Source organism: Gavia stellata, chromosome Z, assembly GCF_030936135.1.
Source record: "Gavia stellata isolate bGavSte3 chromosome Z, bGavSte3.hap2, whole genome shotgun sequence".
Lineage (NCBI taxonomy): Eukaryota > Metazoa > Chordata > Aves > Gaviiformes > Gaviidae > Gavia > Gavia stellata.
In genome coordinates, this window is record NC_082637.1 from 67044933 (window position 1) to 67117021 (window position 72089).

The 72089-nt window shown below is 40.2% G+C and overlaps 1 protein-coding gene across 1 annotated transcript; it reads right to left on the reverse strand.

The window, feature by feature from the left end:
* Positions 1-12069: 12069 nt before the first annotated feature.
* GRAMD2B (GRAM domain containing 2B) lies at positions 12070-55997 on the reverse strand. The gene is made up of 14 exons (XM_059833634.1): positions 55873-55997; positions 31386-31508; positions 29146-29233; positions 28766-28832; positions 27705-27808; positions 23559-23654; positions 22737-22808; positions 22536-22616; positions 21736-21847; positions 19870-19992; positions 18475-18562; positions 17931-18032; positions 16029-16122; positions 12070-12353 (listed from the first exon to the last, which is right to left on the reverse strand). Exons 1-14 carry the CDS (start codon positions 55995-55997, stop codon positions 12312-12314), a joined length of 1317 nt encoding a protein of 438 aa, XP_059689617.1. The 3' UTR covers positions 12070-12311.
* Positions 55998-72089: the final 16092 nt, after the last annotated feature.

The following is a 72089-nucleotide window of genomic DNA, read 5'->3' on the forward strand; positions in this document are numbered from 1 at the left end:
AGGTGGTGAAGCTGGGGTAAAAGACACAGGCAGTATTGCAGAGGAGAGAGAGGACCCAGTACCAGGCTTTTAGATGCTGGATGTTACATTGGGAACGCTGGGGAAGATGAGGTCAGACTATTGCAAATGGTAGGTAGGGCAGAGTGCACAAAATAGGATAGATTGAAAAAGCATGTTTTTGAATATTATATAAAGGAACAAAAGGGTAAGAGAATTTCTGGATGAGGGGAACAGGGAAAGGAGACAGATGTAGTTTAAGCTAACACATAAGGCTGCAATTAGGGCAGATAAAGCATAAGCAGACATACTCATTATGGAAAAATATAATCCTAAACCTCTGAATCTGTTAAGAATTCATGGATTGGAGCATGAACCCAGCAGTAGGGCAGGCTGTCAAAACTATCTATTGTGATTAAGGAAAAAAACAGCAACAACACAAAGGAAAGCATCTGAGAAGATCTGAGAATAAACATTCCTGTTTTGATGGTTGTGCCTCTGTTGATGTTTACTGTAGAAATTATCGCAATGTCATTCAACATGTTTTGTGTAAAAAAATAGTAAAAAACCCCACACCAATCTCTTTGTTCCATGTTTTTTAAAATAAGCTCTGATTTATTAATCCATGCATTTCAGATCTCTGTATTTGTTAGATTTATGTCAGCCAATATTTGTCTAAGTACTCTAGCTTGCGTGCTGACCGTATCATTTATTCTTCTCTCTGTTCACGGCTGCCTTCTTTTTGAACAATAAATACTCGAAGTTCACAGAAAGGCTAACCCTTAATGGTACTTAGCCTGTGTTACTCCACGTTGTGTTGTTCCTATAGGAAATAGTAAATATGAAGCATACTTTGCACAATTCTTTTTATGAGGTCTTCAAATCACAAAAATGAGAAGTTTGTCATTCCTCAGAGTGTTAGATTCTTTCTTTGGGGCTGTTCTGAAGCTGGGTTAAGACATTGGTGTTTCACAGTCTGCTGAGTTTGCAAAGAATAAGTGATTTGCTTGGTTTACAATGGCCCTCAGCTAATCAGAAAATGTATTTTGAATTCTGTATTTAAGCTGCTAAGAAAACTTGTTTTGCAATGTGGGTTAAAATACCAGGAAATCATGGTCTTTCATTATTTCCCTACCAGAGATCAAAGTGAGTTCTGGCATAGATTACAGCAGATACAATGAAAGTCAAAACCATTCATTTTTCCCGTAAATACCTATAGACCAACATGCTTTTTCTATAGCATCTCCCTGACTTTGCATTTGTTTTAACTGTTTATCTAGTTCATCATTCTGTAGCTTCTCATTCCTCAGCACTGAGGTGAGATTAGTCAACCTTTGTTATAAGTCAGTAAATCAACATAGCAGAGCAGAATATATTTGTGCTCTTCTTTTCTTGTTATTTTGGTTTAACACTTTTTCTGTTTGAACTCTGTATAATTCTGTATCATTGCTCCAGAACGGTATTTGCTGGGAGTGGAGAATCTGGATCTGCACTTGTCTTTACCAGGCCACTTAATTACGACTCACGATACTAATTTTTCCTTTCTTCCACCAAGACAGGATGAATACAGTGAGTGCAGCCAAAGCACAAATCAAGTTCTCCCCAATCTCTGTTGTGAACTACTGTTGTTCAGCTTTCGTTTCCTTCACAGCTCTTCCCCAGGAGAGAGGGTGCGAGAAGCTGTATTTTTCTGCAATACACTATTCTGCTGCTCTACTTGTCCAAGAGATGAGAAAAGCTGTCTGCCCTTTCTTGCAGCCTGAGCTGCCCCGCTGTGAATGCCTGCACTCACCAGGGCAGTGGGCAGAGCCGGGGAGCCAGCACGCCGGCATGGCCTCTGCCCGTGGCCTCCCTGCTTCCCAGCAGCAGAGCCGGTTGCCAGAGGTCAGAGGTACCAAGTAAAAGCGCCGTGCTGTATGAAACACAAACGCGGTGGCCTGACTGCCGTGTTTCCGAGGGTAAAAGCAATGCATGCCCACAGCTGTGCATGAGCATCTCAGACTGCGGGAGGTCTGCTCCTGTCTACAAGATTTCCAGAGAAATTATTATTGCTCTACATTTACCCGGTGCACAGACTGCAAGGTAAAAGCACAAAGATTTCAATACGAATACAGCTTCCTTCACACGGTTGTGGCCAGAGCAGGATTTTGGCTTGTGCACTGAATTGGAGGCTGAACAGAATCTTGGTTAAACTGCTGCCTCTTCATGGTGGTTCCCACATAGGACCTGTGTGGCCCTCTGGGACGCTGCTGTTTTCTCTGTGACCCACCAAACTGTCTGGCAGTGAATCAGCCACTGTCCCGCAGCCTTTGGCTGCCTGATTCGGTAGATTTTCCCAGAGCCAGGCTAGGGAATCCCACAAAATCTAGTTGTAACTGTTTTCTTTTATGACCAGGGGTATATATGTGTGTGTATAATGGTCATATCCAAGCTTGCTCTTAAATACAGATAAGAGCTGCCAAAAGGGAATTAGACATCCAAGGCAGCATCTTCCACATCTACCCATAGGAGATAAATGTGTTTTTACCCTGGAGACTCGAAATTTCCAGCTCCTCCTTCCTCTGCCAAACTGGTTACTCAGATGCTCTGATGTGTTTAGCAGAGCTGAGGCAGCAGAGGTGACGCAACATACCTTTGCACTCTGGGCTTTGCACAAAGTAACCCAGCTGATTTTCCTGGAAGAGAATTAGGGATACTTATGGCACTGCACCACAGGCATACTGGTGGGGATGGGAAGCAGCAGCACGTCACCAGGAAGGGGGGGTGACAGCAGTACTGGTCTTTAACAAAGGCAACAGCTGGCAGGATGGAGAACTGTCACAGTCTGCCTCACTTAAAAATGCTTAATGGTAGAGGAAATGGGAACATGCATATGTCTGAAGTGACTTGGGCAGCTATATGACTAAACCTTTAAGGATCAGGCAATGTTGATTTCTTTACACTCATTTTTAATCTCGGGAAAGACACCAGCCGCTCAACCTTCTGAGTGGCGCAATAAATAATAATAATGTAGCTGGCCACAAGTGTTTTGCGAGGGATTGCTCATTTTAAGTGCTAGAAAGGTGGTGGAAAGACAGGTAGTGTAGGTTATTCAAAAAGCCCTGCATGCCTGTGGTCTAGCTTGTGACGCATGGTATTGCCAATAAAACCCCAGGTGAGCAACTCCCTGTTCTCATCAACAAGCCCAAGGAGAGAAGTGGGCTGATTGCATGTGGCTTAGAAGAACAAGAAGAACCACTGAGTCCTCAAAAGAGGTGTCAATGGATTTTTTTTTTCTGTTTGGCTCATTTGTACTTTCTGAACTGTGCCCTCACTAAGCCAAGTAGATTTTGGAAGTAACATTACTGACTTTTTTTTTGCCTCAGGAAATCTATATTGAAAGTAGCAGCTTGGCAGCAACTTGTGCAGTGCTGCTTCTTGCGTGTTGTCATTTGCACTCCTGCCAAAAGGCTGTCAGTGCCCTGAGCCAGAAGCCACTGGTTGCTCAGACCTCTGAGCCAGTACACACTCACCCACTGCAGCAATTAACACTTAAATTGCATTATCATATGTGTTATACAATTGTATGTATGTGATGCAAAGCAGTGGGGAAATGCCCTGGCAGGCCACATAAAGACCATCACAATACATAGACTTCCATCTTTTGGACAATTTCTTGATTATAAATTGATTAGATAATCTAGGCTGCTAATGTTTACCTTTTGATGGGGCAGATTTTCTACCTACTTTCTTAATAAGGTTGCCAAAATTTGTTCTAGACTGATTACAGATATGAGGTCAAATATGTTGGAGGAAACATTGAGACTTCAGTTCAGCTCATAAAAGATCTGTGTTTCATTTGCTTGAATTGCACATCCTCATTACTCTGCGATGATGGCAAAACTGTTGCGGCACTTACTTAATGTTACACTCCTCATCCCAGCATGATTGATAAGGACGCTGCTGTCTCTGGTCACGAGGCTGTGGTTGTTAGCCTTTGTGCAAGCTTTTTTGCTTATGAAATTTTTGTGTCAAGTTCAACGTAGGAAGGAATAGTTCTCTCCTCCTAGGGCTTCCACCATCCCTGATGGGACCAGTATGGGATGAGCATCCACTAAAAGCGCATCCCTGCATTCAACAGCAGTGGCACATAGCTTTAAGTGGTGGAATCACCAGGAGAAGTGACAACTAGCAAAAGTGGTGAAATAATAGCTTGAGATTTAAAATTTTCCCAGTGAAGGTACATTATGGAAGGACTTGCATGGGGGTGATGGGAGCAGAACTGTTCTGCTGCATGGGGCAGGAAAAAGCAGTAGGAGAAATCCTGGACTGCTCTGAGCTTTCCAAGTCCAGGCTCCCAAGCAGCCTTCCAGGATGGCCCAGGACACTACGCAGTAATAATTTAGCGGCTAAAGCAGCATAGCTGTTACATGGTCACTCATCCATGCTTGAGGCATATTGTAACAAGTTTTTACTTGTTGGAAAAACTGTAAAAAAAACCAAAAAACCAAACCAGCAACCTGTTCTATGATTTAGACATTAACAGCTCTGTTTTTCCAATGGGATTTAAATACATCTGGTTTTGCAGTCCATTCTTGCACATTGTAAAAGAAAGAATGGATCAATTCAGACCAGAATAAATACCCACACTCTGGAAATCAAACTAGCTTAAAGATCTCTCAGTCTGAGAGCTGAAAAAAAAAAAAAAGGTAGGTTTCAGAAAGACAGGAAAAAAGCTTTTAAAAAGAACACTGTACAGTACACTGTACAGTTGTTACTGTATGTTTCCAACACAAAAAGAACCATATTTTTTTGCCAAATGCAGAAACATAAATGGAATTTCTAGTATTAGCTTAAAGAGCTTATTACAAACATTAAAACATGCAGGATTTGCTGGCTCTGCTTCTCACAGCCGAGTAGAGATGATTCATGAAAAAAAAGTGAATGGGAAAAGAAAACTGGTAAGCAGAGAAAGTAAGAGATGAGGGAGATGATTTCTGTCTGGTGTTGGTACCCAGAGACTAATTTCCGTATTCAAAACAAGGAGGAAAAAGCCAATGAAGTGTGTCAGCACATAACCTTGATTTTGCAGGAGAAGAATGAATATTACACTTCGTTTACAGTCCATCTTATCCTGAGGCATACTTGCTATGGTAGACATGCTTCCATCTTTAATATTAAAAGCTGTCACAACTTCAAAAAAAATCTGATTTCCATAGGTTTGAAATAGTAATACAGGTCTGATTGTGCTAGGTAACGCTATCTGCTTCCTGAGGGAACACAAACAAAAAAAAATAGAAGTCACAAGACAAATACATTATTCTTTGATAATCCTCCGTTGTCCTCCGTTGTCCTCCATTGTCCTCCATTTTTGTGTGGAAGCTTAAGTTATTGTTGCTGATGCATCTGGTCCATCTCAATCATCTGTGCCCATGGCTTCTTGGGAAAGCACAGAGGTATGGGGCAGGTGTACAGAGAAACTGCCTCAGAATATTCTTGCCGTTTCCAATGATGCTGTTTCACTTCACATGGAATAAAAATACATAAAACAATAGAGGGAAAAAGTAGTAATGTCAGCAAAACTCCTAAAATACGATTTCAGACATTGCTCAACAGGTCTGTCTTTGATACTGGGCTGTCTTACAGACTCTTCTTCATATATCTGGTGGAAAATTAACTATTTTTGGATGAGTTACTATTTAGCAGATCAACTTTTGGATCCGGGTTACATCTGGTAGCACAAGAAGGGAAATGGAGATAGAGGGTGGGCTATAAGCAGAAGGAAGGAGTAAGTAAGTGTGGGAGCTCTCAACAGCCAACTTGGAGCACCCTCATTTCTTTAGTCCTAACCCTAATCCAACTCTTGTGCTTTCATTAGTTCAGTTAGACCCCAAACCACAAATTGTTTTCATGGGAGGTGTTACTGTGATGGTCAAAGCGTGATTTCAGGACCAGAAATGTATGAAGGGACTTGGAAGAGAATTGTGGCAGATGTGTTCTCACAATCAAGAAGTTTAAGTCTTCCAGCTCAACAACCATCATCTTCCTTACAGCCATTACTGTTCATCAGAGTCTTCAGAAGGCTGTTTCCAAATCAGCTAATGTAGATTCCCCCCCCCCCCCCCCCCCCCCCCCCCCATGTGTGCTGTTAGTGGCATCACTTAGAACTGTTTTGGGGGAAAACACAGAAGGATACCTCTACATGGTAGTATCATAAGGCAGTGTCATAAAGGATTTTTTTTTCACATGATTCATCTGTGAGAGAAGGTTCATGGTTCATGACATAGGTTGTAGAAACAGCTGTTAGTATGAGCTTATTTTCTTCCCACCTTGCCCCTGTTCCAGAATGCCGCCACGTGTGCATATTACCACGATAGCAAGATGTAAGTGCAGGAAGGATTCAGAGCTGTATTTTGCCCTGCGTGCCACGTCCAGCATGTAAGGTTATAATTAAGTTATTCATTACCTTTTCTACTTGGAAGTAGCCCTTTATCTATCTGTCTGTAGATAGTGTGAACAGCTGGTTTTTAATTTTGTACTTGACAGCACATTGGAATGATTTTCCTTTAATCTCCTGCTAAGCACTGCTAAAATGCCTACTCAGTGGAAAATCACCTTATCAATACCATTAAGTGAGAACAGCAGTTGAAGAGGCCTTTATTGTACAGTCCAAACTACCTGCATTGCCAAAGACTAATAAATCCTTATTATGAAGCTTAATGCAGAACGTCACACCTCCAGAGTAGTATGCACTTACTACGTCATCATGCATCATGACATAGGATTGCTGTTTGTTATGTAAAGTCTGGGAAAAGGTATCTTTTCAACTTTAAGAACATAATGAACTTTTAAGCACTATCCAAATGAACTCAGTAATTACCAGGGCAAGAAGGTCAGATACACAATAAAATACATTGGCACAGGCTCCACACACAATGGACAAAAGGAAAAAAAATGGGAGGGGGGAAAGAGCTGTCTAGACTGAATTCACAGAGGCTGGCAGCTAGTGAGCCTAGTCAGTATGAAATGTATATGGAGGACAATGATTTCTTGGACTCTCTCTTCAAGGAGATAATTTCCAAGTTTTTTGGCACAGATGTCTACTTAGTAAACAGACATCCAACTCAGGGTGGTTACTCCTTCCACCAACAGTAACACTTCAGGAAAGGTGTTTGGACCTTCCAGGAGCGGGGAGATTTTGCCACAGATACTGCCCATTGTAGGGAAAATGGTGAAGTGATTCATGCAAAGCATTTGTAACTAACTTCAATAGGGGATAGCTGGAATATTCTTATACTCTTTGTATTAGAAGCATGAACTTAGGGAGGGCTTTGCTAACATAAACTGACTTGAATTCCTGCTCGACATCTGCTTGCTAAGATGCTGCAACCTGACTACTTGTTTGTAAATTATAATAGAGATTATACCAGCCACGGAAGAAAGACAAAAGCTTCTGGTTATTACACCAATCCTGCTGGTATCTTCTCTGAGCAATTTTCTGATCAGTTCTTTCTTGGGATCATCCCCTTTGAGGGTCCTACCAATTGCAGGTGTAGACAAGGGCTCCTAACCATGCTGCCGTGAAGATGTAGGCCTAGTCACCCAAATAATTTTAGATCTAATCTAAGCCGAGTAGGCACAATATTGCTGGCCAGTTTGACTAAATGGAAACGTGAGGGTCAGCAGAAACCACCAGGAGGAAAAACAGAAGGTCTAAAAACAACTGTGTATATATCACTGAAATGCCTATATTTTGGACAGGAATACTTATAGGCTTCATAACATTGTGTGAAGCTCAGGGAATAAACTCTCGTAAGTGCTGCTGAGTTAGTACAGATAGCGTAGATTGTTCTATTATGTGCATTTGACTGATTTGTTTTTTAAATTCAGGAAGGCTACTGATAAACAGGGAATAACTTAAGAGAAAATTAAATTACATTTACTGGCTTATATTTTGTGGTGGCTGTTCGCTGAACAACAGATTATTGTGAAGCTCTACAATTATAAACTTGTGTTACACTGATTTTATAACCCAAGAAAGCAAAACAACAGATCCCTTTTGTAAAGTCTCATTACACACAACCATGTTTAGCAGAAAGCTCCACGGGGTTCAAACCATAAACTCGGAAGTGTCAAATGAAATTAGTCAATTTTCCCACTTGAGAAAATTTGCATGTCAGGCTCCGATAGTCTCACCAGGCAAACTGAAAGCAGGTGCTGGCAAAATCGTTTCAAACGACATTATACCTCTGGTGTTTACAGAAGCACACACACAGGCACTGAGCACAAAAGAGACTGTTTGCTCAGTTTTCTGTTTAAATAGCCAGCTTTTTCATGATCTTTATTGCACGTCACACCTGCTCTGTAAATGCAAAATCTCCTACATTCTTGGGACTAACACCTCACTAGCAGCTGCAACTGAACCAGTTGAGCAATAGCCTGCAAAGGCCTGGATAGCACCAACCCGGAGATATATTTAACGTTTGTCAGCTGACTATGAGCTGGAAACTTGGAAATGAAAGTGCGGGCATAGCAGGAAGCGGAGAGCATTACTACACACCTGCATGAAGGTTCAGGAGAAAGCAGTGATAGTATTAAAATCAAACACACGTGCACATGCACACACAAAACTGTTCGTCTTTTCTGCAATTGCTAACAGGAGTTACTACCTTTCATGTTCTGCTGAGAGGAGGCTTTATAATACTTCCCCTTCTTGGAGTACCAGTTGCATCTTTCACACCAACAGTATCATAAACTTGATACCCCTCAGCCCAGGCCAGTTCAGGCAACTGATTTGGCAGAAAAGTTACTCAGCAACCCCTCAACCCAACCAGTCTCTCCAAACCCACACTACTTTTTCCCCTCTGTTCTGCTGTCTGTGAAAATGCACAAGAATCTAACAACTGGGGATATGGAAAGGGGAGAAATAGAAAGGACTCTTCCTCTTGACAGCAGCCTGGAGATAGATGAATTCCCATACACCACAAAATCATATCTGTAAGATACCTCCATGTCCCCCCTGGTCCCCAGCAACTATTAGCTATTTGGTAGATGTTCATACCAGTGAGGTAGCGTAAAACACTTTAAAAATCAGTCCCATCAGGCCAGGATGTAGGGACTCCACTTGCTGGACATTGGCAGAATATACATGGAAAAGTCAGATCTTGTGTATGACTCCTACCCACAACCACCAAAGTGTCTTTGGAGTTTCCTCAAAGTCCATTTTCTGAGAAAGAAAATAAGGCAGCTGTTTAGTTGGTTGGTTGGTTGTTTTATTTTCTTCCTTAGAATAAGCACTTACATGAACTGAAGAAGGTTGGGCTAAGACTGTTAAGAAAAAATAATTCAGTCACCAACTACAACTAGAGAAAACATTAGTGATGTGCCCCTGTTGCCGTCCATACATCTGCGGTTTCAAAGCATCTTGCCAGAACCTGGTACTACTACTAGGCCCTTCACGGCTGGTGGAACCCAGTTGCTGTTTTTCCAACCTCTATTCTGTAAGGGACAACCGACAGACAAAATTTGAAAAATGAAACCAAAAAGAAATCAGAAATTCAGCTTTTTTAATTGTATTTCCAGGCAGCCTATGCAGCGATGGTGTGCTAAACATTTGGTGTAGATTTCTGACTTCCCCAAAGTTGGACGTCTTTCCCACCTATTTCTGCAAACTAGCACTTCATCTTTGCCAAACAGCAAAACCCCTCCTCGTGGACTTTGCTTGCACTGCCTACCACAGATGCCGGGAGGAGAAGCCCCCTTACTCTTTGCCTGACTCCCACCCTTGCAGGAAGCAGCTTTTCCTTGATCATCACTGCTGGTGTTACTTCCTCCCACACAGGACTGGAGCAAATTCTTCCTCTTCAGTCACAGGATTGAAACCACTCCACTCCACCCACACGTCTAAACTTCACCCCCACAGGGTCTTGCGTGCGCTCTGTCTCCCAGTTTGGAAATACTGCAGTACTACACGCTGCCCAACTGCGCGCTGACTTCTGAACAGTATGACATCCTCGAGGCATCCTCCTCCTCCCTCCAGGAAAAGGACCAGCGAGGGTACCTACCAAAGAGCAGAGAAGAGGTAGCCACATTGAATTGCACTGGTGAGCTGAGGTGACCACAGAGTCACAAGCACCAGGTGTCACTTCTTCGGAGTGTAATTTGCTTCTCCTCCATTTGAAAGACTGTGTTACACCTTTGTCCAGACTCACTTCCCCTCACATGCTGCTGCAATGGGCTAAAGGGCACGCATTCACCTCTGATTACTCATTCACTCTGGTAATTATTCCGTTCCCTTATGGCTAATGATACGGGTTTAGCCTGCCTGCTTTACATAAGGCACATGCCAAATACTGTCCCTCTCCCCTTGTTTTCCTATAGCAAAGCACATCCTTGCTGATGTCATGGAGCAACAGGCTAACTCAGTTCAGCTGCTGGATTTAATCAAGTTTCCTTGAAACTTTGATAAAGGTGGCAATTTTTAAACCATAAACAGAACTACGGACTTCTGTTACTGATACAGAATTAAAGGGAGGGAAGTAGAGAAGAAGGGAGAGGATGAGGTCAGAATCCAAAAGGTTGCATAAGCTGGTTAACTGTGGAAGGAGAGTAGGGAAAAGGATGGAAAAAGAAGAAAAAAAATTACTTATTTCAATAGTTTTCCTGTGAAACCAAGTATTACAATCATCTCATGATAGCTGAAGAAGGAAAGGCACAGGCTGCAACAGGGAGAACAGACAAATCTCACAGATTTCTGACAGACCATGCTCAGATGGAAACCTGAGCCAGGCAGGCACATTAGAGAACACACAGGGCTTGCTCAGCTGCCTCAGCATTACAATACTTATCCAATATCCTTCACAGAGGAATCACCGAAGAAAACTATTAACATTTCCTCAAAACTCTGGGGTCCAAATTTATTCCTACTGTTGCAGTCTGGTTGCCTTGAGTACAGCTGAGAAAGAGGAAGCGCATCAGCAGGATACAGTTCCTAACCCTTTGTGTTGGGTATTGGGTTTTGCACAAACTTTGTACTGTAAGGTATGAGCCTACTAAGATCGTGAGTATCATGTTTGACTAAAACTGATGGATGGAATTGGGTTCATCCAAATTATAGTACTGAGTCGCTTGTTTTAAAAAAGTTTATTTAAACAAAGTAGGTACATTTCACAGAAATGGTTATAAAATGCATAGCATATTATAAACAATACTGTTACTTTACAGATAGTAGTTGTTATTATCCTAAATACTGCTTTTTAAAAACTAACCAGAAATGAGAAAGCTAAAATCCCCAGTTATGCCATCTTAGGCACTGTGAAAAAAATAGTATCATATAACAAAGCAGGTGTCCACTTTTTCATTCACTCTACTGATTGTATTGCTGCATCATTAATTTGCAAGTTGCTATTATGTGGAAATATCTGGTCCCTGGAGTCACACACCAAGACTAGATTTCCATCAACTGGAACACAAATTGCACTTGCTCAGCCAACCAAAACCCCATGCAACTCCAAGGAAAGCTGACTGAGGGTCTTCACACTAATTAACTTAATGGACAGAGACCACGTGAGTGGACAAAAAACCTAGAAGTTCTAAGTCGTGCAAATATGTCACACCCATACTGCTATTCATAAGCAACTTGATCGTAAGTTGGCGAGTCCACACACATTTCAAGCTCGACTTCAATGGAAACTGAATGTCCAGCAGAAACAGACCTTACCCTCAGTGGTGACGCAATGCCACAGAAAGTGGAATTGAGCCTTTCTACAGCACCTGAGAACTGAGCACACCTTGAACATTCAGAACTTCACATAACCAAATGTAGAGGTGTCTGTTTTCTGATCTTTGGGATGCCAGGCCACAAATAAGTAAAAATGAAGAGCACCGATCCATAACCATAGCTGAGACAGATACCAGCTCATTCACACAACACTTCAGCACATGAATAATGACTGAAATTTTTCCCATGTATACTTCAGTGACAATAGGCAGTAAGCATATGTTGAGGTAAAAGGAGTTGCACCAGGTTTGCACTGATGTAAGCAAGTCTAAAATCAAGCAAGCTATAAAATCCATTAATTCACGCACAACAAAGAAGAAAAAATCCCCATATTGTCAAAACTTATAGATACATGTAGATCAAAACATGTATGTTTTCAAAACATACAGATACATGCTCAAGAATAAACTGACTTTCTGCATTATGACATGAGCTTTACAGTAGTTTAAGCTTGGCTTGCACTGAAAATAAAGCTTGAACTCTGGCCCGCAGAGCTCCTTTGGAACTGTTTGTCAAGAGAGAATGAGGTCTGAAGCAGTCCAAGAATATCGATGTTTCATTCACCATCTTCAAGTAGTTTTTGTAAGTTGTTCTGTATCTTAGAAAAAGAGAGAAAAATAATTGGGAGGCAGGAAGTGTTATACTGCATTTAAAAAAAAAAAAATCAAGACATACTCTTCAATATACTCTTTATGTGCACGTTAATTCTGTCACAACTATTCATAGCAATAGTATTCATGTTCAATGTGTTCTGCACTAGAGTCAAAGGAAACATCTGGATGCGATCAGCCAGCAGTACACCTAGCTTTCATATTATAAGTATCTCCTGCAATTTCCTCCTATGGATTCTCTCCTTCATTAGGTATGAGAAAATAAGATAGAAAAAAAACTAGAGCTAGAAAGAAAGGGACAAGAAACCCAATTATTTTGAACTTGATCAAAACCCAATAAAAGCCTTCAACTTCGAAGTTGCAGCTCTTAGGTTTAAGTGGATAATTCACATAGTTTTGTAACAGCTTCAGCTACACAGCTGGCTATGACACATGCACAGCAAAATAAGGTCTTCTAACCATTAGTGGACATGTCCTATTTGCCAGATTTAGTGTACGGATTGTGGGTTATCTTCCCTTAGTTACACTGAAGTCAATGCCTGTCAGTCGCATCCTCAAGGATGATTTACACAGACCTATTTTACACAGCCTATTTATCCACCTTTCATCTCCTTGTCCTTAAAAGCAGAGAGTGGGGAATATAGTGGGTCACATCCCTTGGCACACATGTTCTCTATATCTTAGTAACTAGCAGTCATTTGCTACGGAATGTTTAGTCACTGTTACTTTCAGACTTTCATTTGAGGAGCCACTGTACTTCCTGTTCAACGATACCACTTCTTAATCCTACCTAATGATTTCTAGCCCAGATGCACACCTTTTTCAAGAGGGGCATTTTGGGGAAAGGAAAACAGTAAGAAGCGCCTAATTTTACAAGAGCCAACACATACACAGGTATTTCCTTTTCACAAGCTACATGAGATTAAGGTAACGAGTAACATTAGGCCATGTTTTCCCTCCCCCAATTTAACGCTTTATCCTCTGATAGACATGGTACATTTTTACAACCTGTTAAATACACTTAAATGCCAAAGCAAAATTCTGCTAAGCCAAGATAATTCCTCGGCTCCAACCATGAAGTGGAGCTTGTAAAAATCACAAGGTTACACTGAAAAAGTCATTGCAACATATTCTTGCACTGAACATTTTTTAACTGGAGAGTAATTTTTAGTTTTTAACCTAGATAACTTCTGTGCCCTAGTTCACAGTACTGCGGTTGCACAGGAAGCGAGAGGAGAGACAAGTTACACTGGAGCTTTTATGCTACCTTTGCTGCTGACATCAGCTGCAGCCAATTACTAGCATTTTCACTAAGGCATGTGAAACAGTTAAGCAACTGCAGTAACTTTGCTCAGAGAACATAAAGCTATTAGATTTCTACCAGTTTTGCAGTACAAGAGTAGGGTCAAACACCCTGTTCTAACCACTGCTCATCTAGATTAGAGAGGACTGGGATGTGGCAATATGCAGCTACAGGCAATACTCATTTAGCTTGTATGCACAGCAGTTGACTGTGTCTTGAGTATTTGGCAAATACAAGGTAAGACTTTAAAGGTCCAATCCTGCAGACACTAACTGAAAAAAGCACATGACTTAAGACTCTAATTCAGGACAGACGGTCACTTCTCTGGGAATAGCTGAATGATCTGACCACCCAGCTGCCTTTTACTGTGTCTCCAAGCAGAGACTATATAAGGGAGTGGGAAAGTGCCTAGCTCTGCTGCAAAGGGCTGGCTGGCTTCCCACTGAAATGAAGTGAAGGTCTCCTATGAACCATCTTGCCAGCCCGTCCCAGACAGCTGGAAAGCAGTAACCTCTTAAATGACCTAACTTGGCTAAAGATTGTATCTGGTGAGCATTCTCCCCTGTATTCATATTGTTACTATGCAGAGCATACAGAGGGGTTATGCTAGCATTACTCTAGACTTCCATAGCCAAGGAGGTGGAGATGTGGGGAGAGAAACCTCTTTTTGGCAGTCTTTGTAAAACCTATGCCACACAGGTAAACAGTGGTGTTATACAATCCTAGCTTTATGCTATTTGAGAAACTTGGTTTGGGAAGAAAAGGTGTTGAAAGATCTTGGCATGCACTCAGTTTTAGAAACAGAGGTGAAAATATCCCATGCGACTTAAGCACATGGGAACTCAAGTAACTTTTGTTTTCACTCCACTAATACTTTTTTTCATGCTTGGTCAGCGTATGTGTTCCCAACACATGACATTTCATGGGTTATGTGAACCCATGTTCCGGGTGCAGTTGTCAAGGTTTGGGGGCAGGGGCGGAACAGGGAGCTGCAGGGGCAGCTGCTGTGGGAAGAGGCCAGGGGCTACCCCGTGCTGGACACAGCTGTTCCAGCACCCTCCAGTGGACCCACTGCAGGGCACAGCTGAGTCCATCAGCCAAGACAGCATTGGAGCCTCTGGGAAAGTGTATTTAAGAAAGGGGAAAAACACCACACAGAGAGTGGAGGAGAGTAAGAAGGTGAGAAACTGCAGAAGGAACACCAAGGTCTGAAAAGGAGGAGCGGGAGGACGTGCTCCTTGGCAGAGAAGATGTCCACACTGCAGCCCATGGAAAGCCCATGCCAGAGCAGGCAGTTATTTCCTGAAGAACTGGAGGCCTTGGAGGAGCCCACGCTGCAGCAGGGGGAAACTGGGGGAAAAAAGGAGCAGCAGAGAGAAAAATTGTTGTGTACTGACTGTAACCCCCACCAGCCCCACTTCGGGGGCAGGGAGTGGGGTGAAGAGTCAGGAGCGAAGAAGTGAAGTTGAGCCTGGGACAGAGGGGAGGAAAGCTATTGCTCTATCGTTTGTCCTTGTTTCTCACTACCCACATCTATTTTAACTGGCACTATATTAAATTGATTTTCCCCAAGTTGAGTCTGTTCTGCCTGTGATGGTAACTGGTAAGCAATCTCCCTGCCTTTATCTTGACGCACAAGATTTCTTATCCTATATCCTCCCACTGCCCTGCTAGGAAGGGGGAGCGAGAGAGCGGCTGGGTGGGTGTCCCACTGCTGGCCAAGGTTAGCCCACCGCAACACCCACCCAATAAGGTCTGCACACCCACTCTTGTTTTGCAGAGGTTTCCAATTTAAGTCAGCAAGTGCATTTAGTTTTGCACTTGCAAAACTAGAGGATGGTAAAAAGTAAAGGTCAGGTATAGGGAATTACACAACTGGTGCAGCAGCATTTGTGTTACTAAAGTGAAACAGGCAGATTCCAGCCACTTCATACGAAGAGGCTGACTACATATGAAAGCCAGCATTGTTTTTCTTAATCAAAAAACCAAAACTCAAACAAAAGCCCCAGACAGAAAATTTCATCAAATAAAGGTTAAGTTCAGAATCCTTTGTCTTGATGAACAAAAAATAAAAAAAAAAAAAAATTGAGATCATTACATGTAATAATAACCCCTGAAGTGTCCTGTTTATTAGTATTCCTGGTTGTAAGCCTCAGCCCAAGGCAAAACATTTACACAAACGAATGCTCGTCCTTGGGCTACTTTATAGGCGTAAACCCAGTCCTTTGTCTACAAAAACATGCCAGCTTCTGGTACCAAATCTGGGGGTAACTTGGCACTTTTCAAAATAAAGGAACATAGAACTTCAGCAAGAACCTAATTAATGTGTCAGCATTTGCATTATATCATAGAAAGTTACCTTTTCCAATTTTATAAGATTAGCAGTTAACTCATCACAAAGGGCATCAGCATTAATTTGCAGATGAGATCCCAAACCTTGGCGCACTGGATGTCTGTCAAACAGAATGAAGAAGTAAGTGTGATAGAAGTGAAAAAGAGGAAAACAGAACTGAGAGATGCATGTAGATAGGAATACAATGGCGACATTGTGAATTGTACTTGTTTACAGAAACAAAGGCCTAAGTCACTTTTGCACTTTTGACTACATTCTTTATGTGGTCTTATTCTCCAGAAGTTTGGACGGAAAACTTTACAGCTATTTCCACTGGAAACAAGTTGAAACGTTGCATAAGTTCCATGTCCTGTGACTTGCAGGAAATCAAAAAACCCAACCCCTTGACCCTGTAGAAGTGCACATTAGATCATCCGTATCTTGTCCTGTTTGGGATCAAAGCAACAGAAAACAGGACTTTGTCATGTAAGAGTGCTTCAGAAAAGGGACGCAACATCCTGCTAATCAAAACATGCCAAAGGTGGCAAAATGGCTTTTGACATTGCCTACTATTAGAGGTAGGTTTACCCCTCTCCTTGCATTATTGGTAAAATATAAAGGCAAGCCTATTTAACATAAAGAACCATTTCCTCCCTATTCCTTTTTTATTAATAACCTAGCTCAGTCTTCTGACATACGCATACAAGTCCTACTGCTTTCCACAGAACACAGTTGCAAGCAGTTGGATCGTAAGCAGCATGGTCATTGTTCAATACGACCACAAATGCATTGTCAGAGTGACCTGTTTGTCATGGATAGATCATCAAAGAAAGCTGAATTAAGAAGCACCCTTATTCAAGAACTTGCTACAGGTTTGAAACACTTTACAGACAGTTCCACCCAGCCTGGGTACAGCTCTGGCTTCAATTTCATTTTCCCCCTCTGTTTTTCAGGTGGTGCTTCTCCAGCTGTCAGCACTCCCACTCATGCTGCATGTGGCTGCAGGTTTTGCAGTGAGATTTACAAATGACTTTTAAAGCCATGTTTTTCAGAGCAGCTCAGAAAAAAATCAGTTATAAGAAAGGGAGACGAGTTAATGCAAAATTTAATCTGAATAAACTGATTAGTACTCTCAGCAGTATCCAGTTAACTGCCTTCTGTCCTAAGAGAGGAACAGGAAGCTGATACAACTTACAGTGGCATACTGCTTTGGTGTATGCTCCTGCACTGCTTCTCCATTTGACGTCTGCATATTTCCTGTCCATGCAATGTGGAGATTACAAAAAAAAGAATATGCAGGCACAGATGACATCCACGACTCTGGCTACAGAATGGAACTATGTCCCTTTTCCCTATTTCCTGGTCAAATACAAAAAGAACCTTCCCTTGGTGTGTCTGGATTTTTTTTTTTTTGTTTTGGTTTCGTTTTGTGGTATGGGTTTTTTTAATTTTTATGTTTTTAATTTTATTTTAGCCAGACAGGATATCAGTGTCTAAAGAGGATATAGGCAGGCCAAGGCTTTAGAAAACATTATACAAGCAAGTCAGATATATTAGCCCAAAGATTATGAAGTACCTTCTGTCATCTTAAGCGAATCAAAGGACGTTAAGACTGAAGACAGAAGTTATACCTTTTCCGCAGAATCACTGCTCTGTAAAGGAACTGCTCACTGCAGCAGTTTACACATAAGTTACTCCCAGCTATCTGAAACATTCTCAAGACAGTAGTACACCATGATATATCACATTTGTACTAAAAGTCTTAACAGCAAGCTGTGAGATGAGGTTAGTACAGATACAAGAACTACAGGACACTGAAGTATCACAAGGGCACTACAGTATCACAGTGGTTTCTGAAGAAAATAGATGAGCATGACAGATACTGGAAAAAGATTTTAAGCCTCCAAAATTTTACAGAGAGTATCTTACTCCTTAATATGTGAATCAAAGGATGTGATCGAAGTAAGACGTTCCTCCAGGACATTGATTTTATATCTCATATAGAAGGTAGAAAATATTAATACACAAACGCTGTAAAAGACAAAAAAAAAGGTACATCAGTTAATGGAAAGTTTAGAGGTACCTGACAAATTTAATGTTAAAAGCCGTTTAAATAGTTACTTGTACATGTTGAGTAATAAAGGTATCATTCTTAGAAACACCTCAGGAATACCCATCAGTGGCATTCAGTTACAAAAATCTCAGCCTTGAGTATGGCTTTGCTAAGTGACATGTAAATTGAACTTGAAAGTAGTTAAATTCTTTCAACATTTCCTAAACAAAAAGACTGTTTGCTTTTAAAAGTAAGTGTCCTGTTAAGTAAGCCTGCCCCAGCATTTCTACTTCTGAAAAGTACAAAAGGCCACAATTCCCAATAATTTCCTTTTTTCAAGTGAAGCTTAGATTACATTAATCTACCTAAACACAGAAAATCATAGTATTTTGACAATCTTGGTATTAATTGCTAACTTACAGAACTGCGTAAAATATAAGTACATGGTTCAGAGATAACAACTTCTGTGACTTCACTTTGTGGAAGAACCTGAAGGCTTCAGAATCACCTGTGAGAAAAAGAACCAAGTGTTACTTTGATCAAAGCAGACAATGGCACACAAACGGTGTTCTGAAGCATGCAACAAATAATATAAACAGAGGGATAAACAAGAAAGAGATCTTCCAGATTATGTGAACTGACATGACTATGCAAACTTAACTAACTCCAGCTGAAGATCTGCCCTTGAATCACAGAATCATTAAGGCTGGAAAAGACCTTTAAGATCATCAAGTCCAACCACCAACCCAACACCACCATGCCCATTAAACCATGTCCCACAATGCCATGTCCACACGTTCCTTGAACACCTCCAGGGAGGGTGACTCCACCACCTCCCTGGGCAGTCTGTTCCAATGCTTCACCACTCTCTCAGTAAAGAAATTTTTCCTAATATCCAGCCTGAACCTCCCCTGGCACAACTTGAGGCCATTTCCTCTCATTCTATTGCTAGTTACGTGGGAGAAGAGACCAACACCCACCTCTCTGCAACCCCCTTTCAGGTAATTGTAGAGAGCGATAACGTCTCCCCTCAGCCTCCTCTTGTCCAGACTAAACAACCCCAGTTCCCTCAGCCGCTCCTCATAAGACTTGTGCTCCAGACCCCTCACCAGCTTTGTCGCCCTTCTCTGGACACGCTCCAGCACCTCAATGTCCTTCTTGTAGTGAGGGGCCCAAAACTGAACACAGGATTCAAGGTGTGGCCTCACCAGTGCCGTGTACAGGGGCATGATCACTGCCCTAGTCCTGCTGGCCACACTGTTTCTGATACAGGCCAGGATGCTGTTGGTCTTCTTGGCCACATGGGCACACTGCTGGCTCATATTCAGCCAGCTGTCGATCAACACCCCCAGGTCCTTTTCTGCAGGGCCACTCTTCCCCAAGCCTGTAGCGTTGCATGGGGTTGTTGTGACCAAAGTGCAGGACCCGGCACTTGGCCTTATTAAACCTCATACAATTGGCTTCGGCCCATCCATCCAGCCTGTCCAGATCCCTCTGCAGAGCCTTCCTACCCTCAAGCAGGTCAACACTCCCGCCCAACTTGGTGTCATCTGCAAACTTGCTGAGGGAGCACTCAATCCCCTCATCCAGATCATCAATAAAGATATTAAACAAGCCCGGTCCCAAAACTGAGCCCTGGCGTACCCCACTTGTGACTGGCCACCAACTGGATTTAACTCCATTCACCACAACTCGCTAGGCTGGGCTGTCCGGCCAGTTTTTTACCCAGTGAAGAGTACACCTGTCTAAGCCACGAGCTGCCAGCTTCTCTAGGAGAATGCTGTGAGAGACAGTGTCAAAGGACTGACTCCTTACCGTTTCGAGGACTGTTTTGGGCCTTGCCATCAGGACCGCGTTTACTGTGTGCATCTGAACGGACAGACTTTGCCTCAGTCTTGGAGACTTTCAAGTGAGTCTGTGTCTCAACGACATGATAATCTGTCAAAACCAAGATTTTTAATAAAGCTGAAATATGAAGTCAAAAGGAAGCTGTTGGTAGCTTAAGATAGTCAAGGAGTAAGGGAAGAGGAGGATTTTTTAAAAAAAGGTGCATTTCTGGACTTGGATAGAAAGCAGCAGTTGGCTTAGTAGCCTTAAAACAGTTTGCATAGTAATTCCACATCATCACAAAATATAAAGAAGCACCTGGACTGGAAGAGGATGATGTATGATGCATTCACATTTCCAGATCCTTTGAAAGATGGCAACCTGTGCAGACTTCGAAGGTTATCACTCAATTTCCAGTCAGAAGATTATACAGACACAGAAGTCATCTCTCAAAAGGACTCAATATGCTAGAGTAATGACTCCAAATGACTTGAATAGCAACATCAAATGGAGATACTGCACTGCTACTTTAAGAAGGAGATTATAGCTCCCTTTCCTGACTTTTTTAAATGCAGGAGATATCTTGAAAGAGATGGGACAGAAAAATCCAGTCACGCTCAGTTTTGTTCATGCTTTACTTGCACACCCTGGACTGCTCTAATAATGCACAAGAAGCAGAATCACAAGTGACAGATGTGTTCCCCCGCACCCCTCAACTCCTTTTTCTAGGGTGATTCTTTAACTGGATATTGGTTTTTTAACTGTGAAAAAGGAAAACGCAAAGGTTTGAAGTTACTACCTGTAAGGAAGTACGACAGCAAGTTAAATCGTTATTCAGTAGCATTCATGTGGCAAGTGACAACACCGCAATTTAGTTACTGCTTCACAAACACCACCAAACAATTAAAAATACACACACAGTAAATACCAAAGACCAATGAAAGCAAATAGCCCCAAATCATACCACTGAACAAAAGACACACAGCAAAATAGAAAAGTTAATTAAAACAACACAACAGAAAACTGCTATTAAAAAAAAAAGTATTTAATTTAAAAGCATTGGTAAAAGTTTCTTATTATACAAATTCTCTTATAGTCAAGATGGAACCTGGAGCAATAACAGCATAACAACACGTTAGTATGTTAATATATATTAATTGTACAGCAGAATAATACCCTAGCTTTTGGTAATAACATTCACCATGTGCTACATAAGAAAAGTTCTGCTGTACCCATATGCAGTGAGTTTCTACACAGCATTCCTGCTAATTAGGTGAATAACTTGAGGCACATGAGACTACAAACAGTAGTGTTAAGAAGTAACAACTTTGGACAGCATCTTCAAGTGTCTTAATAACTGCAAAGAATAAAATGAGGGTTTAAAAACCAAAACCACAAAAGCACATGTCAAAAATAACTTTTTTGACGACCAAAAGCCACCATGGAACAGAATGTTATTTGTATACATTAGAAGTTACACTGTGACTTAAACTACTTTAGAATAAAGGTTTTCGTTTGTTTGTTTTTCTTTTTTTTAAAGGAGTAACATCTCCTACATGGTATCTCTGCAAGCATAACTGATGGGAGATGTGGGGAGCAGATAGTAGCTAGATAAGCAGCTGGAGGCAGTTCTGACAAATCAGATCTGCTGCTGGCCAAGTCATTGCCTGAGTCTGAATTGCAAAGGAATGTAATAATGGAAATGCAGCTATTGTGGCTTTGAGGAAGACCTTAAAAAGCCTATCATTCTCCAGGACTATGGAGAATGTAGATTCCACATCAGAAGGGAATTACAGAAGCAAAACTGAGAGCTAAGCCGTTCTCATTTTCTTGGGGCCCTACGATCCCACTCACCTTGGAAGCATTCCAGCTCTGGCGTCTGTGAGCCTGTGCTGCTGGACTCTTCCATCTCTTGCCTCCGCTGCTGCACTATTCCATCCAGATCAGAATAGTCTTCATTGAAATCCTGATGGGGAGAAAGAGTCACAAGAAAGCTCAGCCCTGTTCTAAATCTAAATAAACTTATTTCCTCTAACCTCCCTCTAGAAACTGAGCCAACAATTACAGATTTAAAACTGTTTAACCAGGAACAATCTCTGATATCAAGATGTTGAAATCAAGTTAGCAAAATAAGCCCAGTATGATCACCAGAACTCAAGCCCCATTCCCTGCCTTCATTTAAGTGAAGAGATTAAGTCTGTGTGCAAAAGAAAGAGACTGTTAAGTTAGACAAACTGAGAAGACCAGGACAGGCATTACTAGAATTAAGACTCTGGCCATCACGTGTGGCTACACAGCTCTTTCAGATGTCTGAACAGCCTCACAGAGGAAGGACTGCAACTAGAAACACTTCAAAAACTGTTCATGGCAGAGGAAGAAGCAACTTAAAGTCAGTACACAGTGTTGTGAAACCTGACTGCTAAAGAGAGATATGTAGAGCATACAGACCTTGGATACATGTGTATATACTGCATGTGATCAGATCAATTACATCTATGCCAATCATTCCTGCTGCTTCCTAATGTTAAAAAACTCATGGAAGGTTTGGAAACAGATGTAATGATTTCCTTCAGTTTCCTTTCTTCAGATATTCTAAGTAGTACTTGCAACGCAAGGTGCCATGCAACAAATGAACAAACGCGTAAGCCATTTACCAAGGGCAGAGTTGTAGGACGATCAGCCCTGAAGCTGTTTTCTGCAGAAGAGGGATTTGGACTGTTGCCCATGCTTGTATCCTGAAAAAAGCAGCAGTGTTAACAAGGAACACACTCAGAAACTACCTAGCATTTAAAAGCAGCAAAGCAGTAATAATGAACACAATGCTACATAACATCTTCACTCCCATTAGTACTTACCTCAAGATGTCCACAGATAGATTTTAATAGCTTGTAGGTGTTATCTCTGGAGAGTAAGGAGACAAACATGTACTGAAAAACAAAAGTTCCAAAACCGTTTGAGAAAAGGCATACAGTACAAGCTTCCTTTTATCTAAATAAAACTGACAGGTGGTTTTGCTGATCAATAAACTATTTTCAAGAACTTTCATATAGCAGGAAAAACCTCCACTCCTTCTAAGCTTATGACCTGAGGTGAATCACAAGGAACACAGAACAGGCACATAAAAGTTACCATGTTCTGCTGCAGGAACCAGAGCACAGTACAGATCTGCTCTTTTTTTGCATACTATGTTTTACCTACCCCTTTAAAAAGAAAACCAAACCACAACTAATTTTTTGTACAGTCTCCTGCATCCACAAAATATTTATGCACTGAAAATGGGTTGGTTCTAAAGCTGCTCTTAGGATAATCACATTTTCTACTGATTGATGCAATTACTATTCCTGCGTATCACTGTAAGCAACTGTATTTTGTGCATCTAAGGTATTGCTGGTCAGGTAAGAGACCCAAGTAAATGAAAGAGCTGCCAACAAGGCAGGTAACCCTCTGTGCGTGCACTTCCTGACCCAGCTGTTTGAGTTCCCCCAGTGCTACTACACAGCAGCCTTGGAGAATGGGGAATAATAGCGACTAATTCCTATAGCTGTTTAAATGGCTACTTGGCACCTTCAAGAATCCCTCATATTACTGCCAATAAGTAGGGAGAAAAAAAAAAGTAGAAAAAAAATGAAAAAGAAAGCAGGCAGAGTGCAATAGCTTCGCCCTCTACCAATACTTACCCTATCTGTGACTGTTGCTATGATCAGAGCATTTGGCACAAGAAGGGCAGTTTTGGTTTTTTTCAGAAGTGTCACCGAGAGCACAGGTATACTAATCTGAAACAAGATCAATGTAGTGTTAGAGTCCCAATACACGCATACAAATCTGCATGCTCTTTCACAAAGAGCCAGCCTACCAACTGTGATAAGCCAGACCTTCAACACTCTTCACTTAAGGATTTCTCCACTACATCCTTGATTATTAGTACTTCATATGGAAGTACTAATGGTTTGGAAGGTATGGTTTCAGATAATTACGATTTCTTAACTATTTTTACTTCTATTTTTATCAGATGCCAATCCAGGCTTTTGTCTGTGTCTTCCTTTCCTGACCCCTTCTGAGTCTTACAAGACTACAGGCTTAGTTCACTGTAGATCTGCAGAACAAACCAATCTTAAAGCTAGGCTTCTTTGTTTAGAAACAAAACATTTCAGAACACATCAGACAAGAGAGGCTTGTTGAAGAATATAAAAGTCTTCTCACCACTTACAGATCCTTTAGTCTGCAACAAGCAGCTGACTAAACAGCTCATCCTTTGGTAATGCTGAAAGATCCAATACCCACACAGCCACTGACTTACTGACTCCTGTGTGTGCCATCCAGACTGTCTACATTTACATTGAAAAGTTCTCAATTTTCCGTCCTGCTTTGTGTTTACATCCAACCCCATTAGCTTAATGCCTGCTAAGTTTCAGAGTATTTCACTTCAGATATTCTGTATGGGCTCTTCTTTTTAACCCCTTATTACAAAAGACTGAATACCTGGTTTGACTTTCAACTGAAAAGTCTAGAGCTTAGCGAGTTAGACAATATAGTAATCCTGGATACACATGATCAGGATACAGCTCCTGTTAAAAATTCCTTTGGCACCTGAGAAATTTGGAAGCAAGATGAAAAGCGTCCAAAGAGTGTTCAACAAATGATCACAGCACTGAATTAAAAACACGTCAGTGCAGAAGGAGAATGAAGTTACTCTGTGCAGTTTCATAAAACCTTGCCAACTTTTATTCAGAACAGCAACACAAAATCATGAAAGGAAAAATTGTTTCAGGTAACAAAAAATGTATTTGTGTACATTAGTCTGGATGCAAGATTGCCAGCCACTGTTTGAGCATGGCTAGTCGAGTATCTGCTTGCCAACTAAAGGTTAGAAACTCAGTCATTAACTGGTACTTTATTTTGTTAAAAAGTGTGCTAGCAGAGAAAAAAACAACCCAACTCAACACATGTAATTTTAATTATTCTTAGTCCCAGGCCTGGGTCTAAGAATCTATAAAACTGGTAATCATTTGTTCTATTGATGTTTTAACATGTCAGCTCTATTTGTTCTGCTTCAGAAGCCATGCCTTCTGAAAATGGGTAATTAAACAGGTCCTCCACTACACCTTTTCTTCTTAAACTGGATATTGTATCATTCCACAATGTTTTTGCAACACTTCTAAAAAAGCTTTTTCTGGGACCGGGGAGAAGGGAGCAGCTACACTGTTTGTTTGATGGGAAAACCCCAGAATTCTCAGGTAGTTAGAACAGAATCTGTATCACTTTTTTAAAGACCCAAACAAACAACAAACCAAACCAAAACCAAATGAGAAGATTTTTCAGCAGAAATCCTGCTAATAAAAATGATAAAAAAAAGCAGCTTAAAAGTTTTCTAATTGGTTCAGCTGACCTCAAAGAACCTTAAATCAGAGATGTTAATGGTATTCTACTGCATGCTATTTTGATGGATAACATTACTGTAATCAAGACTAAGCTGTACTAAAGTGGGATTAAGTACTTGCTTACTGCACTGTTACCCCAGCATTAGATTAAAATGGCAAAATCACTGCAAAGTACTTTATTTCTATCTGGAGTAATAATTATTTCAGGAAACAAGGTTTACTTGCAGGCAGCTTGGAAAGCAACTAAAATATGTAAGATAATGCTTAGCTCCAGGAAAGACTCAAGGCCAATATATATAGCCAAAACAGAACTACCTGGAAAGACAGTGATGTCTTTCAAAGCCTACTCAATCATGCAGAAGCAATCTTTTGTTTTTGAATATGCACAGTGTTTACACTGCAGATTCAAATCTTCTGACATGGCTATTCCCTCCACCAAAGCTTTCAATAAAAATTCTGCAGGTAGAAGAATTCATGTTGAAAAATTTGTTAGAACGTGTAGACCTGCTATTTCTCACAATAAAACACTTTATCACTAAGCTTAAATTGTTTTACAAGTTCTAAGCAATAGTCTTGGAAACTCTGTCAGTGTATCTTGACTGCTATGAAGGTTCCTCTTCCTGTCAAGCTTGATTTCCTCCTCCCCCTCCCATTACATTACTTTTCATGATATCCCTGATTTTCCTGCTTTTTTCTTGATGGTATTCCTAAAAGCTTGTGCCTGCTGTATGTGACTGAACAAAGCTTTAAGTGTGTGTTGCAGGGGTAGAAGAAGACAGCTGGCAGTAAATTATCAGGCCTACCCCCTTCATTCATTTTCCCTGCAATGTTTTCTGAAAACAATGAGTCAGAATTGAATAATTTGGACTACCACTATAGCCACATTTACAAATACTGTCCACTCCACCCTATCTTGTAATATGTTTCCCCTTTTGATCGTATACAAAAATATGTGTATATTCCTGCATTTAAAACCCTGTTGACAAAGATCATTTCCTAGTACTACATCATTATCATTCTGCATCTTTTTTTTCCCAGGTCCTTCTAGTCTACCTAGTAGAGTTCTACTAGATCTTTGTATACATTTAGCTTAGCTTGAATTTAGAAAGCTGTCCCACAGTTTGAAGTAATTACATTTGTTTGTGATGAACAGGAGATTGCTAGTACAGCAGCTTCAATTTTAATGACACTAATTGCTAAGATAGCTGTTACTAATTATGAATGACAGTTAATTTGTTAATTTTAATTTCCTTGTTTATGTCACATGGCTTTCACCAACATACACACCACCTGCATTCATGTACTGGCTATGACTAAAAGAATCCATTAATTAGGAATCAACAATAACTCAGTTTCTTGGGCCAAGCAGTAAAACACAATAATCCATAAGGTCACTATGAACAATGTGTTGTTAATAATTTTAAGCATTCTTTAAACCTATTCCACCTTCTTCAAAGCCATTTCAAAGATAGTTAGTGTTCCATCAAAATGGTTGACAGCAGAGAAATGAGATATTGTCAAGTCCAAAACTGATTTCAGCACCCAATGCACTGACAAAGGGTCTGGATCTAACCAGGAACTTTGTTCAAGGAAGTATTCAGGAAAGAAGCCAAAGAAATTGTCACAGCAGATCAAGCTATTTCCCAATAAAAGCTCAAAAACAAAGCAGAATTTATGTAAACAAAGAAAACCACTCAAAAAGCTCCAAATCAACAGAACCAGAACACAAATCTTTTTGGAAAGGCTTTATTTTTATCTGTATGCATACCATGCACCCAAGGGGGACCCAAGCATTAGGTCGGTCCTGTCTGCACCAAGAAAGAGTAAATGATGATCTTGTAAATTAGGATCTTCCTGACTGTTCATGTAGCATTTCTGCTCTTCATACTAGGCTCACAAGTAAAAACCTAGCAAACTGGTTTTTCTTTCGCCATTCTCTGTTTATGCAGAACAGAAGGAGTGCTAGAAGAATCCCTCAGAGACCTTTGCCACTCAACTCAGAAGCCAGTTTTAGTTCCTCCTCTTTAATTGTCTTAACATGCTTTATCCTTCTCTCCAGTTCCCCAACTACAGTCTTGTAGTCCTTATACTTTTCAGCCTTCCTCCTCCTCCTCGTCTTTTCCATACTTATCCCAAGAGAGACATTTTTGTACAGTTTATGCTACACATGCTTGGCAATGCCCTCACTGCTGCATGTCAGATCCTTTCCTTTCATCTATTTTTTTCAGACAGGAAGTCCTTAAGAGAGAGACTCGATCTTTAATAATAATAATAGTGCTCCAGTTCTGTAGTGACTTTTGAGCATTGCTTCCAAACAGTAATTGTATTCAATAATACTTAGAGGTATTAGTAGTGTTCCAGCCTTGCATAATAATGTGAACTTCTGGTGATGAATAAATTTTTAAGGAATAGCATTACTGTTCTGTACATAAAGATTTTACTAACCTTAGTGTCTTTACCAAAAACCTTGGAATGGAAGCAAATCCAGTTTTCAGAAAGGAATAGCTTTCCTTGGTATAGAATTTCTTTCTGCAGAGCACAGGTAAAACCTGAAACGAATAGATACTCTATAATCTTTAAGGTAACCACAACCCAAGCCAACTGTTACCAGTTTGGCTTTTGTTTTGCTTTTTTCAAAGCCATAAGATGTTTAGGTTTATACCTTTTGATAAACACTGTCAAACCTTGAAATATTTAAGAAGTTTAACTAATATTGACAAGCTCAGAAGATTTCACAGGCCTAAGTTTAGACTCAACACATCTGAAGGACAAGACTGAAATGCGTAATAACATGCAACTGGCTCCCAGAAGCCAAGAATCCTTTCTGAGAGAGTACCACCTAGCTTCCTATAAACTTTTTGACTAGCTTTCAGGTAACTGTATTATGTAAATGTAAAGAGCTTAATGAAAGGTTTTAGCTTTAAACTTTTATCTCTATAGCAGTTGTCTGGACTAGATGACCAACAGAGGTACAACAAACAAAGTAATAGTGCTTTTACTTCACAGCCATCAAGCAAACAATTTCTCACTCATGAACTGCTTTCCTTGTACTCCTTTCAAGAAACATTTGTTATACATATCTATGTAGAAGTAATTTTTTATAACTACGACAGACAACAGTAGAATCTTTAAACATTTTAAGTCCTTCTCTTACCAGCATCAGCAACACCAAAAACTCAAGCTAGTCACTTGACCAGTGCTGTCTCAGTTAAGTAGTGCTTCTAGAAAGGAAGCTTCAGTAACAAAAAAATGTTGCACTAGGCTATTCTGCTAAGAAGTACAAAGAGGGCTACAATTCCCAAAGATGCCAAACATCTGAAGATTTAAGTTTTGCAAGATTACAACAAAAACATCCACTGCATGCAGATGAAGGCCTTGCAGCTCTAGGCAGCTGGAGTTTAAGGTTTTTAAAATTAAGGTAGTCCCTCTTGTACATCACCACAGTTGGTGGGTAACAACATTACCTTAGACCCACAGCTAGCAATGACAAGGAGGTTAATACTTACTTTGTTTCAGGGGCTCGTCAATGGGAACATCTAGAAACAGCTTATGAAAGTGTGCATTTGCCTTCAGCTAAAAAACAAAAAGCCCCACACCCAGAGACACACACTTTATTAGATATTCTTACAATCAAGAGACCCATTCCACTTCCTGTCCTCCCAATACCTTCTCATTTTGCCGACTTGTTTTACAATAAATCCTCCTTTTTGCTATATGGCTATTAAGTCTGTACTCTGCTCTACCCAGACGCTAACACACTCATGAAAAAGGAATCTATGTCCCTATACAACCATGAACTATAATATTGCTAAACAAGGGGGCTCTCATGGTATTTATGTATTTACTTTTACTATATATAAACAAACAAGTCCAACCTCTGCCCTACCTGATTTGAGGCACGTTTTTTCCTTTCAATCTTGGAGTCACTCTTGATATCCATTGTCAGGAGCGGACTATCTGTGCTGCTCTTTGTCCTGAAGATTAAAAAAGGCATCCCATATAAGCTTGGCCTCAGTTCATTAGTCTTGGTAAGTTATCAACAGGATGTGCTTTTCTATGAAACATATTAATCCTTTAATAACTATTAACTGATTAATCAAGGATTATGCAGCAATAAATAGGAGTATAACTTATTCTTAAACCATGCCAGCCCTCAGAAGGTCTTCTTTTAATTTGGAAGGAATATTCTAAATTACTAATTGTAAGGAAGTAAAAAAAAGTTCAAGTCATTTTTACAGCTTAATGAATTATCACAGTGCTTAGCTTGATGTTCATTTGTTTCTGGGCAATGTTTGAAATACTAACACTAAGCATGTTACTTACTAATGCAAGATAAAGTAAGATAAAACTTAGTAGCTGAGAGTGCAGGGTAGCATACTGAAAGCTATGAACTTGTACTACAAAACAGGAGATCATTTGGAAAGTGCAACAGAGAAGAAACATAGGTGTGGAAGTCAGAGGATGGCTACGAACTGTGTAGTGTAGTGTAATGAAATCATTAAGATAGCCAGCAATCCCAGAGAAGATGAAAGGGAATTGTGAGTGCCAGCTGTATAGGAAGCTGTACCTGTACAGCTCTAGCCATTCATATTGGAAAAAGAAAACCAACCAAAAACCCACCAGCTGTAGAGTAGAGTAGAACAAGTACAGAGGACAGTCTCTGTGGATAGCTGGGAAAATAAGTTTTATTTGTTTTATATAGGAGAATTTTGTTCAGAAGAACAAAAACAGAAGTGGGATAACAGTGTTTCGTAAATCAGGAAGAGAAGAATGTTATGCCTGGGTGCTCTTTAGCACAGAACAAAAACACATCACCAGGCTATAAAAATAAGGTAGCTCTTTTTTAGAGGCCTTCAGAGACAGACTGAAGAACAGAAGGGAAAAACACAACACAGGACTCCTATACTGAATGACTCGATGAACAATTTGTGCTAAAGATTCAGTGGGGAAAGAAAGGTGCTACAAGAGTTTCCATTGCTGCACCTTATCCTGCACAGTAAGTCTTCTTTACTTTCCTAAACTTGAGAGGTTCAGGATTTCCAGCAAAAAGTGTAAGGGTGAGAGGAAGAGAACCCCCAAGTGTAATGGAGATATAGCTGGATTTAGGAAAGAAATTGTAGAGCAGGACTGATTTAGATAGCCGGGGGACTGGCTGCATATCTCCGGTGGTCCCTCACAGAAGAAAACTCTAAAATACACGTGTACATGTATTTGTGTGCCTGTGTAAAGTACAGGTCAAACTGAAATGAACAGTGAGCCTTACAAAAAACTTATGCCAACCCCTCACAAGCGCAGCCAATTACATTGTATGTGAGAGGAAAGACTGGAAGGAGAGTTTGGAAAAAAAAAAAGTAATCACATATTTCTTCAAATACCTTCTCCTCAAAGATGCTTCAGGAAATCAAGTGATGTGTTTAAATATCTGCCTTGTGACCAAAACCACAGTGTCAGGCTGACTGCTGACTTCTGCATTGGCTGCTCAGTTGACAAAGTGAAAGAGATGCAAAATTCTTATTCAACCCTCCAAGTCGGATTTTAGTATGATTTAATTTTCTTTTAGAAGAGTTTCAAATGCATTACAGTTCTCCAAGTCGGATTTTAGTATGATTTAATTTTCTTTTAGAAGAGTTTCAAATGCATTACAGTTCTCCAACAAAGGAATAATGACTGTTTTTGCAGAGACATTACAATAATCTGATACAATATACAGCACACAGTCCTAAATTAAAACTTTTGTAATAGCTTTACCATGTACAATCAATATCCCAGCACAAAAGTGTTCTGGGAGTAGCCTAAGACTCAAACTGCAGCTCAGTTTGACTGTCTGTCAAATTGATTGTGAAAGGGATGTACCTAGCAGTGGCATCAAACAGTGCAATGTATTTTTCCTAGAAAAGGAAAGCAAAGCCAGCCCAAAGCCTAAATTCCCACTATTGTGACTGCTTGTGGTGGGCAACAGAGCAATCCCTCGAAGGTGGCTGTGATTCCTGTTTACTTGCATAGTGTGCAAGCTAACCCACAACTGGGATGTCTGATAAATCTTGCTACCCAGCATAGCTTCTTGAATGGGTTGTAACCATTCTGATTATCTGACTAGAAGAAAACTGACAGCATTTCTGACATTACCTAGCAACATCAACTTTTTTCCGGTCATCAAAATATTCCATTTCACTGGTAGGGGTCTGCAGCAACAGAGTAGGTGATTTTCCTGCCTTTCTTTTTTCATCTGTTCCATTTTCTCCATCTGAACTGCAGAGGGGGGAAAAAAAAAAGATAGAATGTGTATTGCAGGATTCATACTGATGTGAAATGCCACTGCAACATGTTGACAATACAGCACATATTAAAGAACAAAATTATGACGTATCTTTTATATTAAGGTCCTGAAAAGTCTTCATCTACTGACTTGACAGTATTATACATTCGAACAGTATTCTGAGCTACGGGACTGGAATTTCAGCAATGAAGAGAGGAAAATTGAAATACTGCCATGGATATTTTAGCGCTCATAGAATTTGTAGCTCCAGCTTCCGTTCCAAAGAGAACGTCTCGTTTAGGAAAAATGCATTCCATGTTCAGTACTCGGACCCGATGACTAATGGAAATTAATTTGGTTGGCAAGTTGGGAGAAAAACATCCTGCACAATAGTACCTAGCGCTTAGCAGATTATTTGTGGCTCAATGTTACAAGAGGAAGCTGGGTCCTATTTTGCCTCTCAGTTACCTCTTCTGTGAGAGTCGACCTCCAGGATTTTCACAATAAAGGGTCCTCTCAAAGTATCAAAAGTGCTTGTTTTATTTTACAAAAGCAGCACTGCCACCACAGTGTATTGCCCTTTCATAGCACATGCCACTGCTTCAGAAATATATGTTAAGGAATGAGAGTCTGAGGGCTAAGAGATGTGCCGTCAGAGCCTTTTCCTGGCTTCCCTTTTCCTTATTTTCTAATAAAATGTTACCTCAGAAAATTTAGAGAAAAAAGCTGTCATTAATAGCAGGGTCTGAAGAATGACAATACTTTAAAATATGACAGATATATAAATACACCCTCCATCGGAAGACTAAAGCCTCAGAAGGACTATAGGATGCTCTTAGCTTTACAGAAGAAAGCCAAACTATGTTGCATGTTAATTTAATGCCTGTCCCGGATGACACCATTTACAGAAGCTTTCCATTACAATGTTTAATTTCTGCAATTTTACAGCAACAACACATCCACTTCTGTCATGTGAGGGTGTCTTGACAATAAACACGTTTTTTTCCTACAAGACCAAAGTTTTGCTGACAGAGGTTCTCAGACTAATTTAATCTCCATTTTCTTTTAAGAAGGACATAAAAAGATCCACCACTTTGATTACACTTTGGTGAATAAGATCAGAAGATACACCTCACAACATCTTGAGATCTAGTGAGGTGGCATCCTACCTGATAGCTAAACTAGAGCTTATGTCACAGGACAAAAGCCATGGAGTTTTGCCTTACTGGTCCTGGGACTTTTTCTCAAGGGGTCTTACGTTTACATACAGCAACTATTCCCCTATCTAATCCTTCCTCAAGCCTTAGCACTCCCCACCACAGGAGCACTGAATTGACGCTTCCTAAATCACATTTTGTGTATACTTGAAAGGGTTACAGCACTAATAAAGTCAATGAGGAAAAACCCAATTGTTTCCCCATAGCTTCACTCTAAGATCAGCCCTGCCTGAAAACAGGGCACCAGCTTTTATTTTCAGCCAACATAAACTAGAATTAAATGGGCAATTCAAAAGATTTAAGCGGAACCCAATCTTTTGCCTGAAAAACCCAAATAAGCAGTTTTATGCTGTTTGAGATTTTAAGCAGAGAGAACTGCCAACCCAAGGTGCTCTCTGCAAGCATAGGGGAGCTTGTATTTCAAAAGTCTGCAAATGTCTTAGTCACAGTCTTGCTGTCTGTTATTTTTCTGTTCCCCAAATTCCTGGGCTTCAAGGTAGGCCAGAGAACACCGGACATGAGTGGGATGAGGAACAGGGTGAGGCAAAATTGTCAGGCTCAATCACACCTGCATTTCAAAAGAGCAGCGCTGCATGGAAACTCCCAAGTGAATAAGACTACATGACACAGCAGTATTTTTAAGATGTAGTTGCTTGAGCCTGGACCCTGACTGGTGCCCATCATTGCCTTGGGCAGCCTTCTATTCTTACATGGCAGTGCTATCGACTGATCAAACCAGCCTGGATCACACCCACACTTCCATACTACAAATTTATTTCAAAAATACCTATAACACAGGTTTTAGTGTTCGCTTACACCTGCCAGCACGGTTAGATGTTTTGTTGCTCTTAAATGCTTTATTTTCTTACCACTCATATTCCCTTGTCCCTCACCCATAAATTAATCCCTACTTTGTAGTTAAACCTATGAGCCTCTTCTACCTGTCTGTCTTATCTATTAACCACTACTATTCCTGAACCTCTACTGTCTGAACTCATTCCCTCTAGTTGCTTTCAGTTGGGGGAGAGCTAGGGCATCTCAACACGGTAACCCTGATGACTGTTGTGTGTGGAAATGCTGAGCTATCTCATGCCAGTCTGGTCACCTCTCCAGGATCATCTTCTGCAGCTGAGAACAGGGAGAATGTACCAAAACACAGCAAGAGTTTCCCCCAGAACATCTCAGGCGTGAGGAGACTCACCTGTGTAACACACGCCACTAACAGTAGCAATTGGGTGTATTCCTACTAGTTGATACAGTCTTGCTCCTTTACCCGACCTCCCATATGCCCCTTTCACATAATGAAAAACTACATAAGGATTTGTCCTTACACTTCCGGTAACTATAGCTCCACACAGCAGCTAAGTTCCTAGTAGGTGTCTTTAAAGTATCAGAAGAATCTTAGCTGACCTTGTGGAGAAGGAAAGATCACAGGTATGACCTAAAAACAGTACAACATTGTTCATCAAATCAGAGGCAAATTAAAGCACTCCCTACATTTTCAAGATTCATAAATGCTTTGTAAGAAGAGCACAACAGTCAGCAATCCATGAAAAAAAATTAGATCAAGTGCACTTAAGAAACAAGTGATCCTCACTACAACTGTTAGCAATAGTAGCATAGAAGCGAACTGTATTTGCAAATATCAGGGCAAAACATGTAAACTTGCAACATCAGGACTTTGTTGATAAGAAAATAAACATTTCTGAAATTGAACATATATTGTGTATTTGGTACTACTATCAAGCCTATTTAAAATAACAGATAAAAGAAAAAAAAGAAAAAAATTGTCTCTAGTTTCCAAATAAAGAACAGGTGTCATAGGGAGTATTTTCAAAGTCAAGGCTTCTGTTTACTGTGGGATCATACCTTGTATCTACGCAAGTTAAAATAAACATTAGTTGCAAGCACTCTAACTGAACTTTTTGCAAGAAATGTTTCTTTTCCTTTTTTAAATATACACCAATAACTGAAGTCAGTAATTTAAGATTAAATCACAGAAAAGGGAAAGTGCTATGAAATTAATTAACCAAGGCAGTGGACTAAGTTTCATTCTAATGAAGTGTTCAGAAGTGCATTATTCTTCAATGTACTTTAGAAGTCAGAGGAACTTAATCTCTTCCGATTTGCATGGTTTCTGTGAAACAAAAACTTTCTGACAGACAGGTGTGTCAAGTTCCTTATACTGCAGAAAGTTTTCTGAACTTCAGAAGGTTTTCTTGTTTGGTGCTAATCTTCTCCAGGCCCTGAAAAATTCAGACGTCCTGTGAAAATTACATTGTGTCACATTAATTTTTTTCCTCTTAAACAATCCCCATTAAAGACAGTAATCTAAAACAAACTTTTTCCCTGTTCCCTTCAAAAATAGTTTGAATAAGAAGCACTGAATAAATATAATGTGAGAGAGACGTGCTAATAGGCTAATAGTTTGGAAGATGGGCCTTAAAGAACAACTGTTGTCTTTGACAATCCCAATATAGTCTTACCAGACACGAACACTTCTCAGGCATACATAAGAGATACCAAAAACTCCAGAACAGTACAGTGGTTACTGTCTTTAATTCCCCACAACCACACAAACCTTTCTACAAAGCTTCCTCAGATCTGTCCCAAAGGACACCCACGCTACTTGGTCCGCATAATAACACGTCTAAAAATTTCAGAAGCCACAATAAGTTGTGACAAACTAGTCCCCCGGTCCACAAACTGCAGATCAGTTACAGAGGAGTAAAAAGGCATCTTGAATAACCAGAGATGTTACCTACAACTTCAATTGTTTGCAAAACTGTAGGCAAACCAGTATTTCGCTAGGGTTTAATGCAAGTCAGCATCACTGCAATGCTCCCTCTGTAGATGGAGCATACATACTGGATCATTGTGTTACCTTATAAGCCCTGTTATCCTGCTTCATCTCTTTTATACAAGAAGGATTAATTTTGCAACAGCAGTTAGATTGCTGTATTATTGCAAATGATCAACCAAAAGAGTGTGGAGTAATTTTTCCCCTACCGTCCGCAAACATGCTTGGTAGAACGTATGTGGAAATATCCGTCACAAATACAATGACATACTGTATCTTTTGGTTCTGTTGTGTAGCTGTTGGATTTACTGGGTAGCTGTTAGCAGAACAAAAGGATTTGACAGAGGAATCAAAGTAGTGTGAAAAGCCCAAATACTAAGAGATAGTGTTATTTAAGCTATTCTTACTCCCAGATGTGAGCCTATTCAGATAAAGGAATTGGTTATCCTTCCTGAAACTAAAACCCGAAGGGAGAGGCTCAAAACATTTCAGGATCCCAAATCAAGATGACAGACTTTGGCAGGCTTAAGAGCAGAGGAGAGCAAGCAGGATGAAGAGATTTATCTAGGCAGCATCCAGGAGACATACCAGCAACATGCTTCAAGCACAGATGACTGCAAGGGCGTAAGAGGAAATGTGCTAATGCTTGAAAGGACACCCTGTTAAGCATGCTGCAGGCCAGAGGCCTCCTCCTCAGCACAGACTTTCCTTGACCTATCACACCCTGAAGGAGCAATCATCTCAACCTTCCTTTTGCTAGACTTTTGCTAAAGACTTAACTCTTAAATTTTCTTTCAGAAGGTATGTTCCATCATTCCACTGAACATCTTTTCTATGCCACACCAGTCTGAACAAACCTTTTTTTGGATGTGTAATCAGAATCCGGAGTGCTTTATCTGATGAGCTTGCTTTCATACCTTACACAGTTGAATTACTTCACCCCTGGACTGAGGAAAATATGCTTTCCATTGTAAACTCTGAGGCTGTCCTCTTCATAGCAGATTAGAGTGGTCTCTGTACTGGATAAACTAACAAGAATGCTCAAGTTGAGGATTTAGATGTTGTCTGTTTCTACAAAGTCCAGTCATTCACATGGCAAAATGTCTCCAGCAGCTCTACAGCCATGCTCCAGCATTATGTGGCACACGCACTGTTTATGGGAGAAAATACACCCTAAAAAAACATGCCTCAGAACAATGCTATGACCAAGTATCATTTTTACTGTGCAAATGGAAAGCCAAATATTGACCATCATTGAGACTCCAAAACTATCAAAACGGGCAGAAAATGAGCTACAGCTACCCTAATCACAAAGGAGCAGAGAGCTGTTTAACAGCTGCTATAATAGATGTTAAGGATGGCCATAATGTATGCATTTGGTATTTGCATAATTCCATAAAGCAGCTATTCTGAAGTATGGCATTTCTTATTTATTTTGTATGACAGATACACAGCTAGCAGATGTATTTATACCAGATATGGAGAGTTGCAAAGCATTAATGAAGGATCAAAGATGTGAAACCCCACATGAGGGAAAGGGTCAGTTTGTCAATAGGAATACGTATGAACCAGACTGAGATTTAACTACCTCAGGTTGTTCAAGAAGCAGGCTAATTCTCTTCTCACGAGATCACAGTCAAACACGGCATAACGGAGGCAAAGTTACACAGCTGCACATTAATTGAATATCATATGCATATGGACGGGCACACATGCATATACACCACATGTTTCTCTATGCATTTCTAGGATGAAACAGGTGTGCAGGCACAGGTGGAACCTCGATGTCAGCTAGCACTGAAAGAGGAACCAAGCCAATTGTTAAAGACTTTTTTTTAAATTGTGTATCTTATTTTATATATCAAGGTAATTCATTTCAGAAATATTTATGGTGTTCTATTTCACAGCTATCTCTTGGAACACAACTACTCATGTGTGAGTAGTTTTGTATGTCTGTGTTGCTGTATCTTTATTAAAAGGATGAACGAAATTTTTGAGTTAATACTGAACAGAACTCCTCCAACAATGTTAAGGACAGAGGAAGTCAGTTTTTTTCCTCAGCTGAATAGACATTTCACTTAATAACCAGATCAAGTTTCACACTACCTTACCACTTGGACATCAGCAAGATCACTGTGACACCACAGACGTCATTAGCAAGTATGTAAATTCTCTGCTCTAAATACCATCTATTATTAACTGGCTGTATTCCCCATCTAATCAAAACCAGACTGCTATCAAGTTCCATAGAAAAAAACAAACACAGAAGAATTCCCTGTGCTCTGAAACATGAGACACTATAACAAGATATTTTATTAAGTTAACACTAGAACAGGAACATAAGCCATTTAACTCTCTTGTCTTTTCAAAAATTTCCGTTTCAGATATCCACTTCAAAAAGCTCGTATGTATCTTCACTCAACCCCACAAAATTCCCGTGATGGAGTTTTCATGGGAGTCTCAGCAGGGTGACCAAAAACTATTTATCTAAACATAGGCATGGCCAAATCCAGCACATGACACAAATCTTGACAGATGCATTTCTGAAAAAAAATGTGAAGCAAAAGACACAAGGGGAGACATTCACATCTACTTTGGGCTGGAGCATGTGTTCTTTTCATTTTCTAACTTGCTGGCAGCATTTTAAGGGGGAAAGGTTTTCCTATCTCCTAGTGCTAGCCTACCTTACCTTCTAACCCAGAACAAAACAAAAAACAGGGTCACAATTCCTACTGAAGAGGAAGCGTGCAGCCTTATATCAGATCACATTTTTATCTTTAGCTTCCAGAGGTAACAGGAAAAAGGGAGAAGAAAGGAGAAATCCTGATCTACTAGTTGTTCAGCATGCAGAAAAGAGGGCAAAGGCACTTAAGTGTCAGGCCTACCAATTGTTCTATACTGAATTCAATAAAAAAGATAAATACTGCATCTATACATAATCTATGTGTTCAGTATGACCTCATAGGCATCTAGCAATTAGATCTGCTCTGTAAATCAGGCAGAAACAACACAAATCTCTCTCTGGAACAACACAAGCATCTTTAGAAACAAGGCCTGATCACCAGAACATAAGCGTAAAGGTTTGGCCACATTACCTGAAGCTATATCTCTGTTTTTTGGAGGAAGAACTCCAGAGCAACATGCCTCCACACGCTACAAGACTCGGCTGCCAGTTTTCCAGCATTAATTGTGTTTTTGAAAAAAAATTTACATCAGACTGAATTAGGATTAAAAAAAAAAGCAGACACCAGCAATTATATTAACAACCGCCGTGAAGAATGCAGAACAGTTAGAGATGATAGCAGAGGTTTGGGAGCAGTCCTACCAACACCTTTATTCCTTTTTCTGCCACTTAAGAAAAAGTTAAAATATGGAGCTGCCACTAATCACCGGATCAGAAGCTTCTGTTTTATGGCACTTTTAGAAATAGAGACTCAAAATGCTGCATAGAAATAATGACTCAGTACGCAGCACACAAAGTATTTTAATCAGTGTAGGGGGAAAAATAATTTTGGTTCTTCAGACAGGATATACACAGAGAGAAAGATGGTTGGGTTTGATCATGCAGCAGTTTCTTTGAGAACTGGCATTGACAACAGATAATCCACAATCATTAATGAGATTTCTCTGTTTAAAAGGCAACAGTAATTGAGCAGAGAAAATTGAAGGTAGATATTTCAAGGAATGCCCGAGTACAATGTTTTCTGTAGGCTCCACAGCAAGAACGTTGCACAACAAGGCCTAATGCAAAACACTATCTGAGATGAAAAATGGGCATCTAATTGTGTCTATCTACCCTGTTTCATCACACGTTCCATCAAGGATAGAAGCAGATCAAAGTGAAATCACTGTTGGAGGCTCACTGTTCACCAAGTGTCTGGCAATGCTGAATTTCCCATAACTATCTTTGCAACCTACGATTTTTCTTACAGTCCTGTCTATGTGTTCATGGAAAAGACCAGAAAAATGTAGATAATCTATACAAAAGCTATTATTTCACAGTAGGAAATATTAGCTTCCAACAATGGGTCTAACTGACACTAATCACAACAGTGCCTTTGACTGCAACACTGCATATAAGGAACCATTTTCCTTCCAAAGTCTTGGAAAAAGATACTCTTATTAGAATCAGATGTGACACGTGGTGGCCAGATCCCTGCTAGGGCCAGCTTGACTTTTCCTTTTCTGTGTCACCAGGACACTGAGTCTGAATGCTCTGCAAGCCGCCTTCTTCAGCATGAGCCTTTCCACTGCCCACATGCTGTCCTCCATGGAAACACCCACTCTCTCCTATGCTTGCCATAGCATATTTACATGCATTGTAAAATTTCACAAAACCAGTAAGCGTATATATAATTTTGTTATTTACTGGATTTTTGTACTATAACATTCCTTCTTGTCCAGAAAAAGGCTGAACAAACCTAAATGACTCTTCTTGAACTAGTGGAGCATAAATGGTAGCTACAAAATTACCATGAAGAGTCTTTTGCCTAGGTGGTCTATCTTTCATGAACAGCCTAAATTAAGATTCCCAGAGGGCTAAACCACTGAAGTGCCTACAGGAACGGATCTTTGTAGAGGACATGCCTAGGCATGGTTGGTTTTGGGGGGATGTCAGGAGCTGGTGTTTCATAGCAAGGTAAATAGAAGGCTTCCCCCATCTATCTGCAGGGGAGGAAGGCTTCAGTCTGCCTCTACATCCCTACCCTACTGAGTTTCTCTGCAGCCTATCTGCAACCTGCACATTATTTCCTCCCACTATTTCTGGAAGCTTATTAACCTCCCTCACCTTAGTGTGCTATTTTGCAAGGATGGAGGCAGAAGCCAGTCAGTGCCAGGTAGAAGTTTAGTTAAAGGAAGTGAATACTTCAGTACAGCACTGAAGCTCAGTTACCACTGGATTCAGAAGAGGCAACTGTACTCTCCTTGTACGTACCCTACAACCCCTGGTTCTCCCTTTTATTCAGGTGTCCCACCCCCCAGTACTTGATTCCATTACAGTAACAATCACCTCAGCATGAGACAGCAGACCATGCCATTTTACAAAGAAGAGACAAGGGTCCTATACAGTGGGCTGGCAGGGAGCGGTTGCTCATGTCCTTCTGGAATCTCCCACTGAACCTTGCATTATGGAAAAATGGATGTATTAAATATTTGTTTACAGTTTTCTGGCGTGAAAACATAATCTCTCTGTAATTTGGGGTAGCTCAGAGATCTTGTACAGAAAGCAAGAAGTTTCTTTCCAAAGAAAAGTGGAGAAACAGGGAAAGACAACTTGTCCTGACGTATTCCTATTATCTGTAGAGAAATTATTTGCTCTGTGATGACAGTATTTGAAGAGGCTTTTGCTGATCAGTCTAGTTGGATCCACACAGCCACCCATGAATTTTGGTTAAAATAAGTACTACAAAAGAGGTCTGTAAAGATTGGTAGACCAAACTCAAGATCTCTCTGGTATAACAGTAACACAAGTCTAAAAAAGTTAACTGGAAAGGATATACATGGACTTGGCAACAGCTGTGTACATAGCATGAAGATCATTAGTCCCAGCAGTGGTATCATTAGATAAGCACATAATTTCTAACCAAGACTGCAACATTTATGGAGATGGTGGTAAGAGGACAATACCCTCATACTATGTTTATGCATCACCTGCCAAATACCAGCAACAAATCCTGCTGCCCAAAGCTTATCTGTAGTACTATGTTGACTAACAAGCATTTCTCACAGACTGCATATAACCAGTAAAGGCAGCTCATTCGGGAGTATTTCAGGTTAGTCAGTGAGGCACTTTGGTACAAAGAAAAGGCTGTTCAAATCCATGGCGTACATTTACACATGGCACAATTACCTTTGAAATGCTGCTTTTATAACTTAAGCATGTACATACAGTGAACAAAGTAAGAGTAACAGGAAAAAAGGAAAAAATAGGAGCAATTAAAACACATCATTATGAACAAATGGAGGTCATCCAGATTGGAAACCTCTTTTCTGTCACACCTCAAATTTAAATGTTTCACTTTGCAAGCCCATCCTTCTTTTCAAATCCCGCATTACAACTTTTGCTATAAAAATAGGGAAGAACGACCAGGGAAGAATTAAAAAATATGGTACTTAATATGTGTTAATACCTTCATCCACTGAAAGTACAGAACATGAATAATGTAGGCACATACCAATGTCTTTTTCCCTTCACAAAAAAACTGTAGAATTTTGGCTGCTGGAAAGGAGTTAACTTGGATAAAAGCTGAAATAAAATTTTGAGTCAGTAATAAATAACTTCCCCTTTCTTATCCGCATTTTGTATTTCCCTTAATTAAGAGAGTTTAGGAAAAAAAGTTAGTGAGTAGTGATTATGCACAGGTCAGTCAATTAATTGTCTTTTAACTTATCAACCAATAAACAGTTATTAGGAAACATCTGTTATGTCAGCATAACATGTCATACAAACAAACCATAAAAATCGCGTTCTCTCTTTTCCCAGAAGTACGTAATTTGCCTGTAAGCATTTTCCACTGCTTTCAGTAGCATATTTTCACCAGTATTTACAAGCTATTTTTGCTCAAAAAAAGAAAAAATCTAAAACTTTCCATATCTTTCAGAGTCTTAAGCCCCAGTCTCTTCATTTCTTTAAGTTACGCTCAGTAACTGGACATTACCTTATGCTGTAACTGCAAGGGGACAGAATGTGCCACTTAACGTTAATGGTATCTTAACCATACGGTAACTCAGGACATTGCCCTAATACAGACAGATTTAATGCTACTAGGCCAAATACTATGTGTGGAAACCAGAAAATGTTATATTGACTTCAACAGAAGGAAGTGTGTTTGAAAGCAGGATGCCGACATGGAATATGAACTGCTTGTTATTACACCTCTGCCATTGCTCCTTAATGTACCACATTGTTTTCAACAATACAACAACTGTTCCACCAGCTGTCCCTGTAGCGGGGCTGACAGCTTCTGAGGCAGGTCCAGCGCCACCACAAACATAACACACCCCACTTTCAAGTCCGAAAAATAAATATCCTCTAAATACAATGCAAAGGTTAATTCCTTTTTAGTCCAAGGCCACATTAGGATGTAATAGTCAGGGAACAGCACTCGGAAGGTGTTTTCTGTCCAGGAACTTTTGATTTGCCTGGGAGGAACTCCACATAATGACAAACTTTTGGCACACCACTATTTTGGGTCCGCGTAGTAGCAGCACCCGTGTAGTAACAGCACCCATCTTCCATAGAGTGTTATCTCTGGGGTTGTACAACCCACAGAGATGTACTGCAAACTTTGCAAAGATATAACTATTGCTAAAAATGCCAGAGAAGCCCATTTCCTAAATCAGTATGAACATACTTAACTCTTTCCGTATAAAGTTTCCTGAATTACTGGCAGATAAATATAATCTTCTCAGATCTAATATTGAAATAATTAAAGAAGACTAATCCAAGACAAGAACCCCACAACAACAACAACAAACTTCTACAGCTTCAGTCCTTCAGAAGCACCTATTCCCCAGGGACACCTTTATGGTAGCAGCAGAAGCATATTGTGCTATAAAGTCCACCTCTAAACTGAACAACATTTTAAGCATATCTCCAGATTACAATAAAAACATGTATCTCTCTCCCCTGAGCTTTGGGAAACACTAGAAGATTCCCTAACCCTCTATAACTCTGCTAGGATTTTTTTTCAAATAGAGGTCAGCATGAGCTCTGTTGGTTGCATATTGTTCCCTGGAAGTACATGAAGGGAATGAAACTCCACCACAACAACATACACTTATTTACAAAATTTTCTAAAACCAAATCTTCAGCAATCCAACTTTTAGCGAGTTCACTTCTAACTGAATCAAAACCAAGATTCTGTTCTTGTTCTTCAGCTAAACAATCCCCCCTGCAGCTTCACGTTAGTCAAACCAAAGTTACTTGGTTTCTGAGGTTAACTCACAGTCAAATGAACATGACAGTTTCTCAGAAGGATCCAGCTACTAGTTAAATAGGATTGGCAAATAAATTCCAACTTTGTTTCCAACCAGCAAATGCTTAAAGAACTTTCTATTTTATGACAAAGCACTTCAACTTTTTTGCTTATACCAGTCTTTTCACCCTCCTGCACGCAGACTAGTACTGCTGAACACTGTAGCTTGCAGCGTAACAGTCCCCTGCATGACACCTACCTCCTACTGAACAGCAAAAATTGACAGCTAAAAGAAAGGAGAGTCACAGTGAGTGAGACTTCTCCATTTATCAGACTGGTTAAGACTGACCTCACTTCTACCACTGTAGCTGATTCAGCACTGAAAGATTAAACACCTGGGGACAAAACAGAGAGTCAGTTAGTTGGCGCATGTGCGATGTCTCTGACATCAAGCTTTCTAAACACCGTCTTGGACTCCTAATCCCGTTCTCAAGAGAAAAATAAGCTACAGATCTTGCATACCTGAAGAACTTCATTAAGTTCATTGGCATAATTCTGTGTGGGGGATCACGACCTGAGGCTTGAAGTCAGAAGGCTCTCGAGAAGGTTGGGGAATTATGTCTCATTTGTAATGTGAAGTCACTGATATGACTACACCATACAGGATAAAGGACACTTAGAAGACACTTTGATTCCCAGTGCTCTCTAATAAGCAAGTTATTTCTGGCAACAGATTTCACTGCAATACATACTTTGGGAACAAACCTGCTTAGAGACCAGGGATACAACAGTTGGAAAAAAAAAAACCCAAACCTACCGACCTTCTCAGAGTTTCTCTCCAGAGAAAGAGCTAGTTGCTGGTAACTTGTTCTCCTTTCTGTTTAAGATTGGCTGTTTAAGATTAAATCTTTGTGAAGTAAAGCTCTTTGGGGAGGGGATTCATCCCAGATTAGGAGAAAACCACTCTTCTTTTTTCTTTAGAGATGAAAGCCCCAGATTTTTTAGCTTCTTTTTTCACAGAAGCTTAACTTTTCAAACAGCATCCTTGGGACTGCCAAGTCCCACGTGAACTGGGAGCCCGGTATGGAACCGGACTGCTGCTTGATTCCAGCAAGATTTTCACATGACAGTCATTACCATGGCATACAAGCACTTAACAACTTGAGACCTCCATAGGAAGCCAAAGACCACTGCAGGAGATGCAACCCCTGATGTACCCAGCCACCATCAGAGGCTGGGAAGGTCAGTGGCCTTGGGGGAGTGCAGGAAGTCCTCCGCCTATGGAAGGGGAAGCCCTCTGACTTCCCTACCGTCCATCAGTTAGCCTAAGCAGCCTTTACCAGTCAGCAAGGCCTCCTCTTCCTCCTGAAGAATATTAAGTATTTTTGACCTCTTCACCTGCTCAATTTTTACAGTACCTCTCAGGTTAAAGAGCAGCAGGAGCCCAGGTATGGGTATGGCCGCGCTGGGCAAGGAGTGTGGTGGGGAACCACACCAAGGCAGGCGAGCGCCCACCGCCTTGCCGGAATGGCCTGTCCTGTCTCTGTCTGGGACAGAAGCCTGACTGAACTCCCATCTTACTGCATCTTGCCTCTATCAAAGTTCGTGAACCTTTGACAAAATTCTGGGTTTTCCTGGCACCCTGAGGAGAAGATCACAGCTTCCCACTGGAGCCCACGCACACTACTGTACGTGATAAAGCACAGCTGCTGGATTTCTGTGCCACAGCAGAGAAGGATTTCCATGCTGTTGCATGAAACTACTAGAAGCAATAGTTACACGCCTTGCTCCTCAAAGTACGACATCGGAGTTTAACGCTGTGTTCGGGGCCGCCTCCCGAAAAGCGCAGGTCTCGGCTGCGCGGAGATGCTCGTGCTTAATTTCAGCCTGGACGCGGAGCCCCCTTGGCCACTCTTCCCTATGAACTTCAAACCAAAGCTAACGCCCACAACATCGAAGCCCTCACCGCGCCGCCGAGCCCAACGCCCGCCGCCCCGGGGGGCTCCCCCCGCCGCCTCACAGGGCCCGGCCGCCGCCGTGACTTCGCCGAGAAAGTCCACCGCCACCTCTCCCCTGCGAGGCGGCCCGGGCAGGAGCCGCGGCCCCCGCAGGGCTGCGGCGGGGTCCCGGCGGGCGGGCCGGCGGCCGCCGCTCCCGGTCCGGGCAGTACTCACAGCCGCAGGGCGCCCCTGTTTTCCCGCCTGCTGGCGGCCCGCGCAGCCCTCGGTTCCGCCGCATCGCACCGCTGCTCGGTCGTGAGCACCATCGGCACCGCACAGCACGACACAGCCCGCCGCACGGCACTCAACCGGCGGGCCTGCTCGGGGCGGGGCGGGGCGGGCCTGCTCGGGGCGGGCCGCCCCGCCCCGGGGCGGACTCTACTGCCGCCGCCGCTGCCGCCGTCCTGGGCCGGCTGGAGCCGGAGCCGGAGCCGGAGCGCGGGCCCGCGCCGGGAAGCCGCTAAAAGCCGGTTCCGCCGGTGCGTCCTGGGCCTGGCTGCGGCCCCGAAGTGGCTGACACGGCCCCGGCAGCGGGACCCCGCCGCTCCTCGCGTGGCCGATCCGTTAGGCGCCTTAAATTATTAAGTCGGGACGTTGTGGCCTGAGACGCTGCCTCCCGCTGGCTCGAACAAAAGGCGTCCTTAATGTTTTATATGGGGGGACAGGCGATGCGGTTTCACGCACGCGGTCTGAGGAGGGAAGGTGGCGGGGGCCGGGGCCCTGAGGTGAAGGCAGCTGGGACAGACAGCGTGTGGCGCGGCCCGGAGAGCTGCCTGGCCCAGCCTGGGAGAGGGCTTGCAGGCCGGCAGTAACTCCCAGAAAATGGCCTTCTGCGGGTTTCTGTCAGAGCAGTTCGCTGGTGTCTCTTTGAAGCAGGTGGTTGTCCAAATACCGATGCTGGCTGCCAGGCAGCTGGACTAACATGAACTTCTGTGGTGATTAGCTGACGTTTCCATCCGTGGCTGCCTCAGGTGTTCTTTTGTTTCCTTCAGCAGCAGCCCGGGACTGGTTTTTCTGCCCAGGAAATGACCAAACCTGGCACAAAAAACAGAGCGAGCGCAGCCTTCCCCCAGCTTGCGCTGGTGGGGCTGTCAGGGAAGCTGTGTGCCCCCAGAAACGTTAAATGGCAGCGTTTGGCACAAGTCATCTCACATGGCAGACACAAACTGGCAACGTGCATATGAAAATGGTTTTGTTACCTGGTCAATACCCAAGTCGGGGTTCAGTTTGGTGAACTAATATTTTCACAAAGCAAAGATGGAGTCTGTGGCTATAACGATACAGTCTAAGGAAGGCCAACCTTGGGATGAGAGTTCAAGGCAACATCTCTAGAAAAAGGCCTATTTTCACGGTTTAATGTGTTAGAATATATTAATAGAATTAATAATAGAATATATTAATTTTTCTTCCTAACTGCCGGACTGTTCACAGGGGATAAGGGGAGAATATCTATAGGAGAGTGGTCTCTGTTCATTGGCATCAGGGTAGGAGATAGATAAAGTGCATTTCAGATTAAAAGATGTATGAAGCAAGTCAACCAAACTTCCAGTGGCATTGTTAGGATTGCTTGATACTTACACAGTATTTTGAAGGTGCAAGAACTAAGTATTAGGTATTGTTGCAATATATTCAGGAAATCAGTAAAAAGAAAGAGGTTTTTAAGGTTGAAAAGGCTCAGGACTGCTATAGCTGTTTGGGCACAGAGAAAATGTGAGATTGCTGTATGGTCTTAGCTAGACCAGGTGGATTTAATTAGCTCCAGTCTAAGAACGTTTAAAGACTATGTGCCAAGCTGCATAGAAAGGAAGACATTTAAAATGGCTGTATTTTTGGGAGACAGTATTAACTAATGTTTATGTATTATTTAACATAAAACCAAGGCACATGGGGAAAAGAAATGAGATGTAATTTACAAGAAAGATTCTTCAGACCTGTTAGGTCCTGCACCTGTGAAACTTTGATTGCTGCCTTATGCTCCCCTGTGAAGCACCAAGCAGGTTTGATACTGCATTGCAGGGCCTCTCCCACCCCCCCTTATGCCAGATGCAACCTGTGGCTATATAGCGGCATCCCATTTATCCAAAGGATAACAAGAGTAGGCCCCCTTTCAGCTATCTGGACTGCAAGTAGAGCTGGAACTGAGAGAGTCAGGGAAGGCAGGGTTGGCATCCTGTGTCTGTTTGGACCCAGGACCCTTTGCTGGGGTGTAGTAACCTGCATGAGGTTTTAGGTTCCCTGGGAATTGTTCTCATATCAGTATGCACTAACAAGGCATGCACAGTATGTCTGGAATCAGTAAGAAAAGTGACTGCCTACCCTTCATCTCATTTTTGGAGGCCTTTTATTGCACTAGAAAGGTATCAGTTGCTATTTTAGTCCTAATTCTGAGGCTGAAGGCAGGCTTGTGGTTGAATAACTCTTATGTAGTTCTACCCACTCTAGCAGAACAATGCTGGTTTACAGTAGGTGAGAATCTGACTTTTAGATGTTTGAACAAATAAAATCAGCTGCATTTTGAGTGCTTAGATTTTCAGTCTCTGGCAGATTTAGCTACAGGAGATAAATGCTACTGCTGACATGTTTTGTTCACTCATCTCCAGAGGTTCCTGGCTCTACCATAGTGCTGCAAGAACTGGAAAGGAGCTGCTTGGTCCCTGGAGCTCAGTCTCTCTTATAGTTTCACCTGGCTCCATTCTCAAGGTATGCAATGCTCTGTTTTAATTAGTCAAGGTATTCACTGTAGAAGAAACTTACATTCAAATAAATTGATGCCTGCAGCGTAGACACTAAAAATGAATCCTTACTAAATACTTTTTGCCATATCATAATATCTTAACTCTTGACAGAGACTTGGTTCTGACAAATTTTCAATACATGCCTCTTTAGTGCATTTTGTTTTTATCTGTTAGTGACTGTGGAAATAATAAGCAATGACTGCAGCTTGTGTTTTTTGGAGGATTTGAAAAAGCAACTCTGTAGCCAAGCTTTGTCAAGCTGTGCATAGTGCAGCAACTCCAGAGCGAGAGGACACACTCCCGAATGGTAAACGTCCTGAATGGCAGGATTCTCAGTAATACATATGAGGAGTGCCTTATAGTAAACAATCAAATATGCAGCTGCTCATGTGGGTGGAATATACTTGAAAACATTATGCTTTTATTCTGATATGCTGTGGTGAGTCTTACATATGCAAAAAAAGCACAAAGGACCTTTTACTGTACTGTTGCAATTGCTCATGTATGCAGATACAGTAAAGCAAGTATGTGAAGACCAAGCTGTCATCAACAGAGACCCATTGTGTGAAAATCTGGACTGTGTTTTTCTCTAGTTGGTGAAGTTCAGATTGGGGAATGAAGGAGAAGTTAGTGTACTATAAAATTACCGATTACTATTTAATGCCTACAGTACTGGTCATGCCATGTAGGCAAAAACTGACATGTTCCTGCTCTAAAGAGACTACATAGGCCTCAGAGAGGATTGAGAGGTTTTGATAACCAGGACCTTCAGGATTATGTATAACACAGCAAAGGATGAAAAACTAGAGATGAAATAATAGGAAAAACTTTCATTGTAAAAAAAGATTTAAGATACATATGAAATCACAGAAAAGCGGAATAAGGAGAGACTCACTGAGTCATCAAGTTCATTGCCTATCCCAGGGCAAGGCCTGCTATTCCTGTGTCATTCCTGACAAGTCACTTGTCTAAGTTTTTCTTAAAAGTCAGCAATGTACCCAGGCAATCAGTTCCAGCGTTTGCTGGAAGGAGAAGTCCTCCTTAATCTCTAACATGATCCTGAATCCTTCTTGCTGAAATTTAAAGCCATTGTTTCTTAATTTATTCAGTATGAAAACCAGTGAAAAACTGTCTCCCATTTTGCCCCATTTTCTTCTTCTCTTTAGCCTAGGATAAAAGGTATAAATTGTGTTTTCTGGACTTCTTTTTTTCCTATGAACTGTCTCCAGTAGGTTCAGATCTTTCTTGGAAGTGCAGTGCCCCAAGCTGGACGCCAGAAGCCTTACGAAGGCTGAATAGAGGCAAGATTAAAAGATTACTTTATCTGTCCTATACACACTGCCATTGTTTATATTTCATAGTAAAGTGTTTACGTGTTTCATAAATGTGTGAGGCTGGCTCAGGTTTAATTGTTGAACCACTATGACCTGGTGAAGCTTTTATAAAGGACAACTGAGCTGTTGTTCTGCTCTAGTACATTAGCAGCTATTGTTAGATTGTTAGATTTGGCTAAGTATGACCTTCTGCCTGTCCTTTTTGAATTTCACTCTTTTTTTTTTTTTTCAGACTGTTTCTTCAATTCATCAGAATAATTATTAATCCTGTCTTGAATGACATGAAAAAAGGAAGAGTAAAGGAGCCCAATGAGACACACTAGAAAGGTCAGTGTAAGAAGCACTAGGACTGCTACCCATGCCTCAAGATTCTTGGATAGGATATTGCCGATGAATGATAAAAAAGACAATTGAGCTGGAAATAAACAGGGTTAAAAATTGTCTTAATCAACAGTATTTATGTATCTTGGGGTTTTATTTCAGCACAGTCATCAAGGCTGTTCATAAAGTATTTCTCAGATTATATGGTGAGTATCAGCATGCCTAAATGTGAGGAAACTTCCTTGGGAAGGAAGAAAGCAGAAAATGAGTACAGGGATTTCTGGCATTCTGTACACTTTGAGCATATTTCTCCTCAGTAGGGAATTCTTCTGTACTTCTTTGCAGGTGCAAAAAGGTACAAAGACGTACAGCCTTAACACTACCTGAATACAGGTACTTTTGGATTATAGGTCATGATATGTCTTGTCTTCAGTTTTCTGTATGATATTCTGTGTGATATTCTGCATTGGTAGGATTCTGTGAAAGCTACCCAAATGCCTTGGAAGCCATTAAGTGATGGAAGACCTGCTAAATAAGTCCTTGTATTACTCTGTTGAAATATCATAGGAAAGCAGACTTATGTTAGATACAATAGAAGTAGGAGCTGTGATAGTATGAGACACAAACTAATACACATTTGGAAAGATGTTGAAACAGTGAAAAATTTTGATTTCTAGAATATATGCAAGTCAGCCACAGGCCAGAGTGAAATGTCTTACAGCTTGTCAGGTGCAGACTAGAAAAGACAAAAATACTGCAGTAAAAGAGTGGTGCAGCATTGGAACAGGTTACCCAGAGAGACTGTAGATTCTGTCTTTGGAGGTTACAAGACCCAGCTAGACAAAGCCATACCTGATCTGATGTGGTGTCAGTGATACTCCAGCCTCAAGCAGGAATGTTCAGAAACATCTGCAAGTCAGTCAGCATACTTGAAGTATGCTCAAAATAAATGGAGTAAACCAAGGTCCTAAATAGTCTGTAGAAGATAACTAGGGCCAGAACACAGGGAGTGGTGCAATTTTGTAAGGAGTGAAAAGCAGTTTTGGCCAACTGATCCCCATTCCTTCCCTGGATTAAGAATTTAGTAATTCATTTGTTTTTAAAAGTGTGAGATTGCTTTATAGAGATCTATATCAGGTGATTGGTTTCTTCTGAGCAGTTTTCTAGAATTCCTATCTGCCTATCCATTCCTGTGACTTGTTTAAAGGAGCCTGGATTGGTTGAGCTCCCCTTTGAACAGGGAAGTGCCTAGGGCATAGGAAGTAAACGGGGCTGAAAGCTAGTTAGAGCATTTCTCAAATGGTGAGGCAGGCTGAGGCTGTTGTGGCTAAATACTGAAGCAATTGGATGAAATAGACTACACTGCAATTATGTACTGTAGCACCCAGCAGGAAAAAGGAGGTAATTTCTCACACAAAACTTCTGGGGCATTAGTAATGTGGTGTCAGCTCCCCTTACAGTGAATGTGTAACACACTGTACAGATACCCCATCAGCACATTTACTGCCATTTTGATACCAGTGACCTTCACACAATTTACTGTGTAACGTCAGAGAATACACACTGCATACTGTGCATCTTACCAATGTGTGTTACTGTGTGTCACACTGATCAAAAGAACAGTATGGGAAGGAGGCTTAAACAGAGTGGAACTGGCGAAGTAAAGCAACATTCATCTCTCTCCAAATTGTTGATGGCAACTTTCTTATATGCTGAAAAAAGCAACCTTGTGGCATGTAATAGTTCAGTTCTGCTACCTATGAGGTGGCACTCAGCCAGTTGGCACTTTGCTGAAAAACATAGGTCGGTGTCTCCTCTTAGTTCATGAGAAAAAAAAGCAGTCATGGCATACTTTCCAAGCAAAATATTGCGCTGAATGCCTCATGGACGGCATTGTTAGAATGCTGTGATGCCTAGATCTTGTAATTTATAATGAAAGAACCAAATCCCATGGCAGTGAAATCCATTTTTCTGCATTTATAACCATCATTTAATATGTTGTCCATCTAGGCAGGAAAAGATAAATACAAATACTGCTTGTTCTACCCTGGTGGATCAGCTTAGCTTGATTTGTCATCCTCTGCTTATAAAAGTCCAAAGGAAATCCTGGGTGACATCCAAGCGTGACATCTCTATATACAGATTACATGGACAAAAATTTCAATCCAGGTGCACCAGTATGTTTAAGACATCAAACAGATTACATGGGTCTAATGAACAATGTGCGTACATGTATGTAATTGTTGAGTCTGTGTATCATAAAGGAATTTACATGGATACCTCTTTGAACCAGATATGCATGCATGCCTATAAACATTCATGGTATATCTAAATAAATTTTGTTGAGAGAAACGTTTAGTCATCTGGCAGTCTCTGAAGAGCAGCAATGTAGTATGTTAAGTATGTAAGAAAGTGAAAGTTAGCGCAGCTTCTTTGAGGATAAATTGAATCTTCCACAGGAAAAAACAGGGCCCACACTTTCCAGGAGCTTAGGAAAGGATTGTTCTTACTCTGAGGAGGAGAAGGTTAAAGTGTGGGACACAAGATAATGTGAAAGAGTGAATCATGCTATCAGTTCTCTCACAGTCTTCACATCAGATGGGGCTGTGAATAATAAACTGTTGTGCTGAGCAGGATAGATGTACAGTTTTGTGTCATTTAGAACTAGGAACTATATTACTCTGGGGAAAAAAAGAAAAATGTAGGTATGTCTTGCATAGCAAGGCCACATAGGGTGAATCCCAAATCCCAGATGCAAGCCTTTGAGCAGTAAAATGGTTGCCAGTATTTCAGGGGCTCATAATTGAGCTATAAAGACAATACACCTTTTAGAAGATGGTAGGTATGTGCTTATCCCTTTAACATGACTGCCTGGATTAGACTGAACTATGCCTCAGCCTTAGAGCAGTGCATTGGATGTTTCTGAGTGGTATAATTTCAATACAGAAGTAAATTTCCTTAAAAAAAGTTCACATTCCCATCCAAAAATATTCAGAGAGAAAACCTGTATGTACAGATCCTCTCTTGTGCTTAAACAAAAACCCAACTGCGACAAAACAATCTTTACAGTTTGTTACAAGTTGTTGCACAGTTTTTCTGTGTAACAGAATGCAAAAGATAGGTAAATATTAATGCCAGATGACAAATGGAAAACAGAAGTATTGTATTCAATTGATTTACTCATTTCAATGCACCAAATAAGGTGCCAAGCCAGGATTAGAGTCGAGGACCCTTTTGACTTCCATTTCCGTGACTTTGTATTTAAAAAACATACCTCTACGTACTGTACTTTTTTTTTTTTATTTATAAATTTACCTAGTATCAATGTTACTGGCAAATGCTGAATCTTCACTTTTTTTTTTTACAAGCATTTTATATACAACCTGCATTTGGTTATTGCTAGGGTTGATGTTAACATACATAGCAGTATGACATTCACAAAGCTGGTGGTCAGTAGTCCTGATCTACATTGCTTAAAAATCTCATTCTCTTGTGTTCAATGTATTTTTTTCAGGGTCATTCTGAAGATTGGTCAAAACCACAAGACTTGAGATTTTTCTAAAGTTTAGGAAATCTGGATGCAGGGCCTTGACTCGCATTATAGGGTTGGGCTCCAAAGGGGAGGTTGAGGTCCCTATTGTTTTTGGCAATATTTTGATCTGGACTACTGGAAAAAGTTTTGTTCTAATGTCAGAACAACTCTATACATTCACGCTGATAAAATGCTGCATACACATGTATGTATACAGCCAATAGTTTTATCAATACAAATCTCTGATCTATTATGCATGGCTGACGCCTCAGCTATAGCTCCAGAGTCTTAATTTGCTTCTGAAATCAGTTCCACTCTGTGTCAGGAATAACGTGCTGCCATGGTGATAAACTGTGAGCTCCCCTGTCTGAAATGTTAATAAACCTCCGAATTCTGGCAAATTTGTGCTCATCTACATGGTGCCAATTACAGTGAGGTGAAAAAAAGAGGTATATAACAACTTAGGCATATAGTCAGTTTTTGTCCCCAGGAATAAATAATTAGGATAAACAAGAGCAATCATTAATACAGTAAATTTTCTCTATGGATGCATCATCATGTATGGGAAATATGCTCTAAGTAAATAGGACTGTATTGAAAATCGTACCTAAAAATACAGAGCCTGCACTTCTTTTTCCTAAAAGCATTTTCCCTTTTTTTAAATGTGGCTTATTTTGGGTAAGTGTATCATGACTGTGACAAACCCATGAAAAGCAGGTTCGGTGAAAGCTCAGTCCGGGTACTAGCTCATTGTGTGCAGTCATGCATTCTTCTTATTAGATTGTCTAGCATTTACAGCCTGCTATTCCATTTTTGCTATTGATAGAGGTATAGTTTCACAGCAGGGCTTTACAATCATGTTACCCTTCTCACTGAAACAGCAATTGAGTAAACTGGATTTCTAGAAGGCCTGCCCCTGCTACTTGGCAGGCAGGTTGATTATTGAGAAATCTGAGGCAAAGGGCTCTGTTCTTTGTAAGGGCTAATCACGCTGGTATCAGAGCATATACGGTACCTTTTTGTGTACTGGTTATGTAGTGGTAAATAAAAAAGTAGGTAAATCTGTCTGCCCAGTGTTCCGGGCTGAACAGAGAAAAGAAGGCAAACTTTCTATTTCCCAAATTAGAAGCGGTTAAACATCACCTGCTTGTGCTGACCCCTGCATGTGCCACTGTATGTACTTATGTCCCATGCCTAATTGGAAAATGACATCAAGAGAGGCATACAAAACCACATGTGGATGTTGTTTTAAAAAGCAGGCTCTAAGTGGTTAGTTCTAGGTAAAAGCCTTTGAGAGCTCTAATTGAAACTTGAAATTTCTGATTCCTTATTCCCTATTCAAACTCTTGGACATTATCTCTCTGACATTTGAGTTGGAAGAAAGGACATTATGCAGATAGTTAAAAAACCCTAATAACATTCAAAAGAGGAAAATGAGGCCAGCAGACTTATTTATACTTGTGACCCAATTAGTGATATGAGCTGTCACCCCATATAAAGAATTTGTGCACAGCTACAAAGAAATACAATTCAGTCACATAAAGAATATGTAGAGGTGCCCCCTCCAAATCACTCTTTAGGGTGGCGGGACACGGAGCAGATACTAAGGACAGTGCTTCGTAAAGAATTTTCAAGTTGGTTAAGAACCAGTAAATGTCTAAAGCTACTTTGAATAGCTTTTTAAAGCTGTTCTATTCATAATGGGTTGACATAAATACTATGGATGTTTACTTCTCTCTCCTGCAGTAGATGGGGAAGGATAAGTGGTAAGTGCCAGTAACCCTCTGACACTGCCTTCCCTCATTCATCTCTGCTGTCTAAAATGCGCATGATCTATCCAGAACTCTTCATTACAATGAATTCCACCTCAATGTGAGTCCACAATCCAAGAAGTCCACCCTTCCAAAGTAAGAAATCGGATTTCCCCTTAAAAATTTTTTGCAATTGTTCTATCAGCAAACCCTTTAGCAGTATTTATTCATGCAAGCATTCAACTTCCATGAATACTCCTTGTGATTATGGTAGCATTTCTCTTGAAACATAGTTTAATAAGCATTGTAAAGTTTCATATAGGCCAAAACACACGAAAATATTTTGTTAAATTCCCTGTTCTAACAAAGCTTACATTTGTTTTTTACAGAGATCCACTCAAATATCATACATAGTATTGGATGACCTTGCAGAGGTCATTTTAAGACTTGAGTTTATTAGTGTACAGTGCTATACACATTCAAAGCCCTACTTCAGTGTAATAGACAAGGAAAGAGAGAACAATACTCTCCTGTCCTTAAAAATTTCTCCTTTACTGTACTGCTTCTCTTCCCAGTGCAATCAGTAACATGAGTGAAATTATCATCTCTGCATGCATTTCCTTCTCATATTAAGCTTCTTCTTCAGGGTATTTTCACCAGTGTATTTGTCCCAGTGCCCTCCTGTGTTGCTGCCCTGTCCCTCCCGGCATCAAGTACATACAGATCACTCAAACACATCAGGATTTACCTTATAAATACTGATCCGAAACTCTCTGTAGGGCTGACTGGGGTGTCGTTACTTGACTTTCGGAAGCTGTTCTGACTTTCAGAATGAAAATCGGAGTCCTCCAAGGAATTCCCTTTTCTCATCATTTTAATGGAGTTAACTGCAGAGTTAGGTAAGTTCAGTTCTAGAGTGATCCTTCAAACGCACAGCCTTTCAGTGCTATAGGAAGTGCAGTCTTGATGTGACTCCAGCTCAGACTAGTTTTTAAACTCAGTTAATGAGTAACATATTGATGTGACATCATAAGGTGGCTTTCTTTTTTATCTGCAGCACTTCATAGGTTTACTTGGAAAGAAAAATCATCAAATCTAGGTGCACTGTGTCTTTGGAATGTCATTATTATTAGCAATAACTTGTTTTGATGAATTAAGAAAAAGAAGGAATGTAAAGCAAGGACTAATTCAAATGATGTTACATGGACAGGTTTGTATGAAAAACTGTAACATGGTCTGTCATACCTTCTACTTTGTGAATTACCTACCTCTCTCTAATTAGCCAAGTTTGAATAACATAATTGTATATCTTTCAGAAGTGACTATATCCATCCATCCTGACATGTCAAAATTATTATATTGTACTTCTCCAGGGACAAACTGGTGCACATGCATGCATGTAGCTGCTATAAAGTCAAGTCACTGCAGTTCAGCTTAAGTACAGATGATCTTTTAATTCTCAATGCACCAAAACCCAACTGAACAAAACCAGGTTGCCTAACCATTTTTTCCATAGGAATTAGCAAACATTAACTACAAACTTACACAGTTTTCTGTTTTTTGACGATTACTATAATGATAAGGTTAGTCAAGGAAATGATAAACGATGTTTCTTTAGATTTCAAGTTCTCTTATAATACCGAATTAGCACCCCAGGGCCTCCAGAAATTCTGTTAAGCTTCATGTAGGGCCTGCATGGTAATAAGGGTTTGTCTATGAGACTGAACATGCGCTCTCTTTCTATTGTCAGCATCTATAAATAGACTGTGAAACGGTACAAATACATTTGGACTGTTCCCAGGTTTTACTCATAAGCTGAAAGACATCTAGCCAAACTATGATGTCTTTCTCTGTGTTTGTGGGTTTTTTGTGGTTTTTTTTTTTCTTTCTTTGGTTTCTTTGCATGACTAAATACCTGGTCTTTGATTTTTTAAATATAAAATTTATTTCATGATCAGTATTAAGCAAACTTTAATGAAATCTATAAATGTCAGAAACAACAGGAGAAACAGTAACTATTAAAATGCAGGATTAGCATAATAGCTAAGAAGCAAAGGTAGAGAGAAACAGCAGTTTCCTTGGAAGTGAAAATTCCAAATAAATGTGAGAAGACTTGCAAAAAGAAAGAAGAAAATGAGTGAAATACACACTGTTCATCATCTTAGGTATTCCCTATGAAATGGAAAAAATGGAACACTTTTACTTAGGAGTGGTACTTAAGCTGCTTGGAAACTGAGTTGGACATCTTGTTTTTCCCAAGTTAAATGTTCTGTAAATTAATGCCTCCTTCAGTAGCTATACATCTTTGGTTTCCTGCTATCTAGGCCTTTTTGTTACCCTGATTCGCTTGACCCTGCGTGATCATAGACTACAAACACAGGGCTGGCTAGCTAGGCAAAGTGTCTGTACTTTATTCCTCCTCCATAAAACAAATTATATAACCTTCAACAAATACAGTAAACAAAAGCTATTTTCCTCCTCTAGTCACAAGGAGAATTGGCCTTAGCTCTGTTGTGTTGTTCACATCTATCCTCTTAGGATAGGAAGTCTTTATTCTTTTTAAAGAAACAAACATCCTTAAAACTGATTAGAAAACTTAAGTGACATAGTGAGTTTGTAAATCATTAATATGAAATCTTTATCTTTGAAAACAATCTACTTGTATAGTAAAATGTAATGAAAACCCTTCACTAAAACTCAGAATGGCAACTGTGTTCCTTCCGTATGCTAAAGAGCAAGTACAGAGAGAGGGCAATTTAATTCTTCCCTGAATGGGTAATTGCTGGAACATTTTTAGCAAGGAGCAACCACGATACGATTTCCTTCCTTCAAGTTATGCATCTTTGCTGTTGTCCACAAAACAGTTAAGTTCTTTTACAGAGCGCTGTGCTCCCCTCTAAACTACAGTATTCCATCATATGCTACCACACAATAAGTCTATGGTTTCCAGCCTGCAGTTATATGACCACATTGCATATGCCTGTACTAAAGGGTTTCTAGGTTTGCCCATGCTAGGGCTATACCAAGCAGGTCAGGTACTTAGCTGGTGAGTTAAATGCTTTGGTGGTACACAGCTGGTATTACTGAGCTAGTTTGGGACTTGTTGAGGCCTGACTACGTAGAATCATAGAATCATTTAGGTTGGAAAAGACCTTTAAGATCATCAAGTCCAACTGTAAACCTAACGCTGCCAAGTCCACCACATGAACTTTGTTGCAGTGACACTGGCATTATGTATGGCCATGTGAAGCAAAACAGGCTTGTGTGAGAGTGCCCTGAGACACTTACTGCTGCTGCTTATTAAGAGGGCTCACCTTTCTTGAGAGTTGCAGCAGTAAATGCCTGGATTGATGGAACAAAGAGGAGCAGGACTACAAGATGCATTTCTGGTGGAAGCAGAGAGGTACAGTGGTGGTAGTGGTGTCATTGTATGCCCAAGTGATGGAGCTTTCCTCTCCTTATTATCAGGCTCAGACAAACTGAGTCTATTATTGATTTCTAGTGCCTCTGCACAACTGTGATCTTGACACGTTTGGGAGATTGTTTTGTGGCTGGAAAAGGAGGAGATGGTAGTTTGCAGTTAGGAGTCCAAAAGGGCTGACCTGATGGTGCCTGTATAAAAGATAAGACAAATTTATGCCATTTTTCTTGGAAGGGGATCTAAACTGTATGATCAACCTCGGGATTGCCCTATTTTGATGCAAGTATATGCAACCTTGTAGTTTATAATCACTATACAAATTTTTAAAGCAGTCAATCACTCCCTGTCTTTCTGATTCCTGGTATCCATAAAATTTTCCAGGGGAGGTTTAGATACCTACAGAAATCTCACCTATAGAGGCGTGTGGCAGATACAGTACTTACCTTTCCTAGCTGCTTGCTTCAGATCTCTTAGCAGTAGTTAACGGACACCAATATCTTTTCTCTTTCTGACGCGGTGGATCAGGTGTGGGGAGAAGTTGATACTCCTGATGGTGTGGCTATCTGCTATACCCCAGAGAATTGTTCTTTATGTTCTGAAGAAATCGGTAGCTCAGTGGCTTGTAAGCATGAATACATTTTTTGACTCCGCCTCTTGCTGTCCCATATCATGAAAACAGCTTTTTCCCTTTATTTCTTGTTTCTTGTCCTGTAATCTACTTTTCTTCAACTCAATATGCATATTTGTCCAAGTGTATCTTTATTTTTCTCAATTATCAAACTATGCCCTTTAATTCTGACCTTTGTCACTGACACTCTGTTATCGCTTACCTGCTAGAGTATATCTTGCGGAGTCTAGCACTGTTGCAATTGTTACTGATAGGCAGACAGAGGGAAAAAAAAAGTTGTTGATGTCCTTGAACCTTGTACAATTTTATTCTCAGTCTGCAGCGGCCATCATTGAAAGGTTAGAATTTCTCCTGAAAAATTTACAAATTATTTTTTCTTCTTTTATCCTCGTGACTGCTGTGAATTTTTTTCAAAGTGAAAGGAAATGGTATTTTATTTTTGCTTTCTCAATTTCTGAAATATTTATTCTGAGGAAAGAGATACTGGGAAATACATTAACAATGCCAATTGTGTGGCAAATATTTTAAGTTCCTATGTCTTTACTAAAATCATCTCATGTTATTGGATAGGAAGAAAAAATTGATGAATTCTAGGTATTCAGAGTGAGAGCTTTCATTTATGCTAGGAAAGCCTTTGTGCCTTGTGATAGGTAACTGCTAAGAAACTGCATAGAGTTTGCAAGTTGAAATGATGATAAAGGGAGATGTCATTAAACAAAAAAGGTAACGAGATGGCTGGAAATACATTCTGAACAAAACATTCAATTTTATTACCATCCAAGAATGAATCAAATCAACAATAAGCCAGCCATTGTACTTGTGGCAGAATGTCATACTAGTGATTTGAGATGGTAGTGAATGTTTTTATGTATAATCTTAGAAGGAGTGTAGCCAAAAAAACCTTGTAGATTTTATAATAAAGAGCAGGGGAATAGATGAGCGGGTGTTTCATCAGTTTGTTCTGAGTCTCAGAATTTATGGGCCTGTAAATTGGAATAAGACTGTGCATAATCAGTCTGTTATGATCACTAGAATAATTGGGGGGGTGGACACACACATTTAACTCGTAGCCTAAAGCACTGAATTCTTGCTTTATGGGTTTGGCTCGCATAATTTTTGTTTTCTGTGGTATATAAAGACACAGATGCTCTGATTCAGAGCTGACATTGTCTTTCATGGTTAGGATTGCCTCCAGTTTTTGTTTTCTTTTTTGCTGCCTGGACCAAGCCTGTGCAAAAACTAGTATTTTTTCCTCTGAATTGTGCATTTGAAAAGTGCACCTTTCCACAGATAATTCCGGAATGAAATATGGATCAGATATAGTTCACTATAAAATCAGTTTGGACATTTTTAGATAAGTTTTTTATCTAGGTTCCTCTATTCTGTTCCGCAGTCTAATCTTAGATTTCTTGGTTTTCCTCTTGAACTTGTGTTTGCTCTGTTCCACCCTATGCTTAGTCTGCAACAGTGAGATACGCTCAGTTTGTATGCAGTGAGTTCTGAGTTGTGCCTGTTTCTGCTTAAACTTACACCAGTACTTTGTTGAGTATGTGGGACGCTACAGGGAGTTACCTAGGATTGCTGTGGCTCCTTCTCTGCTGCTCTGAATTCTGGATGAGAGCAGAACTGGTAGAATCACAAACACATTTATGGAGCAAGAAGCCAGAAAACTTCTTCAGCTAGTCAGGTGCAGTGAGACAGGTAGATGAAAATGCAGCATAGAAGAATGACACCTAGGAGGTAGATAGGAATGAACTGAATGGTGTGGTGTCCATGTTTGTGGAAGACAGTGACTGTCTTTCTCTTCAGTAATCTTGTAGGAACATGCCCTTAAAACTATGTTTTTTATGCTCTCTGGCACAGTGGTCACCTCGGTAGATGCTGTTGTGCTTATTCTAGTGTATGAATGCTCTCCTTCCTCCGCCTGGAGCTCCCTTGCGCTCAACTTCTGGAGCCACATAGATGAGACTTATCCACTTGGAGTATTCGGGCTTATCTGTGTTTGGGAGCCTCTACTTCCAGCCAGGAAAAAGGTTTTTTAAAAAACAAACCCACATCCAGTGAACTTGGAAGAAAGCCATTGGGGCGGAGAAGAGAGTCTCATGTGGCGGTGTTACAAAAGGCAATTCTGACTTGGAAGATGGGGTTTTGTAAAATTTTATTGTAACTGTAGGAAACCCTAAAATCTAAAAATTCGGTATATATACAGCTTTAGTTTGAGCACCAGAGGCTCATAAAGAAATATAAGACAAAAAGTTTCTCAGTTTGTTGCCGTGTGTAAGTGAGAGATTCGGGTTTGTTACTAACAACAAAAAAATACATCTTCTGGTTGATTGAAGGACTCCTGCTATTAATAATGCCTGAGGGGTTTGAGTGAGAATGAGAGTATAGACTATGTGGTGGTAAACAAGAGAATACAGGCATGCAAAGCAAATAGCCTACCAGCATCTGAATTTTGCAGGGTACTTCTTATTTGAATGAATGGCCCATTCTTTGCCTTATGAATGTTTGCAGGATATGCTTTAAAAAGGTAAAAAAATTCAGCTTTTTCAATGGCTGTCTCATTCTTGAAGTGATGTCTAGAGGCTTGCAGTACTATCAGTCCGAGCGTTAAAAAATGTGAATTGATTTTCTTTATGTTCTCTTCTCAGAGTAGTGTAAGATAATTTAAAAAAAAAAAGGCAACAACTTTTTATTTATGCATTTGAATCTGATGAGTTTGTCAAGGTCATGTTTTCAGACTTCCTATGGTAACACTGAGGATTACAGCCAGGACTGGAGTAAAATGTTGCTAAGAATGGGAAGTGACAATATCATACCAAGCTGGTGGCTGCTGACATGAAAGGAAGAAATAAATTCAGTAAGCAGCATTGTGAAATGTTGACAATTTCTGCTTACCCATAGTACTGTCATCTCTGAGGTGAGCTAATGCTAGCTGTCTTCTATCTAGACCTCTGCTTTATCAAACGTTTCACTTGGTAAATGAGGTACTGGTCTGCATGGTGTAAAATACCATTGCTGACTGTGCAGTGACACCTCCTCTTGAGGGCTGCATGGCCAAAGGCATTAGTGAATAAAATTGGAAATTCCAGCACTGTTTAGCTAGTGTAGCTGCACCAGGAAGATGCATAAGATAGTAATAATGTCAGTGAGATAGCATCTGGTAATACAGTTGTCAGTAAAACAACAGCAAGGTGGTAACAGGAATAAAACTCCAACAAGGCCAGCTGTAATATGTCAGTGTAGCAAATTGTTAAAATGGGAAGGGCATTTGAGACATTATACAAAACCCCACTGAGATGAACAGAAGCCTCATCAGACTTCTAATCAGATCACTGTCAGACAACCCTGTGCTCAGCAGTGAACTTAATTTGTAGGGAGGAAACTCGGGAAAAAACACTCACCTGATAGAAACTCGCCTACAGTAATCAATAAAGACAGTCTGAACAAATCATGGATTTTGTTACTTTGATTTTCTCAGGAAGTGATTAGATAAGCCCATGAGGAAAGTAAACAGATCCAGGAAATTTAAGCACTTCAAACCTGTTTTTCTGTTCTTCATAAGAAAAGGGGCAACTTACTGCTCTGATGTAGTCCCAATCAGAATATGGGCCCAGCTGTTACATTCCATTCCTACCTTTTACCATATATTTTTATTGTGTTTAACACAAACAATAGGAGGAAGAGTTGGAGAGACAAGTTTAATCTTACATGATTGCACAGTAGAGTGCTTCCTGAAAGTGAAATAAAAATACATGTTTCTTTAAAATTTTTTTTTTTCCTCTTGAATGTCTTTTCAGAGATACATTTCTGTCCCTACATATGCAAACATCTGTTTTAATCTGCTGTCTTTCTCTGCACAACTGTGCTAAAAGCAAAACTTTTTTTGCCCAGGTATGGCAACTGGAAGGAGCTTTGTCAGGGCAAAAGGGGAACTAAGATTTAGGTGCGGCTCTTTTCCCTTGAAGATTTTATTATAATTAGCTATGTACACAAATTTAAAGCCTTGTGCCTTTCCTTCTTGAAGGACAAACAAGCATAGAAATTACATCATTTAGAAACAACCTGTTTCAGAAGCAAACTTCCTGTTTGCAACCTAGTATTTGTTTGGTCTTGCATTTGTTTTTCCCTTGATTTGCTTAATTTTTTTCTTTCCAAGACACTCTTAGGTGTTGTGCATGAGTTGCTGTATATACTCGTCCTGCCTAGAGCATTAGTTGCTGCGTTTGCTGAGTTGACTGACTCCATCTGTCCCTCCTGCCACGGGGAGCATAGTTGCCGTAACACGGTTTAGCTCTTGTGACTGTGCACTTGTGAGAAAGGGGACGACCTAGCCAGACTTCTGGGGTTGCTTCCCTTCTAGAGTGAGAGGAGGCAGTGAAAGACCTGAACTGAGGGTGTCACTGAAGACTGCTGCTGAAAAACACAGGCGGGGTGAGCAGGATTCTTGGCATCTCAACAGTAGCTGTAGAGCCTATCTGCTGTTGCCGTGTGTCCGGTCAGCCGATCAGGCTGTGTAGTGGGGCTGCAGAGAAGGAAGGAGGCTGCAGCACTCTTCAGCAAACGGGTGAGGTGTTGATCATGGGTGTGTAGTTTTCTTTTTCTTTTTTTCTTTTTAAGATGTTTTTTGTCTGAAGCTAGTAGGCATACAGTCTGCAGCCTAATGGGAAGATTTATTTTAAAGTACACATCAATGAAAACTGGTTGTTGTGCCAGTATTTACCATTTAAGAGGGTTTGCACCACATCAGATACTTATAAAGAAATTGCAATTGTGCAGTGATAGGTTATAACTATAGTGCCTCATTAGTGTAAAATACCTCTGTGCACGCTCTAATGAGGAGCTTAAAACATTGTACAAACAGCACCTAATGAAGTTAATGCCACCCTTGAGAGTTGAATAACAGTAGACCTGTTTTTACAATTACATTAAGTGAAACTTGAAGATGTGAGGGTATTTGGGGAAGGTTAAAGGAACTCTGCTGATTTTGATCTAGTCTCTGTTACCAATTAATACTAAGTGTTTGAAAAGCCCTTTCAAGTGCCCATGCTCAGATAAGTGAGGTAGGGAGAGCCTTCAAAACTTCAGCTCTTCAGTTTGACCAGCAGTACAGGACTGTGTCCTTGGGGTCCCTAATACTTCAAATGAATTACATAAAGCTATTGTTTGGCTCAATTTGCAGTAGGTAGCATTGCTTAAAGGCACTGAATTATGGTAATTTTGGTCTGTTCATCTCTGCGTGCATTCCTCTGGTGAAGGTAACTGGGGTTAGGTTTTCAGCAACCTCCTTTACATAACTGTTTTAATAATCTTATGGCAATTTTTCCTATCCCTAGAATGAGACTAAACAAGATATAAAACAGATTAATGCAACAAAGTTGGCAACTTGCAAGAAAAACATTTGTATTAATCATTAGTATATACAGAAACATGTTTGAAAATATAAGGAAGCGCTTTTAAAATCTGTACTACATCTGGCATTATGCAACAAGCATTTTGTACTTTCGAGTGGTTACACAGATTATAATTTAAAATCAGAGGAATTAGAATTTCCATCCAGACCATTACTCAGTATTATCCTGTATTGAAAAATACCTCCTATAGTGAACAAGGTTCTTGAGCTGTAATGGTAACTTTGCATGTATAATAGCAGTTTTCATCAGCAGATTGCTTTCTGTGTATTGTTATTCAGGCGAGTACTGGATTTGTTCTTTGCCTAACATATGTTCAACCTAACTTTTGGGTTCAGCCTTGTTTCTGAGCTTTCCCTTAGAAGCTAGGAAAGGTAGATTGTAATGTGATTCTTCACTGACCATCTGCAATTGCTGTCTTGAATTCTTCTCCTCTAATTTTGTTTAGGCCTTCAGCCATAAGACACCTATTTTCTAAATTCTATTGAAACTGCTGATGATTAAATCTCCACTGTTTTTTATTATGACTTATCTTTTCTGATGCAGTCTGCTGTGCTTTATTGACTTAGTACTTTCTGCACTTTTCTCCCTCCCCCCTTCAGTAAAGTTTTCCTACCACTCAGCTCATTATTCCTCTCCTTGTAATCCTATGTGTGTATAACTCTATTTTTTTGGTGTGTGCATAACTTTCTTTTCCTGGGAGAAAACTACCACCTTTTGTGGTTCAACTGCCATTTTTAAACCAAAATTTCCTGAAAATACTATCTTTTTTTTTCCCTTCTCATATGCCCTCGAGGGGTATGAAAAGGCATAGACTATTACTTTGAAATGAAGACAAAATTGAATAGGCCATCTGGAAAAAATAGTCTTTCTCTTTGTATGCAGTGAACTTGTGACATTTATCAGTGTATAAACTGGAAAAAGTTCAGGGAAAAAAAGGTCAGGTTCTGTTCCCTACAATCTAAATTTTTTTTTTTAACCTACAGTGTAAATTATATTTTCTGTGTAAATTATTTTCAGACATGTTGACTGTTTCTTTGAATTAATAAAGTAAAAAGACTCTCCCATGGTATAATTTAGTATTTGGTTGAATAATATGCATTATCACTAGAGCAGTCTAGGCCTTGAATTATTTTAGTGAACAACAGTTAAAAAAAACACCTCTCCAAGCTTGTAACACTAGGGCAAAGTTTAATTTTCTGATCTAATGTTGCCTCAAGAAAAAGATGTGATGGAGCCAGTACCACTCACACAGGTGATAAAGAGAAAGCTAATAAAATATTCTTCTGAAGCTTTATCGTATTTTCTTCTTTTTTAAAAAAAACTCTCCCCCCCAGTGAATATTTTCCTGTTCTCATTTTTTTTAGTTCAAACTCAAATGTCTACATATACGGGAGAACAGCACCATCTAGTGGGTCCTGGCACCCGTGGTGACCTGTGCTGGGGGGCTTTTGCTTTCCTTTTCCAGTTGAGCCAGAGTAAGGGACCCCACACCTGCAGCTCTTTTGCTGGTGCTGCAGCTACCACTTCCCATTTGCTTGGCATGGCGGCTAATACAAATGATAAACTGCAGGTCCTGCAGTCAATTTTGAAAACACTGCTGCAAAAACTTAGTGCTTGGGCTGAGTTCGGGATATTTAATAGTCCATTTATTCATTTGTTCTAAAAACTATTCTGATAACGTTTCAGTTAAAGAGCATCCTTTACAAATATTCCCCATTTGAGAATGCTCTTGATTATCTCTGCAGTGCACTTATTAATAGTTAACACAACTTTTCAGCAATGGTCTTTCTTCCAAAGAAAAATTTTTCTACTGTGATCCATTAGTCCTTCTCATTCTCATAAAATGATGCCTAAATGTAGTTCACTTTTGCAAGAATAGAGGAGCTACTTTAAGGGGTTGAGCCAGGAATGATGGACCAAATGAGAAAGTTGACATCTGAAAGCAGAGAGATGTCAAAACAGGTGCTTGGTAATTTACTTGTGAGGTATTTGCTAGTTTTAATGCTAAATGACAGAAAGTGAGAAATTTACATATTGAAGGAAGGTCTATATATATTTTCTCTATAGAAAAAGTATGTTTATTATGCTGCTTTTTACTCAACATTGTCTACACTCTGTGACAATATTGCATTTTCTACATCTGAGATTATTGGATAACAGAGTAGAACATGTGTCCACCTGGTATGAGTGAGTACCAGTGAGATCCTCCTATATCAGCTGTAGCTCATTTGTGATGTGGATGTTTGTGGTTTGTTAATTATAAGGGAAGCTATAAAAGTTACAGTGGATAATTCATACATTGCATAGTGGTTATGGTGAATAGTAAATAACTTCTGTGAATTAATAGCTTGAGCCTTTGAAGAAAAGAGAAAAAGGGAGAAAAGGAAACACTTGGGCAAGCGTATAGTTCTGAGAAGGCTAGTTAGCTGCAGAACTTCTGAGTCTGTGCTCTGCTTTAGCTTCATCATCTTGCAGGGTTTAGTTGTCTTCAGCTTTTTTTTTTTCTCCTTGGTCCTCTGGGAAGGTATTTCTCATTATGCCATTCATATGCAAGAGCTTTAAAATGTTAGGTGTTTGGTATATTAAATCACACATCTGAAGTGAATTATGGAGAGTGACACATATTAGATCCTAATCTGATCTGTTTGTGAAATGTGAGAGTTGAGTACCTCCTGAATATGATGGGGAAAAAAGTGTAATCAAAGGAGGTTTAGCTCTGGAATCTGAATTTAGAACAACAAATTGGTTTTGTGCGTGCTAGGGAATTTATGCTCAGTTATAAACCCTTCGTGATAACTGTAATCCATAGCTTGTCTGCTTTCTGGAATACACTTGTTAAAATGATGAACGCTAATCCAGACTGCCTATTGTATGATATAAGCTTGCAGACACGGATAATGCAGTAATCTGACAGTGGATCAAAGTTGGCGTGAAGGCTGTTGTTAAGCTTGCATTTGGAGAGGGACCATTGATAACAGTGCTTCATTTACTCGGACGGCACACAGAAACATGGACAAGGCCTAGAGCCTACTTTCTGTAGCTGAGAGATCTCTGGGAGTAATTCTGGTCTGACTTCTGTTGCTTATTCCACTCTAGCGATATACCTAATAGTGTGATGCTCTCTACCTGTTTCACATGGAATGTCTGTCTTAGATTTCTTCAACAGATGCACTTATTCTGGTTATTACTTATTTTTTTCTTAGTTCCCCTTAGTGCTAAAAGATGAAGGAGTATAATAGTGGTAGAACATGTTGACGGACCGATTCCCTGGCTGTAAACCTGCATAACAATCTTGCAGCAATATTCCACTGGAAACATTGAGTATGCATAGCTGAATGCAGTCCCCTTGAAGCTGGAGAAATAGGAGAGGTGACACAGTCCTAAAGCTGATGTAGAAGTACATACAGTGCTGGTTGATATCAGCAAGGAGTGCTACTCATTGAGTACTTGAAATTACATACGGAACTGAATATCCATCTTGAATTCCAAAAATTCAATGGAAACTTTGCACTAGAATTATTTATGGGGGAAAAAAAAATGTTTGTGTGATTTGCTTGTTTGGCTTTTGTGTGTTTAAAAGAGCCCCTCGCCCTTGGCAAAAAAAGACCGCAAACTTGCTTTTAGCATCTTTGGAACCAAAAGTCTCTGAACAACATCTTATAAATTATACTTTCTCAAAGGGATGGATAGAAGAGGGATCAGAAATATCAACTTCTCCACAAAAGATGCTGAAGTGTTCTAGTTTACCTTTACTTCATCTACAGCTATCTGTTTATGAACCCATGGCTTTTGAAGACTCTGCAGTGTCTAACTTCATCTCCTGATTTGGAGATGGAATTTTTCTGCCCAACTTCTTCTCTGAGTAGTTAGTAGCTCTGCCTCTTGCAGATAGCTACGTAGTCCATAGTCAGGGTTCTGGATTGCTAGAATTGCTGACAGCCTGTATTTGCATCATATTTACCTTAAACATTTTATACTTTTTCTTGTAAGAACAAGCTTTGTAGTCTTGAGAAATACTACACAAACTAAAACAAGGATTGAATGCACTTGAGCTCCGTTTCATCATAAGCGCTAAATTTCATCTTTTAGTTACATAGATATGGGACCAAGCATCATTTTAGTGGACATTAAGTGTGTCTTGGCATAGTTCCTTTGACCACAACAACAGCAAGAGTGTTGAGACTGCAAGAAACTTTGCTGCACGTTTTCCTAATCTGGCTATTAGTCTATTTTTTTCTGTCTGTTAAATTGCATCCTTATTTTTGTAGGGTTCCTTCTCTGAATTTTTCAGAGGTTTTGTTGAAAATAATAATGCATAGGGAGTATTTTGAAATGTATTTAAAAAATTGACAGAAGCAAGTGCTGTATTGATCACGAGAAATGTACATGTTTCTCAGTGAATTATAACAGCAATTTGAAAAAGAGTATTTTTCAGTGTGTAACCTATCTGTACATAACATCTGTGGAGGAAGAGGAAGCTCTCAAATAAAGCTGAACTGCTTTGGTGGACTTTTTTTTTTCTCTTTTTTTTTTTTTTTTATAACTACCTAAAGGATGAAACAGATTATTTATGCATGACACCCATCCTGGTTTGTTATGTGGTTTAATTTGATCTTAAGTGTTATGTTAGGGATATGAAGAATGTATTCAGTTTGTCATGCACTTAAAGGCCTATCTGGAATTCCTGGCTTGCACACGGGCTAAGCTCTAATAGCCAATCAATTTTCTGGCTGGATTACATTGAAAAAGTGTGTATTTAACAGCTTACCTCCTGAAAGCATGCACAGCACTTACTTTGACAGCTGGTTGTTACAAGTGCCCAAGGAAAAAAACCTGTTTTTTCAGTAAGTAAAAAACTTGTTTTTTTTAAAGCAAGTAAACTTGTACAGTTTTAAATATTTTAATTCTTTGGGATTTTTTTTTTTTTGGGTGTCTATTTGTGCTACCCAAAACTACCCAGGAACACTTTGAAAGCAGCTTTTCAGCTTGTAGGAGCTTGCAATCCTGTTGCAAATGGAAGAAGAGAATATTGAGTATCCTTTTTTCTTTTCCTGAGGAAAGTAGTTCTTCAGATATTACAGTGTTGAAAATAATGTCTCATCCCCTGCATCTTTTGTTGTTGTTGTGGTAATAACTGCATGTGCTAGCGCACACTAGGAAGGACTCAGAGATGTTTTGATTTCATAGTATGCTTGATTTTATTCTATGAAGCCTCTGTGTGCAGGAAGGGAGAGGGGTGTCAGCACACTCACTGCAACTTTCAGCACCACTGGCCAGAAAGAGCTATTAATTTTGGTAATGCTTCCCATGTTACTTATTGAATGGACTTCATTCTAATAAAGACAAAACTCTTTCTTCATCTGGCAGTCAATCAAAACACAGGCATTTGTGTGCTGTTGGAAAATTGTTCTTTCATCTCATCCCAAACCATGGAAATTAAACCCAAAGTGTGCAGGTGGTGATATGTAATCTCCAAGCCCTGTTGTAAAGCTAGATAAAGCTGCTAGCTGAACATAGCTGTGTTTACTTATCCTCAGAGGAGCTTCAGCTGGTGTATTATATTCATAATGGCTTGCTTTCATTCCAGGGTTCAGACTACCCAGTCTTTAAAAGATTAAAGAGGCTGTTGGTGAAATGTGCAAGGAGTGCAGCCAAGAAGGCCAAGCTGTCCTGGCCTGCATTGCTTATACTGAGGGTACATGGCAAAGGTTGCACTGGGTCCTGTGTTGCATTTTATTTTTGGGGGGTGCAGCATCAAAATGCATGCCTGCCCTGTGAGGCTTCAGCTTTTATTCTTGATAGCTCATTCAGTCTCTGTATAGTTGTTTTGGTTCTTTTAAGAAAAAATGTCGTTCTCTTGCTGTACTGAACAGACTAATTGTCTTTGCAAATTCACATATGGAGTTTCAAATGCCATTCTAAACTGAGCTAATGACTACACCATTAAAATGTTGGTGTATCCGAAGATACAGCTAATGCTGAAAAAGGAAAGCTAAAGAACTTGAAAGATGATTTCTTTTTTTTAATAATCTATACAAATTTAGGGTTTGTATAATTCAAACACATTTTTATTTAATCAAATAGTTCTATAGATTGAATGATCAGGAAGAGGCTTTCATTTTGTCAGAAATTAAGGTGCAAACAACTGAGGCTTGCCAGCAAAGTGCTGTTCACATTCTTGAATCTTTATATTGTTCGAACACGATTTCAACAAAATAATAGAAGACAGAAGGAGAAGACAAGTATAGCTGCACACCCTAAACCACGAGGACCATTTGTAAATTTCCAAATTGACTTCATTCAGATGCCTAAATGCTGTAATTTTGAGTATGTCCTTGTCATTTTAGGTATGTTCTCAGGATAGAGGCCTGTCCTTACAAACATGCAGATGAAACAACTGTTGCAAAAAAAATTGCTGAGAGAACTAATTTCTTGCTTTAATATTCACCTAATGCTAGAGGGCAATGAGGGCACCCATTTTAACAGGCAAGTAATGCAAAAATTAGGCCACAAATAGAACCAAGGTGTCATTGTGCCTATCATCCTCAATCCAGTGGGGCTGCAGAGAGGAAAAACTCCCATTTTAAAACACAGTTGGCAAAAAATTGTGCAGAGACTGGCCTCAAACGTCTGGATGTGTTACCTGTCCCACTGATGTATCTATAAGAAGCACTGTGAGTAGAAAATACGGGCGGTCACCTCACGAGATTTTAGTGGGCAGACCTATGTGACTGTCTCACCCAGCATTCCCTACAGTCGAGCATAAAACTAACAGATAATGCTCTTCTGAAATCTTGTCAGCTATTAATGAAATGTTTAAGGACTTCCCACAGACTGCTGGAAGATGTTTTACCATAACCCACCACTGAAGTCTGCCGCTCGTTGAAATCAGGATGTTACCGAAAATTGTAACGAAGGAAACTCTCCAAACCAAATGGTAGTTTAGAAAGCGGACATTGCTTTATTGCAGCGCTGGGTGCATGGGGGATTTCTCCTTTTAGCATGCACACCAGGTTAAAAGCATGACAGGTATTTAAACAATTAACAAAGTTAGTTATGCCTACTGGTTCTACCCCTTAATTAACTATTGGTTAATACTTTTCTTACTTCATCTTGAAGTTACAGTTCTCTTTAATTCACCGCGCATGCTCAGAGAGTAGGGGGCTTAATTGGGTTGGGGGCTTTTCTAGCTAGGAGGTGTGTTCTTTAGCATTATGATGAGATTATAATGAGACAGGTTAACTCTAGGGCACTATTTTGGCATTCCATTCTAGTTTTCTAAGATTCGTCCTTGTGTTAATCATTACTGCTAGTTAGCAGAGAGTTAGTGAAGACAGTCTCTAATATGTCTAAGTGCCAGGTGCTTTTGTTATGAATTATCTTCTTTACGTTCTTCTCATTCTTCTTACTTGTTTTTGACACTTGTTTTTCAAGATGTTCTGTAACAAGGAGACTGAGTCTACAGTTTGTTTGGTTTATTAACTTTATTGCTTGTGCATGTA

What these genes read in the sequence shown, in the direction of transcription:
- GRAMD2B (XM_059833634.1), bottom strand. Translation starts at nt 55,997, where the DNA reads ATGATGAGAAAAGGGAATTCCTTGGAGGACTCCGATTTTCATTCTGAA. An exon ending in CTTATATTTTACGCAGTTCT is followed by an intron (nt 18,033 to 18,474) that starts GTAAGTTAGCAA and finishes TGTCTTTTACAG; the next exon opens with CGTTTGTGTATTAATATTTT. An exon ending in TTTGATTCACATATTAAGGA is followed by an intron (nt 16,123 to 17,930) that starts GTAAGATACTCT and finishes TCTGTTTGACAG; the next exon opens with ACATCCAGTGCGCCAAGGTT.